The 72,089-nt window shown below is 37.5% G+C and overlaps 1 protein-coding gene across 1 annotated transcript; it reads left to right on the top strand.

The window, feature by feature from the left end:
• Positions 1-16,589: 16,589 nt before the first annotated feature.
• LOC128734877 (mediator of RNA polymerase II transcription subunit 6-like) lies at positions 16,590-66,471 on the top strand. The gene is made up of 3 exons (XM_053829272.1): positions 16,590-16,911; positions 16,969-17,249; positions 64,466-66,471. Exons 1-3 carry the CDS (start codon positions 16,715-16,717, stop codon positions 64,822-64,824), a joined length of 837 nt encoding a protein of 278 aa, XP_053685247.1. The 5' UTR covers positions 16,590-16,714; the 3' UTR covers positions 64,825-66,471.
• Positions 66,472-72,089: the final 5,618 nt, after the last annotated feature.

The following is a 72,089-nucleotide window of genomic DNA, read 5'->3' as shown; positions in this document are numbered from 1 at the left end:
TTGCACTTCATTGTATTCATGAAAATACATACTAGAAATAGTGTTCTAAGCATAAACATAAAAACTGTGAGAAAAAAAAATAGACAAATCTTGCGTATCCAGCGATTTTTTTTAAAAATTAACTAATTTTCCATACAAAATGCTCGAAATCTCAGAACTAGTGTAGATGTGTTAGTGCAAAGTGTATATGACAGCTCGCATTGTCATATACCTGGTATATTGCGATTATTATCTAAAATTTTTCTTTCGTCGGTTTAGTTGTGCGCCTAACAGTTGCGCGCAGCTCTGTTCTGGTTGCTCGCAGTCAAAGTATCTCTTTTACACTCTTACGAAATCTCGTAAGAAACTGTCAACGCAAGAGTGATGAGAAAAACAACAATATTTCTCTCTCGCTCATCAGCTGAATGCTAGGGTAGCTTGCTTCGTGTTTGCCCGTTCAAACATGGCCAAATTTTTCACAAACGCAACCAGCATTTAAATTTTATCATTTTCGGTTAACGTAAGACATTGTAACTGTGTTGTTTGTTAGTCTGTACGTAATAAGACAAAACAAATGTTATCTAAGCAAAGAATAAGAGCATAAACATAAAAAACTTACACGTGCTTACACTGTCAATAATATATGATTTACCTTTGCGCACAACTATATTAAACTGGAAAACGAAATATTTTCTCGGGAAGCACAATATATCAATTTACTTTGCGCTGCTGCCACCTCCAAACGTTTACTGTAGCGGTGAAGCGGAATAGGAATTTGTTATTGCTCTTTGCATTGAAAGTTGGATTTTGAACACACGCTTGTCCAGTCACACATTTTGTAGGTGAGAAAAGTTGCCAAAATTTCGTGGGAAAAAACGATGAATCTTGGTTGATTTCTATTTAAATTCTAATGCTTACGTAGAGTTGTTATCGACGCAAAGAATAATATAAAAATAGTTTCTAAATACATAATTCCACGCATAATTCATAACTTGAATAAATATGCAGCATACACACAGAAAAATTTCATGGTAAATTCTACCATTTTAGGGGTAAGCTTGACCAGAAAAGTATGGTGGTTTTCAACCGACTGGGAAAACTGGTCTAGACAACATTTTCATGGTTATTTCGACTATAAGCTTGAACAATGGACGCATGGTACGGTTGACCACGCATAGTAGGCATAACTATAATCTGTATACCATAAAATTGTCATCATTACAATGCTTTAGTTATCTTAACCACTTTTTGTATAGTTTTACTGACAAGAAAATAGTCATCTTGGACAAAAAAATAAACGGAACTAGCTGGTTGCAGTGACAATTTTATGGTAAAAATGACCATGTATGGTTGGGACAACTATAATTTAAAACTATACAATTGTCATCATGACAATGGTTTTGTTATCATGACCAGGTTTTGTATGATATTGCTGACAAGAAAATAGTCATCTTAAACACGCAATGAACGGGACGAGTTGGTTGTCGTGACAATTTCGTGGTAAAAATGACGTTATTAACTATTGTTGAAATAACCATGAACGTAGTCATCTCAACTATAAATTTTATAGTTTTTATAATCATTCACGTTACACTTACTCCGAATGAATCAAACGAATCTTTTGCAATAAATGAATGTGGTGCACCTGCAGGTATACTTGCAGAGAAACTTTCAAGTATACTTGCAGATGCACCACATTCAATTATTGCAAAAGATTCATATGATTCTTTCGAAGTAAGCATAATGTGAACGGTAATATATAAATAAATTAGACGGATTTCTCATTATTTCACAATCCAAATAACAAACAATCGGTTATGTCTATACATATATATCGTAGATTACTATAATTTTAACAGGAATTTTACGTACGTTTTTGGTGTGGCTCTGCAGTGTAGGTTTGCTGACTGTGGTTACCTGCATTGCGAGTATAGATTCATCCGCGGCATCAGCCTGCAGCAGAGCCGGTCAGATCTGGCATATTTAGCTGGAATATACTGAAGTAAAACCACTGGCTACCTATTAGTTTGAACTGCCTGAACATTAATCGAATGTGGCATAGACTTCACGTTATCCTATTTGGGATGAGAAGCGGTTTTAGACGTGTGCTAAACTAACACATACCAATATTTACCTCAAAGTTGTCGAGCCCGTGTAGCTACTACTCTAAAAATCCTTATCATGATGGCACATCCAATGACGATCATCGGTTATTGGGACTTCGAATAAATTGGAAACATCTCCCGGGGGCATTATGCAGCAGAATCCTGTACGGATGGGAAAATCGATAATCCTGGAAATAGTTTTCTGGACATATGCCGTATTCTTGACTGCAGACAACACGTCTAACTTAAGCCTATCCATGATGCCAATTAACTACAGGATAAGATTCTCCACCGTGCACCATGCATTGAAAATATTGTTATTTCAACTGTTATAAACGGCAAGCAAAGGTGATCTCCGTCAAGTGATTTAACAATTGGTTTCTGATCAATTTCATTAGAACAGGTTGGTACAACCGACATAATTAGCATTTTATATATGTTCGGTTCTAAGGGAAAGTCTGTCATACGGCAATCTAATCATGCCGGCTGTCTTTCGTTGTCTAATGCAGATAAAGAGTGCAATAGGTCTGAAGCAGGCAACAGTAATTCAACTAGCGGAGCATCCATAAAATCAAACTGCAGGAAATCGTTAATTCCCAGCTGAAATATCATTGTGGTCAAATCGGTACGCTAAATTTTTGGAACCAGCATCGGAAGCGTTTTACGTTCCATTCTAGTTTTTGAGATGAAGACTTTTTGCTCAACAAATCCTGGATTAACCACATAATAAATACCATCGACTGTGAGCGATGTTTTCGTTATGTCCGTTCGTAGTGTGTCAGCAACTTGAATAACAGACGACTGAAATGAACAAAATTGAATAAACATTGAAATACGACAAAAATTAAATACTCACTTCGTTCGTTCGTTGGATATGCCGTAGTTTCGGGGTAGTTTAAAGGCCGGCCGAAATCTTCCGATCAAGTAGGACGTCATAACTGCTGGTAGAAGTAGATTTTACGATTGAAATATTTCAAAGTCTCGGAGTTGCTAATTGTGACTCTGATCGGTTTTAGAAGTCTATTGTGCTCCAGTGTCTGCTGACGGAAATAGTTTGACGATGGTCTAGCTCAGTGGTGGCCACGGTACAAGCATATTGCGGGCTAAATCAGATCTCCCCAATAGATCCGCGGCCCTAAATGACTTCTGACATTAATAAATTCAACCTATAGTGTCCGTCCGCCATCTATCAAACCAGTTCGCGGGCCACAAAGGCCAAATTCAAGAGCCGCAGTTTGGCCATCACTGGTCTAGCTGGTGTTACATAGGATTCGACTGAAGGTACCGAAAGTATAATCCTCAATTCCCGACACGAATCAGCCATCGTTGGCAGTTCCAGAACCTGCTTTTTGTTTGTACGTGTGGCAGGATGTTCGAACTGGTTTGTCTGATCATCTGGATGCTACGCTTGTTCCGCACCTGCCACTCTACCGGTCAGGAAAAATATGTACTAACTTTTGATTCCTGTCGGTCTACTATATTGCCGCTTTCCTCTGTCGAAACGTATTTACTTCTGTTTTTTTTTGCTGAAATATCCAGTAAAACACTGTACCTGGAAAACAACATATTAGCCTCAACCGTTTGAAACAGTCCTAATCGAGTTCATTGCTGGTCCTAAAAAGAGTTATTATGGTGTATTTGAAGATAATAAAAGATGATTTTTCTATTTCTTTACCTAAAGCACAAATGGTGCTTCCTGTAGTCCGTACGGTATGGAGTTATGATGACGGCGATTAAAACTTTGGATTGATTCTTTTTTTTTCACTGGCCTAATAAAATAAAAAGTTTCACTGGCCTGTGGATTCCGATATAAAACATCTGTTGGTGAGCAAACCGTGATCATTGTATTGTATTTACGACGAATCAAGAAGATCTATGACGTGGATCTTGGACCCGGCAACAATACCGTTCGCACAATAGAGGCTAAATGTTGTGATTGCTGGATGGTGTTGGCTCATTCCTAGTTTTTGTAAAGAGCTGCAATCCGGTTATGTTCGATATTTCGGAAGCAAGCAGGAGATGCAAATTTTCTTAAAAATATGTTGCGGAAAATATAAAGAAAAAGAAAATATTGTACCCAACAAATATTTTTGTTATATAACAACTTATCAGGCGTTTGCTACTCGGTATTAGCTATACAATGGTTTTAATAAGGTATACTATTAAACAAAAATGTTTGTTGGGTATACAGAAAAATGAATTTTGTCTGTTCTGCATGTGCCTTATAGACTAGGAAACTACTAAACCGATCGGAGTGAAAATTTGTATGCGGTTTTTAGGGTCAGGGAAGGTTCTTATTGTACTAGCTAGTGCTGCTAATGAAAATACGTCTTTGCCGCCCAGTTGTAAAGTTTGTACTTCCCAGTATGTATATTAAATAGCATATCCAAGAATCTATGTTTACTAGATCAACGGATAATAGAGTTTATAAATATTTTACTATACTACACAGGGTGGCTCCCATACAAATAAAACCCAAATTTTACATATCTCGAGAACCAATCAAGCAATTTGAACCAAATTTTGGATGAGGTGGGGTTTTCCCTTCTCTGGAAGGGGTTGTACTCACACAAATAAAGCGGATATTTTTGCAAAACTCAAAAACTAATTGAACTCGAGAAAAATTCTTCCATAAACATTAGTCAATATCAAGATCACTAAAAACTGCTTATATACACTAGATGATTCAGGGCGAGACGGCCGCAGGTCGCGAGTACTGCCGGCGGAAGCGCTGACCACTACGAGGGGGGCAGTCCCCAGAGAAAACACCTCTGTCTAGGTTTATTTGTTTTCCTAGGTCTACTGCCCTCTATTACTTTCCTTCAGTTGGGTCCGAACGAGCGACGGCGGGTAAGTGAGGATCGCACCCGCGAAATAGTACTTTTCGCTAAAAGGGTTTTCGCGAAATGGTATTCCGCTAACACTATATTCCGCATTATGGTCAACTGAGAATTAGTTTTCCGCGAAAATTCGGCGAAATGTTATATAATCACGGTGAATATTTAAATACTATTAGCTTTATTTTATCTGCCGTAATAATAATGGTGGGAGCAGCCACGTAGCCAGGAGGGCCTGGCGGCCTTGGCCCCTCCCCCGAAATATTTTGGCTCACATTTTTATCGCGGCACTGCAAGAGATCTGTCGCAAAGGCGAGAAGGTGTGGAGGATCCGGGCGGTAAAGCCAAATTTTTCCAGAGCGGTGGAGCGATCGACGAGCTGGGAACGGGCTTCGTAGTATTGGGAAAAATGCAGGATCACGTAATGGACTGGAAAGCGATCAACGAGAGGATGTGTGTGTTGAGGATAAAAGGCCGTTTCTTCAACTACACCATCATAAACGAGCATTGTCCATACGAAGGTAGACCCGACGACGAAAAGGAAGCGTTCTATGTGCAGCTGCAGGCAACGTACGACAGCTGCACACGACAGGACATCAAGATCGTCATCGGCGATATGAACGCCCAGGTCGGCAGGGAAGCAATGTATAGACCGGTGATCGGGTCCCATAGCCTGCACACCGATACGAACGACAACGGCCAGCGATGCATGATCACCAGCGATGGTGATCAGAAGCACTTTCTTTTCCCACAAAGATATCCAAAAAGCCACCTGGAGATCACCTGACCAATGAACTTCGAACCAAATCGACCATATTCACATCGAGGGCTGGTTTTTCTCGAATATCACCAACGTACACTCCCTACGGGGTACGGATACCGACTCGGACAATTACCTAATAGCAGTACACGTGCGCTTAAAGCTAGATGCTTCGACCATCGAAAACGGGTGGAGTATGATACGCTCGGCCGTCAACGGGGTCGCAACCTCGGCGCTAGGAGTGGAAACCTCGAGCGGAACCAAAAAAGTGGTCTCTTGGAAACTCCGGTAATATACGTGGGAAAGGCGAGACCACACGAAGCCAGCTCCCCCTCGATCCAAAGTGTGTTCGGCTACTGGTAGTAAGAAAACTACGGCCTCCATGAGGCCAAACCTCCGGTAATTCCGTCTCTCCTAAATGCCAGTGAGCGGAAAAATCACAAAAATACAGTGCAGATAAACCTTCCACTTGCGAAAGCTGTTTCGGGCGTAATTTTCAGGAGGTTTATCGAACACGGTGTGGACCTGGCCCTGGGGTGACATTGCGATTCTCGTTTCGAGTGATTTTGGTTCGTTTCGACCACGTTAAATGAATGGGCGAAACGAACTAAAATCACTCGAAACGAAAATCGCAATACCACCCCTGATTCAAGAGCCCTGGGTCTACAAAGGAAGAATACAAGGTATTCAAACAAGAACATGTAAGTTCTTCTATGATGACAAATATGATCCTCCGAGAGCTGCTGTCTTGGCCAACGCAAACATTAATTGTTTGCCCATTACAGAGTTCATCAAACGAGACATAGTGGCGATCAGAGTTGAGGTATCAATCGCCAAGGGAAATCCGATATTATCGTAGCATCGCCCCATTTTCCTGGAGACGTTCCTAAGGTTGCAACTCAAGAGGTTGCGGCGTTCGTCAAATTCTGCATAGAAGTCAACAAAGACTGTATTATCGGCTGCGATGCCAACGCTATCGCATTTTGTGCGGAAGCACCGACCAGGGGTGTGAAATTGTCAAAATTTTGCGGACTAAACATCCATGAATGGCGACAATTTGGAACCAGCCAGCGTATCGAAAATAACAGCTAATAATAGTTAAATTATAACTAAAAGGCTACGTTTAACTGCTTTCTAATTAATTTCAATTGTTTTAAAACGAATCAACCTTTAAGTAGGTCCCAGCACCAAAGGTATTAAAACCAATGAGTGGGACATGGACAATGTATGTGATTTGACAGCCACACCACCTCGCTGGCACCGACATCAACAATCGAGATGAGTGCCTTTTAGAATTTCTCTCGTTAAACAATATCGACATTGCTAATAAAAACAATGATCCTACATTCATGAATGCTATGAGGCAGGAAGTCTTGGACCTGATCTTGTGAGAAGCTAAGAGGCAAAAGGTTTCGAATTTGTGGGTTTTGCTGATGATTTGGTCATCATGGTTCTTTGAAAATTCGACGACGTGATATCGGATAGAATGCAGAGGGCCTTGGTGTAGTAAAGAAGGCCTGGGCATCAATCCCTCTATAACAACAATTGTTTGTGTTGTTTCACTAGGAAGAAGAAACTGAAATTACAATCTCTACACCTTAAGGAAGAAATTAAATGTAGAGTCTCGTCTCAGGAGTAATCCTATACGCTAAACTATCTTGGCACGCACACTTAGATTTAATAATTAGCAAGGCAGACTGCCTTATGGGTATGTTCTAGACTGGTAGGAAAAAAATGGGTCCTCAAACCAAAAATGGTGATGTGGGTCTATACCGCCGTTGTGAGACCTAAGATAGCTTATGCCTCGTAGGTATGGTGGCCAAAAACTAATAAAAGCCACAGCTATTGAAAATTTGAACAAACTTCAACGATTATCATGCATGGCCGTAACTGGAGCAATGAAAAGCACACTTTCAAAGGTTCTAGAAGCTATCCTCCACTTACTACCCCTGAACCAACATGTTCAGTTAGAGGCTAAGAAAAGTGTCCTAACACTTAAACGATTGAAGACAATACTCGACGGAGATAAAACCGGTCACTTGAGTATCCTGAATCTTCTACCTGTTTGTCGGTCCAGCTGCGGAAATGAATAGTGATTGGATGGAAGCTAGAACCAACTATGACATCCCATACACATTAAACGAACCCTCACGTTCGGTATGAGTTGGGGAGGGACCTAGCTTCCACAGTGGTTCAATCAAGTTCTATACCGACAGCTCAAAAATGGAAGTCAAAATGGGTGCTGGAGTGTACGGTCCCAGAACAAGAATATCTGTAGCTATGGGAGACTGGCCCACAGTCGTCCAGGCAGCGATAACAGCTATAATAGAATATAGGGTCAGGTGGAGCAAGACGGGTCACCTAAGGAAAGTACCAGATGCGTTTTTCTACGAATTCAATTTTAAGCAGCTTATCATTTATTTAGATAAATCACTAATAATATAAATCCAAAAATAACCAAAATAAATAAAACGAAACAAAATAAAAGTTATATCAGACAAAAAGTGAAATGTCGGAAAACTACCCTTTTGCCGCATTAACTGTTTTGTGGATAAAATATATGCCGGGCCAGCTAAAAACTTATTTAATAACAACAATAAATAAACTCAAAAATATAGATATATGGACAAACATAGAGTGCCACACAAGTCTTTTTCAGTCTAACCCATCTTGCCCCTATTGAACTGGTAGAACAAAATACATGTTTATTTAAAACTTTGTAGTATATAACAAACTAGCTGACCCGACAAACTTCCCCCATTGCTTAGCCTGATAAAATAAAGCGGATAGCATTTAGATATTCGCCATCATTGCAAACCATTTAGCCGAATACCATTTTGCGGAACACCAATTCTCGGTTGACTATAACGCGGAATATAGAGTTTCGCAAAATACTATTTCGCGAAAAACCTTACGCGGGATGTACCATTTCACGGAAAATCTTTTCGTAGAAAGTACCATTTCGCAGGGGTGACCCAACTGAAGGAAAGTAATAGAGGTCAGTAGATCTAGGAAAATAAATAAACCTAGATAGAGGTAATCTCTACGGGGGGCTGCCCCTCACAGTGGCCGGCGCTTCCGACTGCAGGTCGCCGGCAACACTCGCGGCGTGTGGCCGTCGCACGCTGAATTATCTAATGTTACTATTGATAGTTTTTGGTGGTTAATCAATAACAAGATTAATGTTTTATGAAAGAATCTAAAATTGCTCGAATTCGATTAGTTTTTGAGTTACGCAAACATTTCTGTTTTATTTGTATGAGAGTCCTTATCCCCCTACCACAGGGGTGAGGGGTCTCAAACCATCATTAAAAGAATGCTGGCTCCAAAACCCCCCCACATGCCAAATTTGGTTCCATTTGCTTGATTACTTCTCGAGTTATAAGGAAATTTGTATTTCATTTGCATGGGAGCCCCCCCCCTCCTAAAAACCGAGAGGGGTCCAATTTCATCATAGAAAAAATTCATGCCTCCAAAAACACCCACATGCCAAATATGGTTCCATTTGATTAACTAGTTCTCGAGTTATAAGGAAATTTGTATTTCATTTGTATATAGGAGCCCCCTCTCCTGAAGCGGGGAAAGGTTTCAATTCATCATAGAAAACATTCTTGTCTCCAAAAACACCCATATGTCATATTTTGTTCCACTTGCTTGATTAGTTCACGAGTTACGAGGAAATATGTGTTTCATTGGTATGGGAGCGGCACTAAAAGCCTTTAAAGTTTTTAAGTGCTCCTCAAAAATTGTCTGGGATTGCAATTGCTTCTTACGGCAACTAAGCCAAGTGAACTCGGTAAAATTGTATTGTGGTTCCTGGTCATTGCGCTATAGAGTGGAATGAACTTGCAGACGAACCAGCCAGATGTGGATCTAACCCTCCATTCACGGTTCCAAATCCATTTCGCTGCATCCCTGACTGTGTGCTGAAAAGTGAGCTGACACAACGGGAGAGCCGAACAGGCATGGCCAATTGGATGGCCGTACAATCCCTCAAACAATCAAAAAAATTATAACGCCGTGTATTAGGGTTACTCAAAAGTTGACATCAAGAAATCTCAGCACGCTTACCGGTCTTGTGACAGGACATTGTGCGAGTAAATACCATCTTCGGAATCTCGGTTTCGTACAAGATAACATTTGTCGCTTGTGTAATGCCGAGCGTGATACCTCGGAACACTTGCTCTGCAATTGTGGAGCACTAATAGGACGTAGAGTGCAGTATCCCAAAAATGGTCTACCAGAGCCAAGGGAGATCTGCTTTGCGTCGCCGATCAAGGTAACAACGTTCAAAAACCAAATCATCCCTGATTGGTACCTGTCTCGCTCCAGCTACGAGCCTATTACTTACTTAACAAGTGATAGGTAAGCTTGAAGCGTACAGTAAAAGAAATAAACGGGGCATAGCACAATAGTTCAAAATAATGGACGCAGTGGTAAGAGTACTCAACAGAAGAGGGAGTTTCATAACGCAATTCTTGACAGTTATTCAAGATCAGTGTTATCGCTCAGAAGTACGAAAAATCGAGCAGATATAGTATAATGGGGACATGGCAATCGTTCGCATTATTCCAATTTTTCTCGGTGACGGTAATTGCGGCTTTTAAAAGTAGAGAGTGTTGGTTATTGGGTTATTAGGTTAGGTTGCATGCTATACATGAAACTAAAACTGGCGGTTGCTGAAGGACTCAACAAACCACCTACTCATGGAAGAGAAATTAATGTATTTAAAGTAATTGCTCAGATTGAGTAATTTTTATAAAAGAGAATTTGAAATCAAAGCATATTAATAGCTAATACAATAAAAACATTAAATGCATACCTGTCTGCAAGATTCTTGTGTTTCGCAACTTTTGATGCAATTTGCAATCCATGTTCAGTAATGATTCTCTGCTCAATCGCTTGCGATAGTGCTTTTCCACTCGCGCCTCCACATATTGCGATCTCTCTAAGGCCTAACTCAAGAGCATGTTTGTCGCTTAAGGATTACTCGATCTGTATAAAACATTTCAATTAAATTATGACTATTAAATTTTCAACCGTTACTCACCAGGTCATTGACTAATTCACAAGGGTATATTTTACGCTCAAGGATTGCAATTGGCAATCGTAAAGCCATAGCTTAGCCAGTACATTTCCTAAAAAAGTTATTTATCACAATTTGCTCCTAGTAGTTTGCGTCTCATGTGTAGTAATCCAAATATACCTGACGAATATTAAAGAAAAGATAATACCAATAATTCATACAATCAAAAAATATCGAATACTACCTATAGATGATGGTCTGCATGCAGATAGGATATATAAATTGCCTTTATTACAGTTCCAAATATACGTTTCCAACAGTCTATCCCGCAGCTCCCTCGCCGCAGTCAAGTTAAATGGAAATATTTGGACATCATTTCACGTTTTATCCAAAAACACTTCACGGACACGTCTAAACCACCGATTGAACTGTTTAGAGCGGAAGTCCAGCACCATCCGCAATTAAAAAAATAAAACAGACAAGCTATAAATAACACCGATTACACCATAACAGTTTAGCAGTTTGTTTTTGTTAGTACACTACACAGTAAAATAATTCAACCTGTTTTCACGTACACAGAAAATAATTTAATACAATTTGTCACTTAAAGATTAGATTTTTTTTATTATTTGTTTTGCACTAACAAACTGTTCATAATATCAAAAAAAAATTTAATAAAAACAAAAAAACTCACCACTAAGCACATCACTCGTGACTCAAATTTTTCGTAATGGCGGTGCGGTTTCAAATGACAGAAAGAAAAAGGGCAAAATAAACATAAAATTGTCATCAAGAAACGCGTTTCCATAGTCGGTTGAAAAGCACTAAACTTATACTGTTACGATAACCCATAAAAATGTTAAAACTACCATGATATTCTTACAGTTAGTAAGTTACCAATTTTATGGTCCTGTTGACAATTCAATATTGTTATATCAAGCTGCAAAAATATTGTCATTAGAAGTATGAGAGAAAAGTCAATTTAACCACGGAAATAGTCAGCGATTTGCTTGTTGTCATAGTAGTTTTAACCACGAAACTTCTCAAGTTGACAATAATCATGGTAAGCGCTACAATATTGCAATATAGTTAAGATGACCATGCATACATGTTTCGCATTACCATGGTTTTTTTCTCAGTGTATATGAAATAAATGAAAAATTAAATACTATTTGCTTTCCCTACAACTGGTACTGGCGCCACTGCTAAATCAAATGTCAGCTCAGATGGGAGAGTTGTAATGATGGGAAATGTCGGTCAAAATCTATAACGATTATTGATAAAGTTTTGTTATCGTTAATAATTAATAACGATAATATGGCAATATAAGCAACAATACGTAAGAAATAGAACAAAAATGTTAAAATAATAACAAATCAAGAAGAAGATTTCACTTTAAACCCTCCAATTTTCGATATTCTTCCATGACGATAAAGTTTGATGGTATTATCGATATAAGATTACTAGCGATATTATCAGTAGCACACTTTTCATCACAGTTTTGAAGGTTGCACTTAATAACTGTGCAGTCCAATTGAGTGTGAAGAGCGCAATAGTATTTAATTTTTCATTTATTTCATATATGCTGCATATTTATTCAAGTTATGAATTATGCGTGGAATTATGTATTTAGAAACTATTTTTATATTATTCTTTGCGTCGATAACAACTCTACGTAAGCATTAGAATTTAAATAGAAATCAACCAAGATTCATCGTTTTTTCCCACGAAATTTTGGCAACTTTTCTCACCTACAAAATGTGTGACTGGACAAGTGTGTTCAAAATCCAACTTTCAATGCAAAGAGCAATAAATTGATATATACCAGGTATATGACAATGCGAGCTGTCATATACACTTTGCACTAATACATCCACAGAGAACAGACATCCATTCAGGAACAAATTTTTCGGGAATTCTTGGATAAAATTTCAAATTTAGATCACCTAATATGCTAGCGACACCACCACTATAGTTTCCCAACTAAATGATTCATTTGATTTGCACACTGACAACCTTTGGCTCCTCTGGCGCTAGTATATATGGACTATATGCGTTATGCTAGCGCCAGAAGCTACTGTTTTACCTGACTCACTGCGAATATGCGTGTTATTGAAATAAAACGTCACCATGCGTTTTATTCGTTTATAACGCATATGCAGCTAATATCGATAACAACCGATTTTTTATAAGTTGTGCTTTTGTTATTGCATTTAACTTGTAAAAAGTTGCATAAATAACAATTCAGTTTCACAATACAATTATTGCGTACTACTAGCACTTGCAATATAACCACAAACTATACAGACAACACGCGAACGATTTTTTCAGGTACCAGAAGGGACGTGAGAAAGCCACTCACGGTCCCTTCACAAGCACTCATTTTTCTCACTATTCAATTGAGAGTCAGTTCATCATTTATAGGTTAATATAGCAACGCTAAACAAACTGTTTTGGTAACTAAGTGAAAAACAGTCTCCCTTGCCAACCCAAGCAACAGGTAACAAAAACAAATTTTCTTTTGTAAACATTCGAAAATTCGAAACCGGCTCTTGCGCTTTTCATAATAATTGTGTCGTGTAGGCAAACCAAATCATAACCGGAAATAATATTTGAGTACTGTACAAGTTATCTGCCCACTGAAATGGCGGCTTAAGAACGATTAAATATTTTGTTTTGGTAATGTGTTCCAAAACGTATTATCAGATACCACCATTTCGGCAGATTTACTAATCGCAACGTTCAAGTAGAATACAGACCCGTCTTCAACAGACCATCAGCAATGGAACTTTGTTAAATCCGAACCGCAGCGGACTGAGTTGGGAATGTCTGTTTTTTTCAGGCAGTATGTTTCATCCGTTGGGTGATACGAGTTAATGGCAATTCCAAGCAATCTGCTAAGTTTTGAAAAGCCGTATAGCTAGCCGTAAAAATAATTAGCCCAGGCATGAATTTATATATTTTTTTCGGAATGCGCCATCAACGCGCGTTGAGTTTATTCGGCAGAAGAAATTATTCTCTTGTCGACCTTTCACAATTCCGATTACTAAAGGTATACAACATTACATGCTTTTCTTATCGGCTTTGAGCGAAAGTAAGATTCAAACCATCACGATCACCACACCTAATCATAAAGCACTATTCCAGTAATCACCCGTTAGTCTTCTTTAAAAATTCGCATGATAAATATATACGAAATTATTATTAATTACCATCTCGTCATTCTGTAAATAATAGAGGCACATATGAACTGACACATAACAAATATGGTTAATTGGGTTACTAGGATTGATGTTCGAGTGAGCTTTCCAAAATTCTAGTAGAGTAAATGCAATTGGCCTTGCCAGCATTGAAAGAGATTTCGAAGGCTGCTCGCACTTACAGGAAATCTCGTGCCGAACTGTCAACGCGTGAGTGTTGACAAAAGCAAAAATACTTCTCTTTCTTTTTTTCTCACGCAAAACCCTGAACAATATCAGCAACGCTGGCAAGGCCAATAGATACTGTTTGAGAGACACATGAATACATGAGATCATGAGAAAAACAAGGGACGGGATTCACTCACTTCAAATGAATACTGGTCCCAAATATTCTATGCTTTTTGTTCCATGCGTGGTGTCTGTATAGTTTGTGATATAACGTTTAAGTACGTTATTTTTAGTGATCAAAATGAACGATATTTTCGATACAAGGGCGATATTTTTCGAAACCTTTCGAACCAACACGATACCGCGAATACAACGCTATGCGCAGTGAGTCAGGTAACACAGTAGCTGTTGTGAGTTTAGTGTAGAATTTCTTGCGCCTTTAGCGACACCATCACTATACCCAGTAAACAATTTGGTTTGTATATTTCGGTTGCAACTGAGAGATACGAAATCATATCCGCACGAAAAAGTTATATTTCACACCACATAACCCAGGTAACCAATAAGCATTTCCAATGCAATTTAAAAGCAAGCCAATAAGCATTTAAGTTGCCTTAAATGCTACTTAAATGCTATTTTGGCAAAATATGCGGCTACTTTACTGCTAGCCCTCTTATAGTGCTGACAATGCTTATTTGCAGCTAGTTACCAACAAGAAGAATTTAAATAGAATTTTAGATGCCAATTTGCAACAGTTATGCAGTCAAAAAGCTGATAAACAACAACCTGCAGTATAAAACGCCAGGGATGCTAATAAACGACTGATTTACTGCTTATTTTAATGCTTAATGGTTACCTGGGAAGAACATATAAGTACCAAAGTGGAGGCAATATACGTGCAAAAATTTTGATAATTCTATCTTGCATTCTATACAACAATTTTTGGAACACGCAACTTAAGAATCCTCAATATTGTCAATTGCAAGGAAAATTGTACCATCCAAAGTGCGATATCGCTCATAAAAGTGCTATTTTGCATTAAATCGTTTCGGTATCTTCGGCGCACTTATTGCTTGGAAGATAACGAAAAAGTGCGCCGAAGATACCGAAACGATTTAATGCAAAATAGCACTTTTATGAGCGATATCGCACTTTGGATGGTACAATTTTCCTTGCAATTGACAATATACGATTAAGATATGACTAAATGTTACAATCATCTGTAGTGCTTTACAATTCACAGCCATAAGTTGTATATGACGACACGCACGACCGCAAAACAACTTATTGTACACTTCGCCTTGACATGCTCTAATCATTATGCAATTCCAATGTAAAATTGACGTGCATACGACTTAATGTGCACTTTCTATTACGATCTTGTGTTATCTGGGTAGTTTCCCAACTAATTTGACATAAGTTTTATCCAAGTGGGGACATTTCCACAGAGAACAGACATCCAAGCGAAAGGTCCCCACTTGGATAAAACTTATGTCAAATTAGTTGGGAAACTATAGTGATGATGTCGCTAAAGGCGCATAAAATTCTACAATAAACTCACAACAGCTACTGTGTTACCTGACTCACTGCGCATAGCGTTGTATTCGCGGTATCGTGTTGGTTCGAAAGGTTTCGAAAAATATCGCCCTTGTATCGAAAATATCGTTCATTTTGATCACTAAAAATAACGTACTTAAACGTTATATTGCAAGTGCTAGTAGTACGCAATAATTGTATTGTGAAACTGAATTGTTATTTATGCAACTTTTTACAAGTTAAATGCAATAACAAAAGCACAACTTATAAAAAATCGGTTGTTATCGATATTAGCTGCATATGCGTTATAAACGAATAAAACGCATGGTGACGTTTTATTTCAATAACACGCATATTCGCAGTGAGTCAGGTAAAACAGTAGCTTCTGGCGCTAGCATAACGGTTACAGTCCATATATACTAGCGCCAGAGGAGCCAAAGGTTGTCAGTGTGCAAATCAAAAGAATCATTTAGTTGGGAAACTATAGTGGTGGTGACGCTAGCATATTAGGTGATCTTAATTTGAAATTTTATCCAAGAATTCCCGAAAAATTTGTTCCTGAATGGATGTCTGTTCTCTGTGACATTTCGCTTAGATGTCTGTTCTCTGTGGTTCCACCATATTTCAGAACTATGTCTTCTTCTTTCTACACACACTAATGCAACCCTCGATGGTCACATACCTGGTATTAGAGTGACTATATACAGAGTGGCGACAAGTCATCCCAAATGTATGCAAAGCGGTTTTTCCAAGGTTTTTCTTTCTCTTTCCTGCATACGCGTTGGATAGGTCATCTGCTCGATTGGAATGACACTGACAGATAATTATCATTCCAATTTTGACATTGTCGCCACTCTGTATATAGTCACTCTACCTGGTATATCAATTTACTTTGACATTTTCGCAGATTTTCACCCACACGTACATACGGGCATTTTTTTGAGTGTGCAAGAGATCGTTTAATGCCGTCAACGCGAATACACAACCACTTAACAAACAGTCAAAAAAATAATTATTAAAATTTTAGGCTTTCTTCCTGTAGTGTCCCGGATTGAGTCGTATTTATAAGCTTAGTTTTTTAGAAACAAAATTTCAAAAGTGTAATGATGCCAGGCAGATTAGGACTTTCCATAATGCAAGAAAATCCATTGTGGATTTCTTGGCATGATTCTAACTGGATACCAATACTGAATCCGACTAATGTTATGGATTATTTCTCGGAAAAATCCAACCCTTTTTATGACCGTACTTGCAACAACGAAATTGTGCGAATGCAGCGACAGAGTTTAGATGTTTTAAAGTAAGAATACTGTATAAGCATAAAGTTTCTTGGATACATCCAGAATATTTCTTTCAGTAACATGACTGGCGTTGAATATATATTATTGCATGTACAAGATCCAATTCTATATGTAATTCGAAAGCAACATCGACACAATTCAAACGAGGCAACTCCTTTGGCAGATTATTATATAATCGCCGGAACCGTTTACCAAGCGCCGGATTTATCCAGTGTTTTTAACTCCAGAATACTGTCTACTGTACATCATCTACAGAGTGCTTTTGAAGAAGCTAGTTCATTTTCGCGTTATCATCCAAGTAAGGGATATTCGTGGGACTTCTCTTCTAATAAAGCAAGTAAGTTGCGTTTAATTTATAACAGCATCTAACATTAGCACGATATTATTATAAATCTCTAAAAATTGTTATTCGGAATAAAATTTAACCGAAAATAGCTGTTACCTAATATACAAGTGTATGAGGTTCATTTCATCCCGCAATTTGACAACCAATCCGACAGCCGCGTAAATGTTAGTTCCGCATGTAGAATGAAATAAAGTTAGATATATGTGATAGTATGTACCGTGAAAGCACCAGTCGCCGCGCAGTTCCAATGGCCGCGCACTCGGCGATATTTTTATGAAATGCATAAAATTAGGATAAAAACTACAAGGTATACAGCCGTAAGGGTTGTACCACCCTTTCGTAGGACTATATCAGATCACTAGATCAAAGACTAATGTAAACTGCATTTATGGCATACGTATGTTTATAAGAATCTGTGAGTGCCATTGTTTAAGTCAGTGATGGCCAAACTGCGGCCCGCGGGCCGCATGTGGCCCTTTGAGATAACTCGTGCGGCCCGCGGACTGATTTGAAAGATGGTGGACTTAGGAGAAACTTTTTTGATGACTTAGGAGTCCCTCAATTTAATCGTTATTCCTCGTGCATGTTGTGAATCTGAATGCTTTCCGATTTAAATCTTATGGTGATTCCTAGAAAATGGTTTTTGTTGTCACCTATTCTACATAAAGAGATTCCTTTTAAAAATCACTTGTGTGCATCATAAAGGTTGAAATAGTAATGAATGACCAGCCCACAGATTATTGTAATAAATATGATTATGCGTAGCTTGACATGTTTCAATAATCTTGCTTCAACTCGCTTGTGCCTTTAAAAGGGCCATTGGTTACAAATAACATTAAAGCACAGAACAGAAGTGGAAGCCCTAACGATTCGGCCATAAAAACTGGTAACAGAGTCTTTTTTGTTTTTATTTTTCTTTGGGATGGTTTTCGCATAGAAGCAAATACCATAAGGTCGCCATTCCCGCTCATTTCGCACAAAAAATGCTTATATCTTTTTAAAATAGTTCATTATTGTAAAAACTATTGACAAACAACAATTTTGTATGTTTAATGATACGAATTAAACATAAATTTCCACTATATTCATAAAAGTTCATTTCCAAAATAAATAATCTATATAGTGAGTAGCGAGAAACGACATTTTGATCGCGTCTTTATTAAGACACCGAGTGCAAATGACTAAATTAATTATTAGCTCAATCGAACTTGTTACTAACCAAAGTAACTATTCTACTAAATAACGTGAAATAAGTCCACAGTATTTACATTAGCGTTCTATTCTGCTATAAATGCCAAACCCAAAACAAGGGTCAAACGCGGGTTTTATTTATTTGGCAATAGTAAAAAATATGCGCTGTAAATGGCACCCATATGGGCGGTGAATGGATCAGCATATTTCAAGTGAGCCGTAAAAGGGATCATGAGATTGCATTACTTTTTTTTGTTTTTTTTAAAGTCACTATAATGAAATATTCAGAAACCAAGTCAATTTTTCTTGTAAACACAATTGTTTTCTGTATCTTATGACGCAAATTGGGTTTCGATGGACCGCAATTTAGATTTGCTATGGTCAAACTAACTTAGAATCGTTTTGCCTTTCTATTATATAAATATATTATAAAGGTATAGAAATCACTCAAAAAACCGGAAATTGAAAGAAGATCCTGCGAGCCGAATGTCATATACCATTCGACTCAGTTTCGAAAACTGAGCATTTTCTGTGGGTGTGTGTATGTATGTATGTGTGTGTGTGTGTGTGTGTGTGTGTGTGTGTGTGTATGTGTGTGTATGTGACGCTTTTCAATCTCACTCACTTTTCTCGGAGATGGCTGGACCGATTTTTATGATCTTAGTGTCAAATGAAAGGTCTAGGTGTCCCATTGGTCGCTATTGAATTTCATACTGATCGGACTTTTAGTTCAAAAGTTATGTATAAAAATACGAAAAATATGGGACTTCATTATCTCATAGGTCCCTTAACTGATTTGAACAAAATTGATTGCATATGAAAGGGAAACCTTTCAAACCCTTAACTTCCAAATTTCATGATGAATGGGCTTGTGGTTTGAAAGTTACATAAAGAAATGTGATACAAAAGCATTTAAAACATATTTTTGTTACATATAAGCATTAATTCAATGGGAAATACTTTACGATTTATTGTTATTTGAAAATTACTGTTGAGATCTATCAAATGAAACCGAGTTATTGAAAATCGGATGATTCCTTCAAAAGTTATTCAAACTTTAGCACTTAAGCACTGTATATTAAAACTTTCAAAACGTGTAACCAAAATGTATCAATCAAGGGCCGATTGTATATAATGTATGTATGTGTGCATGCGTATATGTATGTATGTATGTATGTATGTATATATGTATGTATGTATGTGTGTATGTATGTATATATGTATGTATGTATGTATGTATGTATGTATGCATTTGTGTATGTATATGTATATGTATCTATGTGTGTATATGTATGTATGTGCGTATATGTAAGTGTGTATGTGTGATGTATGTATGTACAATTTGCGGTTTTGTAATTTGCATTGATATACAGGAAAAGTGATGAAGAGCACTTCCAGCTCAACTAACAAAACGGTTTGATTCGACTATTTTTGATTGAAATGAAATTTTGCTGATATGTTGGATACCACGCAAGGATTCATTTTCTATGAAATTTATTTTTTTTCGTCAAGCGTAATTTGTCAAACGGGAGTATTTAGAAATGAGGTTATTATGTTTTGCCTTTCTACTATATAAATATATAGTATAAAGGTATAGAAATCACTTGAAAAACCGGAAATGGAAAGAAGGTCCTGCGGGCCGAATGTCATATACCATTCGACTCAGTTTCGAAAACTGAGCATTTTCTGTGTGTGTGTATGTATGTGTGTGTGTGTGTGTGTGTGTGTGTGTATGTAACGCTTTTAATCTCACTCACTTTTCTCGGAGATGGCTGGACCGATTTTAATGTTCTTAGTGTCAAATGAAAGGTCTAGGTGTCCCATAGGTTGCTATTGAATTTCATACTGATCGAACTTTTAGTTCAAAAGTTATGTATAAAAATACGAAAAATATGGGACTTCATTATCTCACAGGTCCGTTAACCGATTTGAACAAAATTGATTGCATATGAAAGAGGAGTCTTGCAAACCCTTAACTTCCAAATTTCATGATGATTGGACTTGTAGTTTGAAAGTTACATAAAGAAATGTGAAAAAATAGTATTTAAAACATATTTTTGAAACATATAAACATTAATTCAATGAAAAACATCACACATTTTATTATTATTTGAAAATTACTGCTGAAATCTATCAAACGAAACCGAGTTATTTAAAATCGGACGGTTCATTCAAAAGTTATTCAAACTTTAACACTTAAGCACCGTATATTAAACCGTTAAAACGTGTGAAATCAAAACATATCAATCAAATGTTGATTGTATTCAATGTATGTATGTATGTATGTATGTATGTATGTAGGTATGTATGTATGTATGTATGTATGTATGTATGTATGTATGTATGTATGTATGTATGTATGTATGTATGTATGTATGTATGTATGTATGTATGTATGTATGTATGTATGTATGTATGTATGTATGTATGTATGTATGTATGTATGTATGTATGTATGTATGTATGTATGTATGTATGTATGTATGTATGTATGTATGTATGTATGTATGTATGTATGTATGTATGTATGTATGTATGTATGTATGTATGTATGTATGTATGTATGTATGTATGTATGTATGTATGTATGTATGTATGTATGTATGTATGTATGTATGTATGTATGTATGTATGTATGTATGTATATATGTATGTATGTATGTATGTATGTATGTATGTATGTATGTATGTATGTATGTATGTATGTATGTATGTATGTATGTATGTATATATGTATGTATGTATGTATGTATGTATGTATGTATGTATGTATGTATGTATGTATGTATGTATGTATGTATGTATATATGTATGTATGTATGTATGTATGTATGTACGTGTGTGTGTGATGACAGTTTGCAATTTTTAAATTTGCATTGAAATTCAAGAAAAGTGAGAAACATGTCAATTGTCTGAAGTTTTTGAAGCCTCTTAGTGGAATACGAACTCTGTAATTAAAGAAAAGAAAAAACTTTTACCGACTAAATTCCACTATTTAATATTCATTCGCGACAGATACGTACACGCTTTGAAATAAGACACTGATGAAGCTTGCACGTCGTAGGCGAACTACGTATCTGTTCCAAATAAATATTAAATAGTGGGATTCAATCGGAAAGTTTTTTCTTTCTTTGCAAAGAAAAGCAGTTAATTTAAGCATGTAGGTATAGTGGTGTATAGGATTAAAGTGTGTTGATTTTACCAAATAAATTTATACAAATTTCAAACAAATTTTGCGCATCAATAGATGCTCTTTTCAATCATTAGATATTAGAGCTTAGAAATGTTATATGAAAAATAGGAAGTAAACGGTGCACGGTAGTAATTTTGTAAGATTTGTTTTCGTTAGTGACATTTTAAAGGACAGATGTCTTATGTCATGTATCATGTTTTAATAAATAAATCCAAAATGACAAGCGCTGGAAATCATGTCGATCATACTTTTCATTCTCAAGCATGTTTATGGCGCAGCTTTTGCACTATTTTTCGACCTCATCTAGTTTTCCTAACCCTCTAACATTGTAAAAACGATGCGATCAAGCTAATGACTATCTTTTTATGAAATCAAAACTTGAGCTTCTTTTGAATGTACAAAAGAAGCTCAAGTTTTGATTTTTATGCAAAAATAATTATCTGAAGGAGCACCAGCTAAGAAATTTCTCTTTTTCATATCTAATGCTTTATTCAGTTATTTTTTCTAATTCAGATATGTTGCAAAATTGAAGCCAAGCAAACTAATAGTAAAATTTTCAGATTAATCATTTTGTTGTAGATATCCTTTTTCTTCAAAAGCGAGGTATAATTAAAATTTTTCTGAACTCTTGTTTTTCAAAGATGCTAACTTTCGAACGCATGGTATTAATATCAAAATATCAAAACATCTGCTATGAACACATATTTCATATTGTCAATTCAAAACAAAACAGTCTAAGTTAGTTAGATACTGATGAAGGTCACACGTCGAGACCGAAATACGTATTTATCAATAAAACACAGTAGTAGAAATAAAGGATATAAATAACTTTTTATTTTACTTCTTTTTTATCAATTCAAAACAAGTTTCGTATGTTGCTCTGAAACCCGAAAGTTAAGGCCGCCTGTAGACCCGTTAGAGGGTTAATTTCTAATTTTCTATATATATTCATTCAAGTCTGCAAAAATTATCTTTTGTGTTAACATTATTTTTCTATAAATCACGTAAATATTATAAAACTAAATAAGATGTTCATCAAATAACATAAATGACGCTTACAAGTATTTACGCACCGAAGGAAAGAAAATATAATTATTCTACGCAATACGTTGTGAATTTTACTGGCAAATAAGGATTTCGAGGAATACGGAACGGATATTTAAGAAAATAGTCAAGTTAATTATAGATGTTTCTGAGAAATTAAATAATGATTATTGTGGCACTAGAAAGGCTAGGTCACGCCGCTAGGTGGATTAATTCGGGTTTTTTAAAATTCATATCTCAAAACCTACTTATTTGTTCAAAATGACATCAAAGAAAAAGTTGTCGAAAATTAAGTGTATTTTCAATAAGGCCATTGCAAATAATTTCAAAAGTTTTTGTCACCTCCCCTTGGAAATTGGCTTGAAAAATCGAGGGGCAAAAAAATAATTTGTAGGATATGAGTTAATTTTTTTTCATAAAATCAATTGTCTGTGGGTTCTACAGTCTGAAAAATTCGAAAAATGAGTGTTGATGCCTCTAGCACGAAACAGAAATGAAAATTCAAACAACGGAATTTCCGAAAATCGGCCGAAAAATTTTTCTTTCGTGTTTGTCTTTTTTCGTAGATTTTTGCATGGAAAATAATAACGTATATATTAAAAGCGAGAATAGATTTGGTTTTCACGTTTAAACTTTAAGTAAAAATGCCTTAAATCAATTTTTTTTGCTCGATTAAAAAAATCTATTTGTTTTTTTTTCGCCCGCCCCCCTTCAGTGGCCCAACAGCGGGAGGACAAAAACTTCATAAAATATTTGTAATGGCCTAACTGAAAGAGAAAACTTCAAAATTTCATGAAATACCATGATAAAAATCATAAAATGAGAATTATCTCAAAAAACATGTTCCCTCAGATTTGTCTCATATTTTTTTGAAGATAGCCTAAAATATACTCTAAAACCTAGTGAAGAGCTGAAGAGCAAAATAATTAAGAGGGTTTAACAAAAATTTCTTTTCTGTGAAAAGGATGTGCTCCCATCAACCGTGGGGGCCAATTTTGGGTTTTTGTTTTTTGACCTAAGATGAATAGTGTTATAAAATTTGCTTTAAATCCGTTAAAGTTGATTACACGGTTCTTGGATACCTCGCGTAGAATTACCCTAGGACATAAATTTTAGATTTAAACATTAAGTAGAATTAACAATAACTTGAGAACGGCTAGGCCTAAGAAAAAAGTTTATGTGACATATTTTGTTCAAAATTATACGTAGAATTTGATTTTGTTTGAGTTTTATTAAAAGAAAGTAAAATTAGGGTATTTTCGAAAAATTTATCAAATTTTAAAGATTTGCTTCAAATTCGAAGGAGTATCCGCCTCGATAACACTTCACCAGATTTTAGAGCATAATTTAGGCTATATATTAAATATTGACCTCATTTCTAAATTTCATTTCATAGAAAATGAATCCTTACGTGGCATCCTCAGCTAAATTTCTTTTCAATTAAAAATAGTCGAAACAAAAATGACTCTTTTTCCAGCGCTTTTAAGCAGGAATTGCTGTAAAACATTTCAATCGTAATTTTCTTCTCTCACTGTTACCTGCAATCGGAAATATTTGTGGCACTTTGGTTTTTGAATTATTGATTTACTACCGTGACCGCTCCTAATTCATTTTTCTTAATATATGTATTTTTCAACATTGCGCATAACTATGACCATTGAGTTATTTTTTTTATACATGCCTATTGAATATTACGCCATTATTCACAAAAGGGCCATAATATTTGATAGCGAAATAAATTAAACTGAAACTAAAAGTATTTTATATGTCAGAAAACAACGTCGTTAGTGCCAACGCTAAAACTGTCATGCTAAAAAATTAACAAATTTATGATCGAAATTCCTTGCAATGATCAAATTACTCAGCATAGTTAGAAAGAATAATTAGTTTTAGTCATGTTTTAGACAAAAAGAGTGATTGCATGTCTTGGTTTTGTTGGAAAAATGCGACGCAGTAGTGCGCAGATTTAGGCACAGGTTTTTTATTCATGTTCCAAATCCTGCGCAGTAATGTATCCTTCGAAGAAATCGCGAAAGAATACCTCACCCAAATGGCTGACGTATAGAGGCATGAAAATTCAGGTAGAACCTTTAAATTACATTGATTAGGATTGTCGACTGTTAAAGCTAGTACAAAAAATAATAAGCGTCATTTATAGACGCGTCAATATCTCAATGAATAGTAGCAAAGAAGATAGGATCGATCATGCAGTGGTGAATATAGGTTTATCACTCTCATATACCCTCATGCTCAGTGTGATCATTTGATAAATTGTATAATTAACCCTTTCGATAAGATTAAAGTCAGTAGTACCGATCAAGCAATCACGGTAACAAGTAGTCAAATTCACGTCCGTTCGATCAAGTCCAGAATAAACGTTATTCCTCTAAAGGTAGAGTTTCAGTACACACGCGAGTTTTCATTCTACCAAGTGAACCAGTGAACAATAATCTCCAATAAGGATCCTGTGTTGCGACTCGGGGTCCGAACTTACGAGCGCCAATTTATGGAACCAAGTTTTCTGATTTTTTTTAATGTCCATGGAACTGTCAGGCAGTGGCGAAGTGGTTTCTACATGAAAACACAATTTTTAATATTTGTCTAAAGTGTAATATTCAGTATGCAGAAAACCCGAATCAACCCGCCCTTTATGTTATCGACAATAAAGTATTTAAAATAAGCCAATCAAAATGATAACAATATTCCTGTGCCACCTGGACAGCACAAGAACACCAACTCATGGATTTATTTATGGTAATGGCTAATGCCGGATTTTTGACGTGCTTTTAGCGTATAAATACATAAACAACATGGTATGAGTGTTTATTGTTACTTTTTAGGTGCGCAGAATTAGGAACACACATGCGCAGAATTAGAAACATGGGCAAGAAAGTGCGCAGAATTAGACACCGTGAATAAGTTTCCAAAATAAAAAATATACTCAATTGTTGGTCGACTTTTAATTCCCATGTTTTTTCCCAAATACTATAGACCGTAGCACTACACGTTGCTGCTATCACCGTTATTAATTTAAGTCTAGAATACTTACGAAAGCGGAAGAATCATAAAAATGTCTTAACTGCGCAGAATATGGTGCGTTCACGGTACATATATCCATTCTGGAGTCTAATAAGGAAAATACAATAGTTGCTCGCAGTAAATTGAAGTTTAAAATATGGCTAACTGAATTATAAATACATATTCAGAAACTAATAAATAAAAAATGATCTAGTAGAAAGGCCAGGTCACGCCGCTAGATGGATTAATTCGGGTTTTTAAATGAGCGGTAGATGACGACCATACGGTAACAGCACAGAACGCTCGCCTGTGTTTTCGTGGAAAAAAGTGACTCGCTACCGCCAGGTTTGCTAGTATCTGTAGAATGTACGAGTAGCATGTACGAGTGTGGATTTCTACTTCCACTTCTATTCTGTGATTAAAGCCAAGGACACATTCCAGCGTTACGAGACACCATGAGCAACCGTTTTTTTGAAGCAAATTTGTTCATATTTTACCAAAAGTCTGACGAATATCTTTCAAAATAGGTGTTTTGAGCTGCTATTTAGTAGTACTTTCTCAATACGAGGGCGAAATATTTATTATAATAAGCATCATTGAATAGTGGCGGAATACTTTTCGTTACGGGACACCATCGCAGAAAATGTGTATTCTGAACATGATTCAAACATTTGTAAAACTCTGCTCTGTTTCAAGTTTTTCAAAGTCGACATGTTTCGAAGCTTTTTAGCTGAAGGCAGCCTGGAAACTCAAAATGTAACAGTATATTCAGGTTTTGTGTTTAGTTTCTAAGATATAATAAAAATCCCTCCCATGGGTAGGTGGTTTGTCGCGCACTTCGGCACAATCCTAAACTTAATTCCGCATGTAGAATGTAATATAGTTTAAGTTAGATATATGTGTAGTATGTAGTATAGTATTGCATAATTTAGCTTTATGTGTAGCATGTGTCTCGTGGCACCCATATGGGCGGTCATAGTTTAACATGATTGTGAGGAACGTGCTGCTCGAGCCAAAGATGCTGATGTGTCTCGTAAAGCGGAATGGAGCGAAATCGAACGGATTTGATTTTAAATTCAATCCGTTTGGGCCGAAGCACCGGGAGGGCTTACTCAGTTCCCTAGATGAATTGCTGGTATGCACAGAAATTTCTCTAGAAAACTGAAACCAAATCCTACCCACACTTCATGAGATTTTGACTTACTCATGAAAATTAAAATTTATCGCTAGTTAGAACGAACGAGTGTTCAAAAATGATGTGATGTCTTTATTTGTGTAATCGAGACATTTTCTATGAGATTGCCATAGAATTTGTGGCTGTTATGCGATTATGGACAGCACAGCACTGAAAAATATACACACACGTACATGTATACATGTGTATGCATGTATGAGTGTGCATGGGTGTATAGGTACGAATGAATATATGTGTGTGTCTATGATGAGTCGGAAATTCTTCTTATACTTATGCTGCCAAACTACAATTATTAATGGGCAGGAAGTTATAGTCAGTAGCTGTGTTTCCTGTGTCAGTTTCCTATGTTATTACTATTATTACTAATATTGCTATCGTTGGTGTTACTGTCACCTCTATTGTATTGTTTTGGATGTAATTAATTATAATTATTATTTTCTTATTTCCCTCCTTTATCAGAATGATTTGCATGTCTTGTGACTAACCGCGTTAACGGTATTCAACTAACAACATAAAATGATCATGAATGACGCTGTTTGTCTCCCAAGGGCCCTTCTAATGCTGATGAGCCTCTGTCGGAGAGTGCATCAAGTCGGACGGTGGCAACTCACCGGCGGCCTGCTCCTCTCCATTCTTGCTGCTATCGTCGCGGTCGGACTTAGTGGATCTCTCGAAAAGCTTTATAGTCTCGATATATATTTTGTTCTGTCCATTGCCCAATCCTGGCAGACTTCGACTGGAATTCCATTTCTAACTAAATCTTTTTAGAGTATAGCTCTTCAAGTAAAAACAGGTATTCGATTCTCTGGCTGATTCAAGCGATAGCGAAGGGCTGTCCTCAATATACCATCATTCCCACTTCCTAAAATATGGTCATAGTACATAATATATGGCCATGGTATGAGGATTTTTTTCGATTCAATACCATCCTCAGAATTATCAATGTCGTTAACATCTTATTAAGTCTTGCTTCAGTGACAGCTTGCACTTAAGACTTAACACGGCATATATACATATCTTCAAGTGAAGTTCTACTTGATCCATCCTATCCTTCTTAGTTACAGAATCATTTCAATTGACCACGGTCTGAAGAGCATACCGACAAATCGGTTGACTACCGCTACAAATATGCAATTAATGCCACCGGGAATAATACGAGCGAGTACCAGTCCCCATTATATCGCATCTGCTCTATTTTTCGGAAGTTCAAGCAGTTTTTCGATAGTTCTGAGCGATAATGTTGCTCTTGAATAATATTCCGCACAAAATATTCGAAAATTAACGCCAACAGCTACAATACTGCAAAGATGGTAGATAAAGAAGCGGCTGTGGCTTTTAATGAGCATAGGTGGTTGAACAGCACTGGGTTGCCGACCGTGATGACATGAGTAGTTGGAGAGATTAGTAGCGTGCATCCTAGCGAGTAGTTAGTCGGTAGTAGCATAGGTGATGGCAGACATAGAATTCTCGTGATATTACTAACCCGAAAATTACAATCAACATGTTAACTAAAAATTTTCTCTTTTCTTTTCTTTTCCTTCTCTGCCTGATCTCTATCGCTTCTTCTCATGGCAAAAATAATGTTGTCGTGAGGGGCGGAGATCAGCCACCGACGACTGCACTGGTGACAACGATGGCGTGGAGCCGTGAAGTAGACCAACGTAAGAGAGCATACGGACAAGACGAGCAAACAAACAAAGGAAGGAGAAAACAAGATAAGTACAAGTCATCTTATTCAATATTCCACCAAGTACACAATTATAGCGGATATGGAAAGAGCCAAGTTCTGTCATTCTTCTTCCTCCTCATTAATCCATCGTCACCAACGCATTATGGCGCTAGCGTTATCCGCAAGGATTCTTTTATCATTATCACAACCACCTTATCTCAGCCCTGGACAGACTTGGCTCTAACTGCCCCACCTAGTGCTGCAAACAGAAACATTAGCAACTCATGTTGCGAACTATAACTGTAACATAAGTTGCTATAAAAGACGAACACATAAATTTGAAACTAATTTTGCCTATTCATTAAAATAGTTTTGTTTATAACTTGCAAATTATTGTACAGTTTTAAAACAGTTATATAAAATATAAAAAATAAAACAGTTGAAAAAGAAAATGAAAACTTTTAAAAAAGAAACGCTAGAAAAAAGAGCTGAAAATGATGCCCATCGAAGTATGATACTTACTATGCATCTTGCAAGCTAAAAAATGTTTTCTGGGTTTTCTTGCTAGTGTGCTCAGCGAAGCCACTATGATTGCTAAAAAAGCTGACTAAACAGCTTTCAGAAACGGAATTTCAAATTTTTTGACTATTCAAGTATTTTAATGATAAAGTATTGAAGTAAGTCGAAATCGGCGTTAGGTATAAATGTCTAAGACTTAACCCGTCTTCTTTATCGAGGGACTTTCTTTTTCATTAACTTTTTTTTTGTTTTCGGGTACAGTGGGTTGTTAGCCTCAGGTCCCTATCTCGCTGACGTGGCTGCCAGCTTAAGGTGGGCGGAAGCCACTGTGTCCCCTTCACTGTTTGCCTACAGCAATCGATATTGCGTACCCCAGCCGGCAACACGTGGGCGTAGGGATAGAAGTTAGTGAACAGAGGTTATGGAATGCACATGTTCACCCTTTGCCTGGAACCACCCTTTGTCGAGAGACTCTGCAGCTAGTTATTAGAGTACAAAACAATTAGGTTGATTTGTCTATTTGATAGGCTTTACGCGTACTTTATTTTGGTCACTTCTATTTGATTTTGCCGTAAATGTCCTAAATAACGCACGCGCAACGTCTCTCCAAAATAGATAAATCACTCTACGGGGCTTGTACAACGATCCTACTGACTTTGGCAGCGCCATCCAGTCGAGATTCGAACATACGACGACTGGTATCATACCTCGAAGCTAACTGGATGGTTAGGTATTACTCATCAGGCATCACACCTTTTTTGCGGTGTCCATCTTTCATATAATGTGTCCGTTTTTCTCCACAATGTCTAGAAAATATGTAATGTTTTTGATGATGAAGTATTAGTTTTGAACAAAATTTACTAATAGTATGGCTATATCAAACAGAGATGCTTGTGTAGATATTGAATTTTAATCTTGAGGTGCCCGTCTTTACCGCACATTCCTTAATATTACAATATATTATTATATTGTAATCATATTTATACATACTTATAGTAAAAATATATATTTACTTGCATTCGGTCATCAAAATAATAGATTTGTTATCGTTGATAAAGATTAGTTGAATCATGATGTGATAAGAGCTTTTTCATTCAATTACTTTTTGCCTTAAAAACCCGAATCCCTGGGCATGGCATAACCTTGAGGATTGCTTAACTGCAACCAGGTCCCAGGGCTGGTCTGTATCTTTACACAAATGGAAGATGCACACTAGTGATGCCAAATGTGGTGAAGCCTACCAAAAGTATTTTTGAATCAATTTATTTGGCAGAACGTTCAAAATGGTAGCAAGACGTTCGAAGATTCGATTTACGAATCTTAATTGATATACATATACCTATTTTCTATTGATTCAGGGCTTTTGGTAAGGTTAATCACAAAGATATTACCTTTGACTTGGCTTGCCCGAATCGCGAATTTTAATCTATCCAGGGCAGTTGCCCAAGGGGTTTTCGTCTTTTTTTCTTCTTTCAGTTTGTTTTCGCTGGAAGACCAAGTAAATGTCGACAAACTAACACGACCTGAACAAGAAAAGAATCTGGAACAACATGATAACAACAATAATATGGACCAATCTCTGATTCAGGTGATGTGACGGGCTACAGAGAATCCAGGTAAAGCTAACAAAGAAAAAGGCAACATAAAGGTATGCGAACCAGTGATATTCAAAATTTATAATGTTTTCTAGTAGGTTTAAATATTACTAAATTTATTATTATTTCTTCAGCGAAAAACATAACATAGTTGCATATTAAATGAAAACTTGCCTAGAAGCGGGTGTTAGATTGGTCGACAGTAACTCAAAAATTCATTAATACATTTGTCAATCAATTGAGTTTTCTTTTCAGTAGTTTTCAGAAGTATTAAGTGAACAAAGTTTAGATTCACGTCAACGCAATGCATATACTGCCATTATGCACATATCAAGTATGTACACTGTTGATGGAGATATGCGCATGATGTTAGTAAAACAATATTTTAGTGGGTGACATTACCTCTAAAGACTCAAAAAGACAAGATTTAGAAATTCTAAAATCCTATAAAGTATTTTAAAATCGATAAAGCATTAACAAATTCAAATTTGCTTCCCGACTTGTTTCTTAGTTAAGAAAGGAGAAACGTTCGACGCGACGTACCTACTCATCTGACTTTATCACTCGTCTTCAGACTCATATTCAGCCACCATGAACAACTACATCGCACTACAGTCAATTTGTTTTATTTTGAAAACCTATCCAAAGACAGTACTGGCCAACCAGTGTTCAACCGGCCGACATAGGCTAGTCCGTCTGGAAGTACTGTTGCAAGATAGAAGCTAAAATTTATTATTCTTTTGGGTTGAGCCTTGAAAATCAAGCTGCCAAGCAGCTCCAACTCAACACCCCACAAAAAAAAAAAAAATTACTTTTTGTCTTAAAAACCCGAATTAATCCACCTAACGGCGTGACCTAGCCTTTCTACTGCCACAATAATCATTATTTAATTTCTCAGGAACATCTATAATTAACTTGACTATATTTTTACATATCCGTTCCGTATTCTTTAAAATCCTTATTTGCCAGTAAAATTCACAAGGTATTGCGTAGAATAATTATATTTTCTTTCCTTGGGTGCGTAAATACTTGTAAGCGTCATTTATGTTACTTGATGAACACCTTATTTAGTTTTATAATCGGTCGACCTTAACTTTCGGGCTTCAGAGCCACATACGAAACTTGTTTTGAATTGACAATATGAAATATGTGTTCATAGCAGATTTTTTGATAATTTGATATTAATACAGTCACCCCAGTATTATGGGCCAGTCTATGCTTTACTTTAGTTTTATACATAGCAAACTAATATTTAACCATCGATTATGAGTTGAATAGACAGAAGCAACATTCCGCTACATGCTTGACAGCAATACACTTAGTTCCAATGCGTTAATTTGCCTAATTTTCCGAAAGTTGTCAGTTGGCTCCAATCGACGTCGATTTGTTATTTTTGCGGTTGTTATAAAAAGTCGGTTGCGAATTATAAGCTGAATAGCGGCGTAAATTTTTGTGCCTGGGCCCAAAATGGTTGGAAATCGAGCGAATAGGTATGTATTCATTGAATTACGGTGAAACCACCTAGAAAAATTTATTTCCCGCTTTAGTATATCAAATTAAACAATGGCCCATAATACTGGGAGCAAAATTGACTTTTCCCAGTATTATGGGTCAAGCATATAGATCAACAGTACTCGCTGGATTTGACTAAAATTGTAATTTGTTTTCAGTAAAACGAAAAAACGTGCAAGGAAAATCAGAAAATCGAAAAAGAAAAGGAAAATACAGAGATCGAAGCACTATGATCCTGATATATTGCATCACGCTCTTGATCTAGCAAGACAATCCGAAAAAGTTCAGGAAGTTACAAGGGATCACAATCTACCGTATAGTACAGTTCCGCGTTATTTTTGGAAACCACCCAAAACTAGTAAGCCAGGACCAAATACTTTTCCTCTTCCTGAACTTACTTTACTTAGTTGGCTTGCCGTCCTAAGACAAAGCCTGATGAACAAAGTTTCTCCAATGCATTCGGTTGTGGGCTAACGCTCTCCAATTCCTCGGACACCGTGTACTCTCCGACAGGTCTCGCTTCACCTAGTCTAACCATCTTGCTCGCTGCGCCCCTGGTTATCTTGTTCCTACCGGATTTGAGGCAAATGCCATCTTTGCAGGATAGTTGTCCGGCATTCTTGCTGCTTGCCCTGCCTATCGTATCAATTTAGCTTAAGTCGCTTTTTGTATATTTGGTTTGCCATAGAGACCATCACCTTGATAAAGCCCTCTGTGCGATTCGAATGAACTTGACAATCCATTCGAAATCCGAATACAGCACTGAGTACCATCCATCAGAGATTGAATCAGTTTGATGAGCTTCTTGAAGAAGAAGTACAAGATACAACAAGATCCCTAAACCGCGAGAACTACACACACACACACACACACACACACACACACCACACACACACACACACACACACACACACACACACACACACACACACACACACACACACACACACACACACACACACACACACACACACACACACACACACACACACACACACACACACACCACACACACACGCACACACACACACGCACACACACACACGCACGCACACACACGCACGCACACACACGCACGCACACACGCACACACACACACGCACGCACACACGCACGCACACACGCACACACATGCACACACACGAGCGCGCGCGCGTTTTTCTCGAAATAAAACCAATTTTGTTTTACTGACCCATAATACTGGGAACATTGACCCATAATTCTGACCAGGTTTAAAAGTGGCCCATAATACTGGGAATGGAATGTACTTATATTTTCTTGTTCTGCAAAAAAGTGTGTGATTTTGGAACAAGATTGCCTACAGGACATCAAATTATGATACATTTATAACCAATTAAGTTATAAATAAACTGTAAATTATTTAAATCTGTGTTTCTACCAATAATTTTGTAGCATCATCATGCTTAACTGGCCCATAATACTGGGATGACTGTACCATGCGCTCAAAAGTTAGCATCTTTGAAAAAAAACAAGAGTTCAGAAAAATTATTATTATACTTCGCTTTTGAAGAAAAAGGATATCGACAACAACATGATTAATCTCAAAATTTTACTATTAGTTTGTTTGGCTTCAATTTTGCAATATATCAGAATTAGAAAAAATAACTGAATAGACCATTAGATCGATATGAAAAAGAGAAATTGAACTTTTTCTTAGCTGGCGCTCCTTCAGATAAATATTTTTGCATGAAAATCAAAACTTAAGCTTCTTAAGCTTGAATTTACTTTCATGAAGTCTTGATTAGCTTGATCGCAACGTTTTTACAATGTTAGAGGGTTAGGAAAACAAGATGAGGTCGAAAAATAGTGCAAAAGCTGCGCCATAAACATGCTTGAGAATGGGAAATATGATCGATATGATGTCCAGTGCTTGTCATTATTGATTTATTTATTAAAACATGATACATGACATAAGACATCTGTCCTTTAAAATGTCACTAACGAAAACAAATCTTACAAAATTACTACCGTGCAACGTTTACTTCCTATTTTTCATGTAAGATTTCTAAGTTCTAGTATCTATTGATTGAAAAGAGTATCTATTGATGCGCAAAATTTGTTTGAAATTTGTATAAATTTTTTTGGAAAAATCAACTCACAAGTATTTTTATTCCTATATACCACTATACCTACATGCCTAATTTACTTATTTTCTTCGCTTTTTGCTTTTCTTGTACAATTGTGAATAACAGCAAGTGAAGAAAATGACAATTGAAATCTGAAATCAAAGAAAAGAAAACACTTTTCGATTGAATCCCACTATTTAATATTTATTTGCAACAGATACGTAGTTCGCCAACGAAGTGCAGGCTTCATCAGTGTCTTATTTCAAAGCGTATACGTATTTGTCGCGAATAAATATCAAATAGTGGAATTTAGTCGGAAAAAGTTTTTCCTTTTCTTTGATTTTAGAGTTCGTATTCCACGAAAAGGCTTCGAAAACTTCAGACAATTGACATGTTTCTCACTTTTCTTGAATTTCAATGCAAATTTAAAAAATGCAAATTGTCCCTCCCATGGGTAGGTGGTTTGACGCGTACTTCGGCCAAACGACCTAAAAATTCTTAGTTCCGCATGTAGAATGTTTATAGTTTAAGTTGGATATATGTGTAGTATGTAGTATTGCATAATTTAGCTTTATGTGTAGCATGTGTCTCGTAAAGCGGAATGGAGCGAAATCGAACGGATTTGATTTTAAATTCAATCCGTTTGGGCCGAAGCACCGGGAGGGCTTAATCGGTTCCCTAGATGAATTGCTGGTATGCACAGAAATTTCTCTAGAAAACTGAAACCAAATCCTACCCACCATTCATGAGATTTTGACTTACTCATGAAAATTAAAATGTATCGCTAGTTAGAACGAACGAGTGTTCAAAAATGATGTGATGTCTTTATTTGCGTAATCGAGACATTTTCTATGAGATTGCCATAGAATTTGTGGCTGTTATGCGATTATGGACAGCACAGCACTGAAAAATATACACACACGTACATGTATACATGTGTATGCATGTATGAGTGTGCATGGGTGTATAGGTACGAATGAATATATGTTTGAGTGTTCTATGATGAGTCGGAAATTCTTCTTATACCTATGCTGCCACATTACAATTATTAATGGGCAGGAAGTTATAGTCAGTAGATGTGTTTCCTGTATCAGTTTCCTATGCTATTACTATTATTACTAATATTGCTATCGTTGCTGTTACTGTCACCTCTATTGTATTGTTTTGGATGTAATTATAATTTTTTTTTTTTTTTTTTTTTTTTTTTTTTCTTATTTCCCTCCTTTATTAGAATGATTTGCATGTCTTGTGGCTAACCGCGTTAACGGTATTCAACTAACAACATAAAATGATCATGTATGACGCTGTTTGTCTCCCAAGGGCCTTCCTAATGCTGATGAGCCTCTGTCGGAGAGTCCATCAAGTCGAACGGTGGCAACTCACCGGCGGCCTGCTCCTCTCCATTCTTGCGGCTGTCGTCGCGGTCGGACTTAGTGGATCACTCGAAAAGATTTATAGCCTCGATATATATCTTGTTCTGTCCATTGCCCAATGCTGGCAGACTTCAACTGAAATTCCATTTCTTACTAAATCTTTTTAGAGTCAAAACTTCTTCAAGTAAAAACAGGTATTCGATTCTCTGGCTGATTCAAGCGATAGCGAAGGGCTGTCCTCAATCATTTCCACTTCCTAAAATGGGGTCATAGTACATAATATATGGCCGTGGTATGAGGATTTATTTTTCGATTCAATACCATCCTCACAGAATTATCAACGTTGTTAACATCTTATTAAGTCTTGCTTTAGTGACAGCTTGCACTTAAGACCTAACACGGCATATATACATATCTCCAAGTGAAGTTCTTTTTGATCCACCTCATCCCTTCTTAGTTACAGAATCATTTCAATTGACCACGGTCTGAAGAGCATACCGACAAATCGGTTGACTACCGCTACAAATATGCAATTAATGCCACCGGGAATAATACGAGCGAGTACCAGTCCCCATTACATCGCATCTGCTCTATTTTTCGGAAGTTCAAGTAGTTTTTCGATAGTTCTGAGCGATAATATTGCTCTTGAATAATATTCCGCACAAAATATTCGAAAATTTACGCCATCAGCTACAATACTGCAAAGATGGTAGATAAAGAGGCGGCTGTGGTTTTTAATGAGCATAGGTTGTGGAACAGCGCTGGGTCAATCGTGATGACATGGGTATTTGGGAGATGAGTAGCGTTCAGCCTAGCGAGTAGTTAGTCGGTAGTAGCATAGGTGATGGACAGACATAGAATTCTCGTGATATTACTAACTTGAAAATTGCAATCAACATGTTGACTAAAAAATTCCTCTTTTCTTTTCTTTTCTTTTCTGCCTGATCTCTATCGCTTCTTCTCACGGCAACAATAATGTTGCCGTGAGGGGAGGCAAGAGACCAGCCACAGATGACCACACTGGTGACAACGATGGAGAGGACGGCCGGCGTGGAGCCTGCTTCAGGTTTAAGATTGACTACGAACAAGATGAGGAAACAAACAAAGGAAGGAGAAAACAAGATAAGTACAAGCCATCTTATGATATATTAACCAAGCACACAATTATATCAAGCCAAGTTCTGTCACTCTTCTTCCGCCCATTAATCCATAATCACCAATACATTATGGAGCTAGCGTAATCCGCACGGATTCTTTTAACATTATCACAACCACCTTATCTCAGCCCTGGACAGACTTGGCTCTAACTGCCCCACCTTGTGCTGCAAACAGAAACAGAAACAGAAATTTAAAAAATGCAAATTGTCATCACATACACACACATACATACATACATACATACATACACCACACATATTGAATACAATCAACATTTGATTGATATGTTTTGATTTCACACGTTTTAACGGTTTAATACACGGTGCTTAAGTGTTAAAGTTTGAATAACTTTTGAATGAACCGTCCGATTTTAAATAATTCGGTTTCGTTTGATAGATCTCAGCAGCAATTTTCAAATAATAATAAAATGTGCGATGTTTTTCATTGAATTAATGCTTATATGTTACAAAAATATGCTTTAAATACTACTAGCTGACCCGACAAACTTCGTATTGCCACAAATTAACCTGTGTTGTACATAAATCATGAATCTCGGATGATCTTTGTCACTTCTCGAGTTTTGCAAGCCCCCCAGTGGGCGGCGCTTCCGACGGCGGGTCACCGGCAACACTCGCGACCGGCTCGTCCTGAATGATCTAGTGTTACTATAGATAGTTTTTGTGGTCTTGTTATTGATTAATGTTTTATGGAAGAGTCTCGAATTTCTCGAAATGGTTTTATTTGTACGAGAGTCCATATCCCCCTACCACAGGGGTGAGAGGTCTCTATCATAAAATAAATTCAAGACTCAAAAATCTCCTACATGCTAAATTTGGTTCCATTTGCTTGATTAGTACTCAAATTATAAGGAAATTTGTATTTCATTTGTATGGGAGCCCACCTTGTTAAAAGGGAAAGGGGTCGTAATACACCACAGAAAAAAAATTCTGCCATCTAAAACTCTCACATGCCAAATTTGGTTCCATTTGCTTGATTAGTTCTAAAGTTATGAGCAAATTTGTATTTTTTTTTTTTTTTTTTTTTTTTATGTGATGGCCCTAGACCTATATGGTCTTTGCCTCCACCCCATACGCATCTTTGGAGTGGGAGGGACGTTTATCTCTTGGATATTTAAATATAGTTATTTCACATATTGTTGCTTATCTATTTATCAGCCATACTACTTGTTGCATCACTCTCCCGCGTATGTCCATCACAATACTATTAAATTCTGATAATCGTATTTTCTATGATTTCATATAGATTGGGCTACCATTACGTTTCACCTGTCTCACCTTCGCAAGCAACAGGACCATTACAATTTCACCTGTCTCGCCTTCGCATTTCGTTTGAATGGGAGCCCCCCCCCCCTCCTAAAAAGGTAAGAAGTCCTAATTCATCATGGGAAAAATGGTTGCCTCCAAAAACACCCACATGCCAAATATGGTTCCATTTGCTTGATTAGTTCTCGAATTATGAGGAAATTTGTATTTCATTTGTGTAGAAGCCCCCCCTCTTGAAGTGTGGAAGGATCCTAATTCACCGTAGAAAATATTTTTGCCTCCAAAAACCTCCACATGCCGAATTTGGTTCTATTTGCTTGATTAGTTCTCGAGTTATGGGGAAATTTGTATTTCATTTGTATTGGAGCCCCCCCTCCTAATGTGGGAAGAGGTCCTAATTCATCACAGAAAAAATTCTTGCCTCCAAAAACACCTACACGCCAAATTTGGTTCCATTTGCTGGATTAGTTCTCGAGTTATGAGGAAATTTGTATTTCGTTTGTATAGGACCCCCCCCTCCTAAAGTGGGGAGGGGTCCCAATTCATCATTGAAAAAAAAAATTGTCTCCAAAAACACACACATGCCAAATTTGGTTCAATTCGCTTGATTAGTTCTCGAGTTATGAGGAAATTTGTGTTTCATTTGTACAGGAGCCCCTCCTCTTAAAGTGGGGAGGGGTCCTAATTCACCATAGAAAATTTTCTTGCTCTCGAAAACCTTCACATGCCAAATTTGGTTCCATTTGCTTGATTAGTTCTCGAGTTATGAGGAAATTTGTATGGAAGTCCCCCCCCCTTAAAGGGGAGAAGAGTTATAATTCCTCTTATAAAGAGGGGAGGGGTCTCAATTCACCATATAATAAATTCTTGTCACCAAAAAAACACCCACATGCCAAATGTTGTTCTATTTGCTTGATTAGTTCTCGAGTTATGAGGAAATTTGTATTTCATTTGTATAGGAGCCCCCCCTCCTAAAGTGGGGAGAGGTTCTTATTCATCATAGAAAACATTCTTGCCTCCAAAAACACCTACATGCCAAATTTGGTTCCATTTGCTGGATTAGCTCTCGAGTTATAAGGAAATTTGTATTTCGTTTGATTAGAACCCCCCCCCCCCTCTTAAAGTGGGGAGGGGTCCCAATTCATCATAGAAAAAAATTTTGTCTTCAAAAACACACACATGCCAAATTTGGTTCCATTTGCTTGATTAGTTCTCGAGTTATGAGGAAATTGGTATTTCATTTGTACAGGAGCCCCACCTCTTAAAGTGAGGAGGGGTCCTAATTCAACATAGAACATTTTCTTGCCCTCGAAAACCTTCACATGCCAAAGTTGGTTCCATTTGCTTGATTAGTTCTCGAGTTATGAGGAAATTTGTATGGAAGCCCCCCCTCTTAAAGGGGAGAGGAGTTACAATTCCCCTTATAAAGAGGGAGGGGTATCAATTTACCATAGAATAAATTCTTGTCACCGAAAACACCCACATGCCAAATTTGGTTCTATTTGCTTGATTAGTTCTCGAGTTATGAGGAAATTTGTATTTCATTTGTATAGGAGCCCCCCCTCCTAAAGTGGGGAGAGGTTCTTATTCATCATAGAAAACATTCTTGCCTCCAAAAACACCTACATGCCAAATTTGGTTCCATTTGCTGGATTAGCTCTCGAGTTATAAGGAAATTTGTATTTCGTTTGTATAGGAGCCCCCCCCCCCCCTCTTAAAGTGGGGAGGGGTCCCAATTCATCATAGAAAAAAAATTTGTCTCCAAAAACACACACATGCCAAATTTGGTTCCATTTGCTTGATTAGTTCTCGAGTTATGAGCAAATTGGTATTTCATTTGTACAGGAGCCCCCCCTCTTAAAGTGAGGAGGGGTCCTAATTCAACATAGAAAATTTTCTTGCCCTCGAAAACCTTCACATGCCAAATTTGGTTCCATTTGCTTGATTAGTTGTCGAGTTATGAGGAAATTTGTATGGAAACCCCCCCTCTTAAAGGGGAGAGGAGTTATAATTCCCCTTATAAAGAGGGGAGGGGTCTCAAATTACCCTAGAATAAATTCTTGTCACCGAAAACACCCACATGCCGAATTTGGTTCTATTTGCTTGATTAGTTCTCGAGTTATGCAGAAATTTGTGTTTCATTTGTATGGGAGCCCCCCCTCTTAGTGGGGGGAGGGGTCTCTAACCATCACTAAAACCTTTCCTGGCCCCAAAAACCTCTACATGCAAATTTTCACGCCGATTGGTTCAGTAGTTTTTGATTCTATAAGGAACACAGGACAGACAGACAGAAATCCTTCTTTATAGGTATAGAAGATATATATATATATATACGTTACATCACAACTACCCGACCAAAGCGCACCCGAAGTCACGACGTCAGCGAAAACTCAGCCGGGACCCATAGCAACACACCGAGGAACCAAACCAGCAACGCAACCATCGATCAACAACCGATGACGACTGCAAGACCCGATCGAACCACGCGGACAAAGGTTGAATCAGAATCGAACCACCCGAGGAAACGACACATCAGCAGATTCAGTAGATATAAGCCTTATAGAATTAATTTTCAATTCAGTCTTGTGTGTAGTTAGGAACGATCAAGTGTTAAAAGTATAGTGAATAAATTTTTTTATGCTAACGTGAAACTTTATAGCATAATTGGCGCAGTCTTAAGGCCAAGTGGTTAAACGAAGTGAACAGTGTTAACAGAGCGAACATCTAGTATCACAGTCACCAAGTTTACAACGGAGGAAAACCCCTACGTCTACAGCAGACACCAGATAATTCAGCAAGAGCAACCCCTGAGCGGATATCAAGGACTTGCGGTTATCAGGAGGATTAATCCCGCCATTTGGAATCTACCCCTTCCGACACTATCTACCCAGGCTCCAGGAGATGAAAATAACAATCTACCTGTAAGTAATCCACGACTTTTAATCAAAACTTAACACAAAACCATACTAACTCAGAGGTGCGAGCCCCCACCAGCGGTAAGCAGACACCTGAAATATCACAAAAAAAAAAAAAAAAACTAACCACTAATCACGAAAGCGCAGTGTAAGTGAATATCGTACTCGTACTCAAGCATGGCTGAACTTAAACCAGACCTTTCGGATACGGAACTGGACGATGTTCAACCAGTTCCGATTCCACAAATTACAGTTAAGGTTTGCTCCAGCACATTAAGAGTCTAACCAACAACCAAAACGAACTAATCGGTCAAATTAGACACTTGAAAGCAAAAGCTGAAGATCCCTTCAGTTCAATTTAGGACCCCAGACTCCATTAAAAATTTAGCAACATTTGCGGGTAATAAAAAAGAGACCCACGCTTGGCTAGAGGACGCCGAAAATACTCTTGATCTTTTTAAAAGCTATCAAGACGAACCGGTGTATAGTCAACTGGTCAGGGCAGTGAAAAATAAAATTACGGGAGAAGCAAAAGAAATTTTGATTGCTGCTGGTAACCCGAACGGTTGGGCAGAAATCAAGGAAGTAATTTTAAACTCCTACGGAGACAGACACGATCTAACGTCGCATATTCAATCCTTGTTCTATATTACCCAAGGAAAAAAGACGTTAACTGAATATTATAACAAAATCAAAACCATCGATACTGCTATCAAATCAACAGCAGCAATGATGGAGGACTACGTTAACTCAACAAAAGCAATAAATAGCCTAATGAGCTTAATAACGCTCACCAGATTTATAGACGGACTGACGGATGATTTACCAATGCATGTCAGAAGCTACAGGCCAAAAAGCCTGGAGGAGGCTTATGCCATCACAACCCAATACGCGAATGCTGTATACAGACAAAAATTTAATAAAAGACCGCCATCCGACCATATCAACAAAAACGTTAGACAAACAAATTCTAACTTTAATAATCCAAATGTACCTCTCGTTAATATTTCAAAACCGCCTACAAATTTTAATAACAATAGTAACCAATTCATCGCAAAACCGTCCACCTCAAATTTCAATAATAACGGTAACCCACATACAAAATCTTATGGGTCCGGAAAATTTAAAACAAGAGCCGCCCCACCGGACGACGACGTTTCGATGAGAACGGCAAGGTCTCATACAGAGGTTAACAACCATGAAACCGAACGCAAAACTGCGAGGACGAATTTGACACCTCACAACAACAAGACGAAAACGTGCTTAACTCGGACGACGACGATTACTTTGTCGACGAGGAATTAAATTTTCACGTGGAAGAAGCACCACAAAGAAAAAAATAAAAAATGATAACAATTTCGTTCCGTACATAACTATCCAAACTTCAAAAGGTGAAATGAAATTTTTGATCGACACAGGAGCGAACAAAAATTACATATCTCCAGCACACGTAAATATTGAAAACTGTAAGATAGAGCCAACATCAAAAGTGACCAATATAAAAGGCACACACACCATAGATAAATCGGCATCATTTGACCCATTTCAAATTAACAAAAAATTAAAATTTTTCATTTTCGAATTTCATAAATTTTTTGATGGACTCATTGGATACGAATCACTACGAGACCTAAATGCGAAAATCGATGCTAGCAAAAAATTCTGAAAATCGGTAGAAAGACCTTCCATATGAAAAAGAGATTCCCCGAAAAACATAAAATAAACTTAACAGAACAAAAATTTCAATTTGTAAAAATCAGAACAAAAAATGATGGAGATTTTCTCGTAAAAGAAGAAAAACCTTTCGACAATTTTTCAATATTACCAGGCCTCTACAGAAGCACAAACAAAGTAGCTTTTATAGCAGTGCAAAATCACTCAGAAACATCAATCGAAATTAACGCAAACGAACTCAAACTTTCTAATGACTTAGATAAAGAAATTGAAAATGACCCGTTCGACCTGATGGATTTACCAAAAACGGTCGACCCTGCGAAATACACATTTAGAGACGATCACATGAATGATGAAGAGAAGCATGCCCTCAAGAAAGTGATCAACAACTATAGAGACGTTCTTCACGTGGAGACAGATAAACTATCGTTCACCCACAAAATAAAGCACAACGTCAGAACGGTCGACAATGTGCCAGTACACTCCAAATCGTACAAATATCCTTACGTATACGAAAGTGAGGTACAGGACCATATAAAGAAAATGCTCGCGGACGGAATAATCAAGGAATCTATATCATCATACACCTCTCCTGTATGGGTAGTCCCAAAGAAACCTGATGCGTCTGGCAAAAAGAAATTTCGTTTAGTCATTGATTATAGAAAACTTAATGAAAAAACAATCAATGACAAATATCCCATACCAGAAATCACGGATATTCTGGATAAATTAGGTAAAGCAAAATACTTCTCAACGATCGATTTGGTTTCTGGCTTCCACCAAATTCAGTTGGCAAAGGAAGTTACAGAAAAAACCGCTTTTTCAGTAAACGGTGGCAAATACGAATTCACTCGTATGCCATTCGGATTAAAGAACGCTCCAGCGACGTTTCAAAGAGTCATGGACTGCATTCTAAGAGACTTAATCGGAGTATGCTGCTTCGTCTACATGGACGATATAATTGTCTTCTCCAGCTCCCTTCAAGAACACGCAAAAAATCTATCTCAAGTGCTTGAAAAATTAAAGGATGCGAGATTAAAAATTCAGCTTGACAAATGCGAGTTTTTTAGAAAAGAAACTCAGTTTTTAGGTCATACAGTCTCTGAAGACGGAGTACGACCAAATAGCGACAAAATAGAAGCTATTAAACAATGGCCACTACCTTCAAGTGAAAAAGAAATAAGGCAATTTTTAGGAATGCTCGGTTACTACAGGCGATTTATCAAGGATTTCACAAAAATCGTTAAACCACTAACAGCACTCCTCAGGAAAGAAACTGAATTTGAAATTACACCCGAAATAAAAAGGTGTTTTGAAAAATGTAAAGAACTTTTAATGCTTGACCCGGTATTAGTTTACCCAGATTTCAATAAAGAATTTTTACTGACAACAGACGCAAGCGACTATGCCATAGGCGCTGTGTTGTCACAAGGACCGATAGGGCGGGACAGACCTATCGCATATGCTTCAAGGACATTAAACCAAACAGAAGAGCGCTACTCAACGACAGAGAAAGAATTCCTGGCAATTGTATGGGCAGTGAATCGCTTCAGACCTTATCTTTATGGAAGGAAGTTCAAAATGTTCACAGACCATCAACCACTAACTTTCTCATTTAGTAACGCAAACCATAGAATTATTAGAGGAAAATTGGCTTTAGAAGAGTTTGATTATGAACTTATCTATAAACCAGGCAAACAAAACGTAGTCGCCGACGCATCGTCACGCGTAAATTTGAAAAACCATTTAAACATGCATTCGCAATCATCGCTATCTTTAAACGTTGAGCCGTCTGAGCGAGCAGCAGAAAATTCGGATGATGAAAGCGACGTAATGATGGTACACTCGGCAGACACAAGCGACGATTATTTTATCAGTTATACCGAAAGGCCAATCAATGTTTTCAGAACGCAAGTTTTATTTAAGATTGGTAATATAGAGTTATCAGCGTACGAGCAAGTCTTTCCGAAATTCCATAGACACACAATTGTCAGAAAAGAATACACCGAAGAAAACGTGGTAGAAATATTAAAACGAACCCTCAACCCGAAGGGTGTAAATTGCTTAAAAGTCCCCGTGTCACTAGCGCAATTGGTCCAAGAAACTTACAAAAAACACTTCTCAAGTAATAATATATACAAAGTTTTCATTTCAGAAACCTTACTGGATGACATAAGAATGGAAGAAGAGCAGGATGAAACCATAAGAAAGATACACCACTATGGGCATCGTGGCATAAAGGAAAATAAGAACCAAATAATGCAAACCCATTTTTCCCACAACTCGACCGAAAACTCAAAATTTTTATCAATTCATGTGATATTTGCAAAAAAGCTAAATATGACAGAAAACCGCCGAAACTAATAAGAAAGAGTATATTTGGAGAAAAACCTTTCGATAGAGTTCATATAGACATTTTCTTTTTAAAAGGGCAAAAATGGCTCACTATAGTCGACTCCTTTTCCAAATTCGCAAACATCATCCCATTAACCACTAGAACTATCATTGACATAAAAACCGCGATTACCGAGCACATTCGACAGTTCGGAAGACCAAAGACTATAGTATGTGACCAAGAGCCATCTTTTAGATCTATAGACTTCGTAGGATTCCTTAACGATCTCGGAATCGAAATACACTTCGCGAGTGGATCGAACTCGAACGGTATAGTGGAACGGTTCCACTCGACACTAATAGAAATTTTCCGCACGAATAAGGCGAAGTTTAACAATCTGACGATAAACGAACAAATAAACATCGTAATAGACATCTACAACAATAGCTTCCATTCAGCCATCAAAAACCAACCACGAAACTTAATATTCAATAACTCAGGAACAACAAATATGCACACTTAACAAAAAGCACCGAATTCGGTAAAATTTTACCGAATTCTAAACAGCTGAACGTTCGGTAAAAATTTCGATGGCGCCAATCGACGTTTACAGATCATTAGTAATGTTTGGTGCAATAAAAAATTTTACCGAACGTTCAGCTGTTTAGATTTCGGTAAATTTTACCGAATCGTTTAAGTGTGTGGAAGAGATATCGGAAACAGCAAAAAAATTACAGTCAGCGTTAAAAATCGAACTAAATAGGCGAAAAAACGAATACGAACAACAGCACGAAACTAACGAAAAATCCACAAATCTTTTCCCTGGCGACATTAAGTATATTAAAAACTCACAACGCCTAACAAAAGATAAAGACCCATTTAAAACTACAACCGTTAAAACCAACAATGAACTAACATTTGAAGATGTCAACGACATCAAAATACATAAAAACAGAATAAAACACTAACCAATAAACCAATCATTTAATTCTCGTTACAGTTTACCATTCATCGCCTTAATAAACAGTATCAAATTTAAAGATGTATCCCATAATAATGGCATAATAGCCATAAAGCTAAAACAAGTCAGGATAAGGTTAGGATTTGAGAGGATTATACATAAAATTAACATCCAATCTATTGAGAATAACATAGACTATATCGAAAGAAAAGCTGAAAACCTGAAAATCATTGACCATTTACGTAACACACTAGATTTCAAAATCCAATATGCTAGAGGAAAATTGATGAGTTTGTATTCCCACAGAACCAGAAGAGCACTAGTCAATGCATTAGGATCAGTGATAAAATTGTTAGCAGGCAACCCAGACAATGACGATCTAGAAATCATAAATCAGAGTTTAGGTACCCTAGCAAAACAGGAAAATTCAGTCTCGAAATCTCTATCAAGACAAATAATCATCAATGAAAAAATACAAAACAAAATCAATAATATTACGGATATTCTCAAAAAGATTAACAAACACATCGTAGAGCAAAGGAACAGTTCGTTAATTGTTAGGGCCGATTTGGAATACATCAACCTGATCATAAACCTTGACTTAATAATCCAAATTCTTAGTAATATAGAAGAACAAATAGAATTTGCCAAATTTAGCGTTTTAAACAGGAATTTATTCTCATTTGAAGAGAAAAAATATATTTTTAACATACTAAATGCACAGAAACTAAAATTAGATTACTTAGACCAAATATTTCAGTATAGCTCAGGAAGCGTAATTGTAGGCCGAGGCGAAATTCTAATATTGGTGAAAATACCCATTCTGGACGACAACGAGTTCGATCTGATCAACATTCAACCGCTCAACATAAATAACACACGAATCCACACAAACATAAAGCTGGTGGCAAAGCATGGAGACTCCATTTACAAACAGACTGAACATTGCGACATATGTGAAAAGACAACTCTTCTCGAGGACGAATGCATCTATAACCTCTTAAATCACCGCACACCAAAATGCGACATAAAACCCGTAAGACAAACTACCCGTGTAGAAGAAATCAAGAAAGGAATCATACTTATTGACACAAACGAAAAAGTACTGATTTCCGATTCATGCAACAGCTCTAGATTGATCAACACTCCGACAATCATAGAAGCAAACAATTGCACAATAAAAGTGATGAACATTACATACAATAGCCAAGTCTCTCTGGAAAATAACGAAGAATAACTTCTTCCAGTGTTTGGAAGCAAGATGATACAACTAAACTACACGGAAGAACAAAACGAGTTCTCTCACCTCAAATTGGAAAATTTGAACAGCCTCCAGGACGTAAAACTGGATTTGCATCGTTCTAAAAGAAGAACAACCATTGGAGGAGGAATCCTCCTCATACTAATCATTATCTGCTCTCTTACTATTTATATTATTAACAGAAAAATCAAATCAAAGGAAGAATCCTTTCTAGAAATCCAGTTGAATCAATATATATAGAATGCCAGTGTCGCTGCAGTGCTCGTGGTAAACATCACACATTTGAAAATTACGTATTTACACTGTATGCGCATATGTGTGAGTGATCGATTCGAAACTGGAATCTGATTGTCAAACTAGAAAGGCAACCCAATAACAAATCCTTCTGCTTTACCGTAAATCACGTAGGATAAATCACCCGATTTGGTCGTTTTGGGGTATTTCGTCGGCAGGAAAATTTTCTATTGGGCAATTTGACAATGTAGTTCCCGTATCCATGACACGAACCAGCAACATGTTTGCCACCAAAATATCCATGAAACACCAGCGACACTGGCATTCTATATATATTGATTATACTAGAAATCCATAACCATGCTGGAACCACCACGGAACCTAAAGACCCTATCAAGCAAATTAAACCGATACCATTACCAAGTCTCATCCTTTTCGGTAAATCGCCCGAGGACGGACGACAATCTAAGAGGGGAGGCGTTACACCACAACTACCCGACCAAAGCGCACCCGAAGTCAAGACGTCAGCGAAAACCCAGCCGGGACCCATAGCAACACACCGAGGAACCAAACCATCAACGCAACCATCGATCAACAACCGATGACGACTGCAAGACCCGATCGAACCACGCGGACAAAGGTTGAATCAGAATCGAACCACCCGAGGAAACGACGCATCAGCAGATTCAGTAGATATGAGCCTTATAGAATTAATTTTCAATTCAGTCTTGTGTGTAGTTAGGAACGATCAAGTGTTAAAAGTATAGTGAATAAATTTTTTTATGCTAACGTGAAACTTTATAGCATAATTTATATATATATATATATATATATATATATATATATATATATATATATATATATATATACTAGCTGACCCGACAAACTTCGTATTGCCACAAATTAACCTGTGTTGTACATAAATCATGAATCTCGGATGATCTTTGTCACTTCTCGAGTTTTGCAAGCCCCCCAGTGGGCGGCGCTTCCGACGGCGGGTCACCGGCAACACTCGCGACCGGCTCGTCCTGAATGATCTAGTGTTACTATAGATAGTTTTTGTGTTCTTGTTATTGATTAATGTTTTATGGAAGAGTCTCGAATTTCTCGAGTTGGATTAGTTTTTGAGTTTCGCAAAAATTTCTGTTTTGTTTGTATGAGAGTCCATATCCCCCTACCACAGGGGTGAGAGGTCTCTAACTATCATAAAATAAATTCAAGACTCAAAAATCTCCTACATGCTAAATTTGGTTCCATTTGCTTGATTAGTACTCAAATTATAAGGAAATTTGTATTTCATTTGTATGGGAGCCCACCCCCTTAAAAGGGAAGGGGTCGTAATACACCACAGAAAAAAAATTCTGCCATCTAAAACTCTCACATGCCAAATTTGGTTCCATTTGCTTGATTAGTTCTAAAGTTATGAGCAAATTTGTATTTCGTTTGAATGGGAGCCCCCCCCCCTCCTAAAAAGGTAAGAAGTCCTAATTCATCATGGGAAAAATGGTTGCCTCCAAAAACACCCACATGCCAAATATGGTTCCATTTGCTTGATTAGTTCTCGAATTATGAGGAAATTTGTATTTCATTTGTGTAGAAGCCCCCCCTCTTGAAGTGTGGAAGGATCCTAATTCACCGTAGAAAATATTTTTGCCTCCAAAAACCTCCACATGCGAAATTTGGTTCTATTTGCTTGATTAATTCTCGAGTTATGGGGAAATTTGTATTTCATTTGTATTGGAGCCCCCCCCTCCTAATATGGGAAGAGGTCCTAATTCATCACAGAAAAAATTCTTGCCTCCAAAAACACCTACATGCCAAATTTGGTTCCATTTGCTGGATTAGTTCTCGAGTTATGAGGAAATTTGAATTTCGTTTGTATAGGACCCCCCCTCCTAAAGTGGGGAGGGGTCCCAATTCATCATTGAAAAAAAAATTGTCTCCAAAAACACACACATGCCAAATTTGGTTCAATTCGCTTGATTAGTTCTCGAGTTATGAGGAAATTTGTGTTTCATTTGTACAGGAGCCCCTCCTCTTAAAGTGGGGAGGGGTCCTAATTCACCATATAAAATTTTCTTGCTCTCGAAAACCTTCACATGCCAAATTTGGTTGCATTTGCTTGATTAGTTCTCGAATTATGAGGAAATTTGTATGGAAGTCCCCCCTCTTAAAGGGGAGAGGAGTTATAATTCCTCTTATAAAGAGGGGAGGGGTCTCAATTCACCATAGAATAAATTCTTGTCACCAAAAAAAACACCCACATGCCAAATGTTGTTCTATTTGCTTGATTAGTTCTCGAGTTAGGAGGAAATTTGTATTTCATTTGTACAGGAGCCCCCCCTCTTAGAGTGGGGAGGGGTCCTAATTCACCGTAGAAAATTTTCTTGCCCTCGAAAACCTTCACATGCCAAAGTTGGTTCCATTTGCTTGATTAGTTCTCGAGTTATGAGGAAATTTGTATGGAAGCCCCCCCTCTTAAAGGGGAGAGGAGTTACAATTCCCCTTATAAAGAGGGAGGGGTCTCAATTTACCATAGAATAAATTCTTGTCACCGAAAACACTCACATGCCAAATTTGGTTCTATTTGCTTGATTAGTTCTCGAGTTATGAGGAAATTTGTATTTCATTTGTATAGGAGCCCCCCCTCCTAAAGTGGGGAGAGGTTCTTATTCATCATAGAAAACATTCTTGCCTCCAAAAACACCTACATGCCAAATTTGGTTCCATTTGCTGGATTAGCTCTCGAGTTATAAGGAAATTTGTATTTCGTTTGTATAAGAGTCCCCCCCCCCCCTCTTAAAGTGGGGAGGGGTCCCAATTCATCATAGAAAAAAAATTTGTCTTCAAAAACACACACATGCCAAATTTGGTTCCATTTGCTTGATTAGTTCTCGAGTTATGAGGAAATTGGTATTTCATTTGTACAGGCGCCCCCCCTCTTAAAGTGAGGAGGGGTCCTAATTCAACATAGAAAATTTTCTTGCCCTCGAAAACCTTCACATGCCAAATTTGGTTCCATTTGCTTGATTACTTCTCGAGTTATGAGGAAATTTGTATGGAAACCCCCCCTCTTAAAGGGGAGAGGAGTTATAATTCCCCTTATAAAGAGGGGAGGGGTCTCAAATTACCCTAGAATAAATTCTTGTCACCGAAAACACCCACATGCCAAATTTGGTTCTATTTGCTTGATTAGTTCTCGAGTTATGCAGAAATTTGTGTTTCATTTATATGGGAGCCCCCCCTCTTAGTGGGGGGAGGCGTCTCTAACCATCACTAAAACCTTTCCTGGCCCCAAAAACCTCTACATGCAAATTTTCACGCCGATTGGTTCAGTAGTTTTTGATTCTATAAGGAACACAGGACAGACAGACAGAAATCCTTTTTTATAGGTATAGATATATAGCAGAAATCTAAATCTATTCTAAATCTCTAAATCTGTTCTAAAATAACATTTACCCATAACTCAGCAACTATGCTTCGTAAATCACAAATGTTTACCAAAGTTTTAAGCTGTCAAAGTACTCACCCATCCATGCCAATGCACTATGGTCCAGAAAACCAAATTAGATGGAAAAAATTGTTTACTCAGTAGTCGTTGATTTTAGACTATTTACGTCTTAGCAACAAAAACTTGATTTAGGATGCCGCTTTTTTGGCATGAGCTATTTTAGGGCGACCCTTAAATTAACCAATATCCAAAAATTATCTTCAAAACGAAACAAGATAGAGCGATATTTACTTCAACAATTTTATAGCTTGAAGTATTTTGAGTAATATTGCAGAAGACAAAATCCTTCTATCTCGAACCGTTTCCATATTAGAGCGACTTTCCTGAGTCAAGTTAGGGTGACCCTGCTATATTGCGATTTTTCTCCATAACTTTTTTATTTTGCAATTCTCGCAAAACACTTCCTCAGATGACTTTTGAGGCTCAATAAGACGCAACTTTTGGTGAAAAAAGAAATTGGCTATCTACTTTACTTCTACACTTATATTAATTTTTATGATAAAAATAGGCCGTTTTCAAATGTTAGTATCTCAGAAAGGTGCAAGCAGAATTAAAATCGGTTGATTGCGTTTGAAAGATCGCGATTTTTTGTGCATAATATCAAAAAATTGGAGAGTGGATTTTTGTCTATCTCAAATAAATCAACTGAATATGTGTTGTTTTAACATATTTAAGTATATAAAAGTAAACGAGTTGCGCCATAACTCCGCAAGGCCTTGACTGTTCTTGATTAAACTTAGCGTACATGTTTCTTGACATAAGTAAATCAGCACAGGGGGTTGACAAAAGCGGGGTGGTCGCTAAAAAGGGGAGGGGGAGGTACAAATAAGTGAAAGTCGCTGTAATTATCTTGCATTTAAACCGTTATAAGTTGTGTGAGTGGTTCAAATCTAAAAGAGAATGTATAAACCTCATGTTTGTTGACTTAAACTTCATAATGAGGTTAGACATTAAAAACGGTAGACTATCCAATAAACAGAGGGAATGGTAGACAAAGTAATGAAATCATATGTGTTTCATAGTATCATGGAGTGGAACTACCGAATGAGAAGTTTAAATAGTTTTCTACCCGCGACGGGGATTTCCGTGATTCGCACCTCCCCTTTCATCAGAGGCCACCATTTTTTTGTCTTTCAGCCACTTGTACATCTGTTTTCGATAAGATTGAAAATCTCAGGCGAGCGAGTGTGAAAAGCATAGCATCCAAAGCTTACTCCACTGACGCAAGCCTACGCCAAACAACTGCTGGCACTGTGTGCATACATTCTGCTACCTACACACTCGCGAGTGTAAAGCCTCATATCAACTTTCTACACATCCCGCCCGCGAATCCAAAGCTCATGAGCTGTCCATAGGTCGTTAGCACGAGCGGCACACTTGGATGTATGGATACGGATTTTACTTTTCTTCTTCATTTTACACCCTCGCTTACACACGCAGGTAAGTGTGCGGGCCAATGCGAGCGATGATAGGTATCAACTGCTGGGTTACAATGACGAGCGTAAGCAACGAACGTGGCTGATAACTAAATAGCAAAGCATTGCAAAGCCTAGGTGCTACATTCCGTTATCGAAACTTGACCTTCTGTTTTTTTATACGACAGACTTTGCAGCCAGCTGTTAGAGTGCAGGACAATTGCAGGGCCAGTTGCTACGATCCTATTGACTCTACCAGCCTCTCCCAGCCGGGATTCGAACATATGACGATTATTAGACCAGCATCATACCTCGAGGCCAACTGGGAGGTGATAACTAAATACACTATGGCAAAAACTTGTCGCATTGTATGAGAATATCAGAAAAGAAATCCGAAAAAAATGCTCATGCATATGTGTTCGTTAGAAGAAAATCGTGAGACAAAATTGGACCACACGAATGCGGGCTTCACAACACTACGTTTCAGTTTGCAAATTCTCATAATACAAAAAACAAAGACCTCATTTAGACATATCTACTCCTCCCCTTGATTAGCTCTCCTCGGTCAGCGGCCCTTTTGTCTACAGCAACTTGTACGTCTCTCCGAAGATAATGAAAGAGACACAAAGCCTTCCTTATATTGTTCTACTTCCGTAGTTGTAACCCTCCCATCTTTTCACACGCTCTTCATCTTATCTCCCAGCCACTTGTACAACTTCTAACAGACCAAATGCAAGATATTATTATTATTATTATTCTATATTTGAGAGGTTTTCAGCCTGTGGCTGGTTCGCCCTTTAATGCAAGATTATCGCAGCCACTTTTACTTATTTGGACCTACCCCTCCCCTTTTTTAGCGACCGCCCCCTTTTTGTCAACCTCCTGCGCTGATTCACTTGTATCAAGAAAGATGTACGCCAAGTTTGCTGAAGAACAGTCAAGGCGTTCCGTAGTTATGGCGCAACTCGTTTACTTTTATATACTTAAATATGTTAAAACCAGGCTTCATTCTCGGTTTTATGCTCAATAGATGCTCATTTGACTACAGCGCCTCAACTAAACAGAATTCGAAAAAGTAGTGTTAAGGGCAATTGTAGAGCTTATTATTATTAACATTATTGTTGAAGAAAGTATAGTTCTATCTTTCGTACTTACGGCGCTATCGGGCTGCTACCCCGTTGGTAACCAAATGAGCGCTCTTTTTGCTACCAACGGGATAGCTGCCCCATAGCGCCGTAAATACGAAAGATAGAACTATACTTTCTTCAACAATAATGTAAATAATAATTAGCTTTACAAGTGCTCTTTACACTACTTGTTCGAATTCAGTTCAGTTAAGGCGCTGTAGTCAAATGAGCATCTACTGAGCAAAAAACCGAGAATGAAGCCTGGTTAAAACCACACATATTCAAAGTTGATTTAATTGAGATAGACAAAAATCCACTCTCCAATTTTTTGATATTATACACAAAAAATCACGATCTTTCAAACGCAATTAACCGATTTTAATTCTGCTTGCATCTTTCTGAGATACTAACATTTGAAAACGGCCTATTTTTATCATAAAAATCAGAGGTGTTGTGCACAAGACACGACCGCATAGGTGACGTAGGACCACGTAAGTCCCTTTGTAGCGATAGTAGGATGTATACGGGTCATTCCACGGGAAATTTACAGTCAAAATTTTTGTTCTCTTCGGGATATTTTTTTTACGTTCTTTGTTAAAAAAAAATCGACACGTATTTTTGTATTTCGCTGTTACTGTTGGAATTCGCAAGATATTATTTTTTAAAATATTGTAATCCGAAAAAATCACTATTTTTTAAATACTGGTTGTAAACATAGTTTGTAATATCAAAAAATGACTTTCTACCAGATGTGTTCACTATTCCACAAGCTTTCAAAATTGGTATACCATACCTCCTCTCGATTGTTTTTCAATAGTTAAATAGTGCATTTTTATAAACAATTGCAATTTTTTCAAAGTTGGAACTGTTTTTTCTCGATTTTTTTTACTTTAAAATATTTGTTCATCTTTCTCGAAGAAGCATGCAAAATTTGGAAATGGAGAAATGAAAACTCTGGAAGTTATGAGTTTTTATGTCTCAGCGCGTGTGTTAATGTGAAGCGAGCGGTAATGCTCAATCGATGTTCTAACCCACGGGCAGCTTCATAACGAGGCCGCCTTTGATGCTATTAAGTGTAACGTGTCGTTGAAGCACGCGCATTCGTCCGCTCGATTGCATTAACGTGCGCGCATCGATATAAAAATTCATAGCTTCTAGAGTTTTCATTTCTCCATTTCCAAATTTTGCGCTTCTTCGAGAAAGATGATCAAATATTTTAAAGTAAAAAAAAATCGAGAAAAAATAGTTCCAACTTTGAAAAAATTGCAATTGTTTATAAAAATGCACTATTTAACTATTGAAAAACAATCGAGAGGAGGTATGGTATACCAATTTTGAAAGTTTGTGGAATAGTGAACACATCTGGTAGAAAGTCATTTTTTGATATTACAAACTATGTTTACAACCAGTATTTAAAAAATAGTGATTTTTTCGGATTACAATATTTTAAAAAATCATATCTTGCGAATTCCAACAGTAACAGCGAAATACAAAAATACGTGTCGATTTTTTTTGAACAAAGAACGTAAAAAAAATATCCCGAAGAGAAAAAAAATTTTAACTGTAAATTTCCCGTGGAATGACCCATACATGTATATAATACGATTATTCATGTATACAAGCTACATCCGTAGCGGTCATCAAAGTAGAAACATTGTATACATTCAATCCTCAACCGATTTTGGAGTTATTATATCCATGAATTGATTGAATCTATTTTATTAAAACGAAACCAAGTTAGTAACTAAACCAAACAGTAAATAAATTTGTATGATATGTTTCTACGTTGAATAGTGCTTTTCCTCTGGTAATCGGTAAACGGTACGCGCGAGTTTTCAAAAAGTTGAAAATTTTGCGCAACTTTTCTGCGGCTTACAAAAGGACACGGATAAAGCATTTACAACCTGAAGACGTATTGGAAGTCGCAGAAAATGTCGCCTGTGACCAGAAAACTTATTACCGTCATTGGTTGGTCGTCCGCAATGGCGAAAAATTCAACTTTTCCCTCGTTGACTGTGTTAATTATGGTATTAACTGGGCAAGAAAATATAATAAACTCTAATCGTTGTGTGGCCCTTAAAAGAACCGATTGTTTGATTATCATAACTCCTGCTTGCAATAAACTTGCACTAACGCATTTAACGTAATTCTCTGTTCGGTAAATTAGAGTACCGATAACCGCTAACCAGACACGGCTTGTTGCAACGGACCAACCGGAAAGCCTCAGCAGCTATGCGATCAACGAAACCGTTCGTGTGTGGTCCTGAATCACGATGAAATACCACTCCAAGTGGCCAGCTGCAAGTGACGGGATGCTTCATGCTTCTGGTCGTTTTGTTGTCGCGAGCAGCATATGTCCTTCCAATTCCAGAACTCCTGTAGCCAGATATTCCATCACGGCAGCGAGATGAGTGCTTCAGCTCCAACACACGGTTACACGGTCAGCCGCCGATGAACACGTGCACGAGTCGAACGTGACTCCCGTTTGCCCTGGCAAACGATGTTGGCACTAGCTTAGCTAGCCTTTGAATAATGCTGTTCGCCGGCTTACCACGTGTTATGTACCAGAGCAAGCGACAAGAAACGACCACACCCATTTTTCATGGTCCTTCATTCTATCATCTACGTGAAAAAAAAATAGAGCATTTCAATTTCAGTCTGAACAAAAGAGCAAAGTTGCCAAAGAAAAATTACGCTACGTATATTACTGTAGCATTGGTGATGGATAAATTTGTGTTGCTAAGATGCAAAAGATGTTACTAAAACTCTTTCATTTGATTAAATCCAATTTCATTTATTTTGACGCTTGGCCGAACACATTTACTTGGAGCTAGTATATTTGTTGGCTGCAACCAGCGCAACCAGCGTCCAGCAGAAACAAGCGAACAGAAGCGCGAGAGGTGATCGGTTAAAATTATTTGATAAGAAGCGAACAATCACATCAATCTAAGTTAAATAGAATTAAAATCAGTGAGTTAAAATTCCTCAAATCTTCATGAACATATGTTTCGTTCTGAAAAGAACGGTTTTTCGACGTGATATGCTGGAAATTTAAGCCTTCTTTTCCGTCTTCTTGGGCAGCAACAAAACAGTTTAGATGTTCGGAAAGACACCTCACATAGCAGAGGTGACACGGGACAGCAATTTGTTCAACTCTTCGTTGTTGCGGATGACCAGCTGCAAGTGACGATAATTCTGATCGTTTCGTTGTCGCGAGCAGCATATGTCCTCCCAATTCCAGAGCTTCAGCAGCCAGATATTCCTTCACGGCAGCGAAACGAGTGCTCCAGCTCCAACACCTCGCTTGGTGAATTTGCATGTCTTCGTTGCCTTATCCGTGGGAACCAGCAACAGCTGAAGCTCCAGGACAGACATTCTCGAAATAGCGAGTGAAATGACTGGGTTAGATAGAAACAGGAATGATGCTTGTACTTTGGCCAAAAAAATTTTTACAAGAAGCAAGGTTGAATGGGCGATTGACACTTTTGAACCCTTCAAATCACCGGGTAGGGATGGAATTTTTCCTGTACTACTACAGATGGGCAAGGCGTTTTTAACACCTATTCTAACAAACCTTTTTCAATCAAGCCTGATACTAGGTCATATACCAGCAGTATGGCGACAAGTACGGGTCACGTTCATTCCGAAGGCTAATAAGAAGGATAAGACTTCACCAAAATCATTCAGGCCGAAACAATGGAAAAAATAATTGATGAGCATATAAAATCATCATATTTAGCCAAAGATCCTTTGAGCGAATATCAATTCGCATATCAAGAAGGCAAATCTTCAATAACAGCAGTACAAACTGTTGTAAAAAAACTAGAAAAGTCTTTTGAAGCGAAAGAAATTTCACTAGGTGCCTTCCTTGACATAGAAGGCGCATTTGATAATTCATCTCATAATTCAATGATTACGGCTATGACGAAACGTGGTTTCGATATATCCATTATCGACTGGATTAGCGAAATGTTATCAAAAAGGGAGATATCAGCAAGCCTTGGAAGCTCATCTATAAGCATTAGAGCAGTAAAAGGTTGCCCACAAGGAGGCGTAATATCACCTCTACTGTGGTCTTTAATAGTTGATGATCTTCTTCAAAAGTTGACGACGCTAGGCTTTGAAATAATCGGCTTCGCAGATGATATAGTCATAATTGTTCGAGGAAAATTTGATTCTATTATCGCTGACCGAATGCAAATGACTTTAAATTTGATTTCATCATGGTGTGATAGGCAGGGTCTCAGCATAAATGCCAATAAAACTACTATCATACCATTTACGAGAAGGAAAAAATTTACATTAAATAACATCAGATTGAAAGGAACACTTTTAAAACTTTCAGACACTGTTAAATATCTTGGAGTATTTCTTGACAGAAAACTCAATTGGAACACACATCTAGAGCAAGCAGTAAACAAAGCAACAAATGCTCTATGGATATGTAAAAGAACGTTTGGTAAGCAATGGGGACTGAAACCGAAGATGATCCATTGGATCTATTCGGCCATTGTCAGACCCAGGATTACCTATGCTTCGTTGGTCTGGTGGCCAAAAACGAAAGAGAAAACTACCCAAACAAAGCTGGAAAAACTTCAAAGGCTAGCCACTCTCTCAATAACAGGTGCAATGAGAAGTACACCTTCGAAGGCATTGGATGCTTTACTCTATATATTTCCATTGCATCAGTTTATACAATTAGAAGCTGAAAAAAGTGCTCTGAGGATTAAAAGATCAAAGAACCTTTTTGAAGGGGACTTAACAGGTCATCTCAGTATTCTAAAAACTATTAGTATTAATCCTCTTGTAACCAGTAATGAAGATTGGATGGAGAAAAAATACAACTTCAACCGAATATTTCGTGTATTTGAGCCTAGACGTGATTCCTGGGAAGATGGTGGTCCCGATATTCGTCCAGGCTCGACAGTTTTCTATACAGATGGTTCAAAAATGGACAATCAAGTGGGAGCAGGAGTCACTGGCCCAGGAATAGACATGTCAATTTCTATGGGCAGATGACCAACTGTATTCCAAGCTGAAATACAGGCAATTCTAGAATGTACGACTGTGTGCTTGCGCAGGAACTATAAACATTCAAATATATGCATCATGTCCGACAGCCAAGCAGCTCTAAACGCTCTAAAGTCGGCGACATGCACATCAAAACTTGTCTGGGAATGTATTCAATCACTCCAAAAATTGTCTCGTCGTAACCAAGTCAACTTGTACTGGGTCCCAGGTCACTGTGGAATTGATGGAAATGAGAGAGCTGATGCACTAGCAAGACTCGGATCATCTCATCAATTTGTAGGACCTGAGCCCTTCTGTTGCTTATCTGCTTCTGCTTTAAAAATGGAGCTAAAAGCATGGGAATGTACGAAAGTGGAATCAAATTGGAATAACACTTTCAATGCTAGGCAGTCAAAACGTTTCATCTCTCCAAACGTTTCAATTACTCGCAAAATACTGGAGCCTTCGAAGAAAGATCTAAGCATTTATACTGGTCTTATAACAGGACATTGTCCGAGCCGCTATCATCTGAAGCTAATGGGAAAACTTCATGATGATATATGTCGCTTCTGCGGCATAGAAAAAGAAGACTCGGAACACCTGTTATGCCGATGTTCGGCAATTCTCAATAAAAGATTAAGGTTCTTCGAAAGAGGGCTGTTAGAACCCTAACACGGGGAATATATCACAATAGATCAAACAAATGGTCGCAGTGATAAAAATACCCAACATGGAAAAAAACAGCTGAAGCTCAACAATTTTCGATCGGATTCTATAAGGCGCAAATTAAATACAATCATAAGGAAGCTTAACCCATAGCTTATATCGTATATATTTCTGTCATCCGTGCTAGGGAAGCACTGACGAGGGAAGGCAAAAATATAAAAATAATTCAAATTTTCAAAATAAATTCAAAAACAAAAATTTTTCAAATTCAATTTCAAAAACAAAATCAATAGTTTTCTATATTTTCAATATTTTCAATCGATTTCCCGATCAATTGGTGTAAATATCTTGGAAATCTATTGAAAATTGACTGAATTATAAGCCGAAACGTGAAAACGCGTTTCTACTTTGATGACGTCATTTCCAACAACCAATCACGAAGCGAGAATTCTGGTAAAACATAGGTTCATTATTTTCAATTTTTCAATAGTTCAACATCAAGAATCCATACTTTTCTTCATTTGGGTCAATTCTTAGAAGATTTTCCGATCGATTGGTGTAAGAATATTGAAAATCGATCGGAAAACCGCTGAGCTATTAGCGCTCAAAACCTTTCATTTTTCGTGACGCTCGCATTTTTCGATTTTTTGGAATGACACCCTATCTCAAAACTTGCCGTAAGACGTAGTCCTACGTCAAAATTAATATAAGTGTAGAAGTAAAGTAGATAGCCAATTTCTTTTTTCACCAAAAGTTGCGTCTTATTGAGCCTCAAAAGTCATCTGAAGAAGTGTTTTGCCTGAAAGGCAAAATAAAAAAGTTATGGAGAAAAATCGCAAAATAGCAGGGTCACCCTAACTTGACTCAGGAAAATCGCTCTAATATGGAAACGGTTCGAGATAGAAGGATTTCGTCTTCTGCAATATTACTCAAAATACGTCAAGCTATAAAATTGTTGAAGTGAATATTGCTCTATCTTGTTTCGTTTTGAAGATAATTTCTGGATCTTGGTTAATTTAAGGGTCACCCTAAAATAGCTCATGCCAAAAAGAGCGGCATCCTAAATCAAGATTTTGTTGCTAAGACGTAAATAGTCTAAAATCAACGACTACTGAGTAAACAATTTTTTCCACTTAATTTGGCTTTCTGGACCACAGTGCAATGTAGTCAATTTACTCGGAATCCGCACTGATAAATCATTGAATCGCACTTTTACCCTCATCGCACTTTTACCCCTCCTTACTTTATGTATGACCGCATTTCAAGGTCAAGACTAAAAACATGAGGTTAGTCTAAAACGGCAATGTTGCTGTTTCGTTCTACCATATATTGGCAAACGCATTGGCATTAGGAAAAATAATCCAGATTTGGTTGTCAGGTACAATATTAAGTTTCGTTAATTGTACTAAGCTTATCGCCGGTTTTGAGAAAAACTTTCTTTGGTCGGGCTGATCTGATAAAGCCAACTAATGACATGAGCAACACTTGGGCTGTTAGTTATAACAGCTCAGCTTAATTAATTAAGTTCTTTCTCAGAATCGGCGATAAGCTTGGTGCAATTAACGAAATTTAATGGACCAACTTTTTAGCTATGGCTAAATAAAGAAAAATCGAGATTTTCATAGCAAAAAATCAGAAGGGTTGTGCACGAGACACGACCGCATAGGTGACGTAGGACTACGTAAGTCTCTTTGTAGCGATAGTAACATGTATCAATGTATGTAATAATACGTTTCTTCATGTATACATGCTACATGCGTTGTACGTAATGTTTATCAAAATAGCAACATTTTATACGTTCAATCCTCAACAGGTTTCGAAGTTACTTCTATGAATTGATTGAATCTATTTTCTTATAACAAATCAAAGTCACACTAAACCAAACAGTAAATAAATTTTCATGATCTGTTTCTACGTTGAATAGTGCTTGTACGCGCGAGTTGTCGAAAAGCTGAAAATTTTACACAAAACTTTTCTGTGGCTTACAAAAGAAGAACACTGATAACAAAGCATTTACAAGCTGCAGTTGTTTTGGAAGTGGCAGAAAATGCCATCCGTGACCAGAAAACTTATTCCCGCCATTTGTTGGTCGGCGAAAAATTCAACTTTTCCTTCGTTGCATGTGTTATGGTATTAACTGAGAAAGAAAATATAATAAACTGTTCAATCGTTATGTGGCCCTTAGAAGGACCGATTGTTTGATTATCATAACTTCAGCTAGCAATAAACTTGCACTAACGCACTCAGCGTAATTTTCTTTTCGGTAAATTGGAGTATTGATAACCGCAAACTAGGCACGGCCAAGGTTAGTCAAGAGAGGTTTTCTGATGTTCAAATTTGTTTTTCACCCCCGCTTGGTTACCCTTGACGATCACCGAAATTTTCAAAGCGGAAATTGTTGAATGTATAAACAACGTCGATGGTTGCTAACCAATCGTTCCGCGCACTTCTGTTCTACAAACTGTGAAAACTAGATCATCTATTTTAACTCACTTTGGGCACGGCTTGTTGCAACGAACCAACCGAAAAGGCTTATGCGATTGAAAATATCGACGAAGCCGCACGATGAAATACCAGTCCGGGGGGCCAACTGCATGTGATGTGGGATAATAGAGGTTTTCCGTCAGATCATACCCCTCCTTTTCTTATTTTTTCTCGAAAGTACTCCCAATACGAGTGACAGTGGTGCAAAAATATATTTTTTTCGTTGACTCTAGAATTTACTACGATTTTTTAAATAATGCAAATTGCAAGAATGTTGAGTTTCTTTTCACCAAATCACGAATGTTGAGTTTTAAAAAATTCGTTTCGGCTGCACTGCTTATCAAAACTTCCAGATTTTCTGGCAGCATTGCACAACAGTTTTTGACATATGTGTATCAGCGGTAGAGTGAAAAGGACAAAACGAATGAAAAGCTAATGATTATCTTCTTTTTCATTTCGTTTGTTGCTTGCCACAAGAGTAAAGAGTGGCACAAATGGTTTCGAAGTGGTGGAAATAGAGGACACTGGTACAAAAAGGCATGTAATACATCCGAGAAGTGACGGATTGAAATATACTTATTTTAGTTTTCCATTTCTACAGTAGTTAGAGGTTTTAATAAAGAAAGTTTTATATGGGTTTCATTTCTAAGAGTTAAAACCGAACATTTAGTGAAAAAAAAATTTTTGACGGAAAACCTCTATTCTGTTCTCTTGTTATCGCGAGTAGCATTTCCTGTCAATTCAAGCAGCCAGATAAACTGGAGCTTCTGCTCCAATACGCTCAGCATAGTTTCCTTTCCTCAGCAGCTGGTGAATACGACCGACCGGGAGTTGCAGACCTGCACGATTCGGGCGTGACTTTGCATTCCCCTTGGGTTTTCCTCCTTTGCCGCGTCCAGACATGTCGATGAGATGTTGACAGTAACTCAGCTAGCGTTTGAATAATGCTGTTCGCCGGCTTATCTCTTGTTATATTTCAGAATAACTATGCCAAGCAGCAAGCCGTTTTATTCGAATTCGAAGTAGGGTAGACGCACCCTTAGTGGTGGTAGTACCAGTAGTGGTGGAAACTTGAATTATTCCATTATTTTTGCAGATTTTGGTACAAGTTTGATACTTATCAAATAATACTGCTACTGGTAGTTCGATACTTATCATCGATACTTATCTCTTGGAATTATCGTACCTCACATTTAGCCTGAACAGTAGCACCATCTATGAACGACATTCCCAAATATCAAATAGCAACATGGGTATCCCTCGAAGTAGCAAGTATTTTTTGTGGGGAATTCCCCTTCTTTCGTCAAAAAGCGCCACTTTGGCCAAAACGGTGACATTCCCAACTAAGCCCAAATTTGAAATGACGGTTTAATCGATACAAAGAATGGAAAACGAGTGTTACGTCTGTTCGTCTGTGCTGTTGTATTGCCTAAGAAAAGTGAGAAATTTCTAACAGTTCAATTACCAAACACCGTCCTTTTAAGGATGAAAACATGCTTATATGAAGATATAAAAGATTGTTGTTCTCAGCGGATCAAAATAAAGCTTAGTGGGCCAGCAATAGTTATTAAAACAAAACATTGGGTTTGGTTTAAATTCATTTTCTTGCGCACTGTTGTGGTGATTTAGTGTTTCATTTGGTGTTAACTTGATATTAATCGCTATCACTTGTTTACGGCAGGCAATGTTTCAATGTGACGATTATTGAAATTAAAATATCTGCGGCACCGCTCGTGTTGCCGTTGGTGACACAGCAGAATAAGGAATTATCAAAGCAAATAGCAATCAACGAGAAAGGGTAAAATTCCATTTAGTTCTCTTGTAACTTTGTTATAATAGAACTAAGTGGAATTTTCCATCGACTTTCTCGTTGATTCCTGAATTGTACCAAAACTTGTTTGAATATAATTGGAAATTATTTCAACCAAGCGACGATTTCTGGTTAGACCGAATTAGAGTTATTTTCAATTTTTCAATGACGTGCATTGAAACTCAAAAGTTTTCTATGTTTTCCAATTCGATTTTCCGATCGAATGGTGTAAATATTTTGGAAATTTATTGAAAATTGACTGAACTATTAGCCGAAGCGAGAAAACGCGTTGTCACTTTGATGACGTCATAGCCAACAACTAATCACGAAGCGAGGATTTCTAGGTGGACAATGCTCCATTATATCCAATTTTTCAATAGTGCGCACTTAAAAATCAATAGTTTTCTTTATTTGTGTGGATGCGTAGAAGATTTGCCGATCGATTGTTGCAAAAATATTGAAAATCGATCGGAAAACTGCTGAGCTATTAGCGCTCAAAACCTATCATTTTTCGTGACGTTCACATTTTTCGATATTTTGGAATGACTCCCTATCTCAAAACTTGCCGTAAGACGTAGTCCTACGTCGAAACTTAAATTGTGTGCTTAGGTTTCATAGCAAAATTATGAGCAAGCTGTTAAGCTTTGTGAGCTTAGGGTGTTTATGTTTACCCGGATGCTAGAGATGCCAATGATTCTGATATGTGTCCATGCTTAAATTTGGGACCCACCATCTATTTTAGTTCTTGTGAGTTCTGGTTCTACTAATGTTCCCAAAGTTTAAAGTACTCCATAAACCTTTTTTGTTATACAAAAGATTCGACTGAGAAATTAAAATGACAGGATCCCAAATTTATGCATGCACAAATACCAGGATCATTGGCATATCTGCCGGGTCTCCTTATACCAGAAAGGGAAAACGCTTTTACTAATAACTGTTCAACATTTTCAAATTCGAATCTTTTCAGTTACCGAAAAAAACCGAAGTGAAAAAGAGAAGGATGTTCCTGCTAAGGAAGAGCCTAGTTCAATTTTTCAAAGACAACGTGTGGATATGTTGCTTGCTGACTTACTGCGAAAGTTTCCTTTACCATTACTCCATATGCATCAACAGCAAAATTCATCTAATGCAAATCAAAATGGGCTTACCAACACAAATATTGGCAACGAAGGTCCATTTGATAATGGATTAGAATTTGCGAACGTTAAACAAGAAACTTTGGAGCATGCATCAAACAATCATATTTCCAGTCCTAATCTAGTTGCACATGTTAGTATTAAAGAAGAGGGTAGAAGTGACATGAAACCTCCACCAGAAAAAAAATAAAATGTAACAATTTCAAGTACAGCAGCATGATTCGCAAATTGAGCCCATGTTCCAACCAAAAAGCATTTGAATGTCAAAATTCTATCGAATTTTCAAGCTTAGAAATTTCTATCAACTGTCAGTCGGCCCAATTAGCGAATCACGATTCGATAGTTGGAGCACAGACAAACAGACATAACACTTGAAAGAAAAATCAACAAAAATTATCGAATCACACATTTTGCCTGAACACTAGCACCATCTATGATCGACATTCCCAAATATCAAATAGCAACAGGAGTATCCCTCGAAATAGCAAGTATTTTTTATGGGGCATTCCCCTTCGTTCGTTAAAAAGTGCCACTTTGACCAAAACGGAGACATTCTCAACTAAGCCCAAATTTGAAATGACGGCTTAATCGGTACGAAGAATGAAAAACGAGTGTCTGTTTGTCTGTGGTTCGAGTGCAATCGTAACTCAATTAACGAATTTAGGCTATATATGTTTACTTTACCAATTTTTTAAAGTTAGCCAATTTCTAAAGACATGACACTCGTTTTCCATTCTTCGTACCGATTAAACCATCATTTCAAATTTAGGCTTAGTTGGGAATGTCTCCGTTTTGGTCGAAGTGGCGCTTTTTAACGAAAGAAGGGGAATGCTCCATAAAAATACTTCCTATTTCGAAAGATACTCCTGTTGCTATTTGATATTTGGGATTGTCGATCATAGATGGTGCTAGTGTTCAGGCTAAATGTGAGGAACGATCATTTTCGTTGATTTTTCTTCCAAGAGTTATGTCTGTTTGTCTGTGCTTTCGGTGGTTTTTTCTTGGGTGTTTTTAGGCTGCGAACCATTTCGCGAAATTTTTTACTTTTCAGTTAAAATTTGAAAGTTCAATTTCAATAGTTATTTCTCCTCGAGTGGTTAAAATTGCGAAATGCGAACTATTTCATATTTTGAAGGATTGGTAGCTATTTTACTTAATAGGAGCAAATAAGGTCAGGATGCAGATATGTCTCTGCAATAGCGAGTATGTTTATTCAACCTGGGTTAGAACTGGATGAATTTCTGGTGTTCAATTGCTACTTTTTAATAGATAAAATTCATCTAATTTCACCCCGTGTAGAATAAATCAATTCGCTGTAAGATAAGTAGGTATCCATCTGAGCAGGGATGGTTCGATCACTTTGACACAATTTCAATTCATTTAACAGTACCCAGCGCAAAGTTATATATGGGCCATTTGTAGAACTACTGTATTACCTGACTCATAACGAATATAAGTGTTACTGAAATAAAATGATAGGTACCTATGGTTTTATTCGTTTATAACGTATATGGATATTCAGTTAATACGAACAGCAATCGGGTTGTTTGTAAGTTATGTTTTATATTTGCTTTACATCTGTAGTGTGTTGCATGAATAACACTCTAGTTTAATAAAGAAAGCATTACATCACAGAACAGAAGTGGAAGACTGAACGATTCGGCGATCAAAACCGGTAACAGAGTCTTTTTCGTTTTTATTTTTCTTTGAGAAGGTTTTCGCAAAGAAGCAAATAACAGCAATATAAGCAGAACGCTCGATGCCAATCGCATAGCAGCTTTCACATGCTTTCGTGTGCATTCGTATGCGTTCGTGTGTTTTCGTGGAAAAAAGTGACTCGCTACCGCCAGGCTCGCTAGCATCTGTAGAAAGTAGCATGTACGTGTTTGGATTTCTACTTCCACTTCTGCTCTGTGATTACATACTACTGTCACTTTAAAAATAACGTTTATGTAGGTTATTTTCAGAGGTGCCAATTAAGCGAGGGAATGTCGCTTACATCGTTTTTATTCGATTTTGAGCTCTCACGAATGTTATGGCTATTGAAGTCCAGTAAAATGATCATGCCTGCGGTGTATCGTGGAGATACACACACGAACTCATCGCAGTCAACCACTCGTGAAATTCCTTTGTAGTTCTTTATGCAAAAATTAAGCTTTGTGACGATGAATCTTTACGTTTAATTTTCAATAATATCGATACGAATATTTGAACACCTTCATAGATCGACACTCGCATTTAAGACATTTTCTTTGTCAGTTACCGTGAAAGCACCAGTCGCCGCGCAGTCCCAATGGCCGCGCACTCGGCGATATTTTCATTAAATGCATAAAATTAGGATACATAAAAACATGTACTTTTATGCATACAATTCTGTTGTTGCACTTTTTTTTCATGGGAAAGCAGAGAGCTCGGACGCTTGTGTTTTCGCGATACGTTGGATCGTAAAATCAGTAGTTTTCGCTTTGATTTAATATACGCGAGTGCCTCTAGTTGAAATTCCTATAAGCAAGAGTGACTAACGATGAGTTTATACCCCGCGGATCGGAATGAGTGATATTTTGAGTTAATTGTGATGAAAAGTGCGATTACGAACCAAGCTATTTCAGCTTTTTCATTTGTCGGTTATGCATGTCTGTGTATTCGAGCACTGAAATAGGGCTTTTGCTACACACACATGCAAGACATCTGTTGGGCACACATTGCATATTTTCCTATTCGATGCAGCAAAAAGGTGCTGGATAAAATTATCATTTTTTCTAAAATTGTTCATCATTTTGAAGCAACTAATAGTCAAAATAACCGACAAATGTTCCCTGAAATATATGCTGACTTTTGGTAACTAGGGTTTCGGTGAATTCGCGTTAAATCGGTGTCCTAAATATACTAATTTTTGAAGCAGTATACGGCATAGGCCAAGTTGAAAGTAACGGAATATAAAATTGGTTTTAGCATAATTCTTAGCCGAAAGCAACTACTGGCTATTGATATTTGTTTAGTTTTATCCCGCTAACATAGGTCATAGTTACATTTTTGATCATTGCTACCGCGTCTTAGCTTATTTGTTGAAAATAATTTTTTTATTTAGTAAACAGATATATTACCTTGCGATATGTATGAAGCAATTTGTAATTTCTGTTTTAAATAAAGAAAATAAATCATTTAAAAAATTTTACTCTTCCCAGCCCGTATGTTTTATATGGAGCTGTCAGTTTTGCCTGCCCAACAGATCTACAATACATATGCACTCTGCAAACACCCTATTGCCCGCTCAGCTGTGTGCTCAGCGCAAGAAAAATTCCGTTTCGGCAGTTCGTATAATGTGTATCAAATGCAAAGTGCATGTTCCCACCACTAGCAAGCAAAAACACGAAAAGACGAACGGCGGTGATACGGTTTATTCGTCAGCGGCTTCAACGGCAAGTAGCGCAGCGGCGAAATGCACACACAGAAAGCACGAAGCTACCCGGTAAGAATTGTCGGACGGACGTCGTGCGACACAAGCGTAACTCTTGCTTGCGTCTGTCCGACTTCGTGCGACAAATTCTTACTGGGTATGTGCTGGCAAAAAAATTAACAAGCCACAACTGCTTCACTAAAGGTTTGCTTTATCGTCAAATTTTCTTCCTGTCAGAATTTGGGCAAATTTTGGTATTTGACAGACATATTTGTCTTGCCCAGTACACTGTTTGTCAAATTTGATGTCAAAAATTCGATCTGAGACGTTACCCGTGTTACAAAATCAATTAAATTTTGACATATTTAGTGGGGCCAGCACACTGTTTGCAAAACAGCATGAAATTCGTGAGATTATCAAATACATTCGGCCCGAAAATGTTTGCGCCAGCAGATTTCTGTGCAGATCAAACTGATCAAATACGCAAAAAAAGTACGCTCGGAAAGTGAGGCTATTCATTTAACAGGAAGCTGAAAGCCATTTCAATTTTTTTTAAACACGTTTTAATACAGTCATTATTATTAATTCAAAATAATAAATACAAATTACTGCGGTATGAAAAAATGCAATTTTTATATACACTGAAATCGCTTTTTACGCGACTATTTTTACGCGGTTTTCGGAATTTACGCGGTTTTGATTTACGCGGGACGTATCCTTCGCGTAAAAAGCGACTTGAGTGTAAATTCAATTTCTACATTTAGTGATGTCCGGTAATCGCTCGATTAATCGATTACAGCATGGAATAATCGAATAATTTGTAATCGAATACTGCCGGCACGAGTAATTCATTTATCGAATAGTTTAAATAAGATAAAAAAATGCGAATAATCCCCATTAATTAAAGAAACTGACTAAAGAAGTGACAGGTAACTCATTTTCGTTTCGTCGTAACCAAGTGCGCATGAATCTCGATGAAACCTTCTGAATCTTTTGCTCGAAAACTTGCGGAGTATCAGTCGATGAACGCGGCAGAAATTAATGATTGCAAGCAAACGGCAACAAATACCATTGTATCACCACGAAATCGATCCGTGCTGCCTAACGAAAACACCGGGCAATCAAATTTGTATCGTACAGTTCATAAAATCGCCTAAATGTTGAACTCGAAAAAATATTGTTCGAACTTTTCCTAGCAACTTTGAACAGAGTCACGCACAACAATCATCGTTGAGCAAATCAGGTTTAATGATGACAGGAGGCCGTGAGTGACTGAGCTCCAGTGTCTTTTCTTTAGTCAGTTTCTTTACCATTAATCGTTCATAATCGTACGATTAATCGAATAATTTGACGAAATATTCGAATATTTATAGTCGAATACTACTAGCTAGACCGACCGACCGACCGACTAGACCGGAACCCGGACCTCAATTTTCGTTCCGATGTCGAACACTACTACTAGCACGAATACTGAACTAATCGATCAGTGCCTACTCGATCGATTAATCGGTAATCGAATAATTAAAAATTTCGGACATCACTAATATCAATACCAATGTCAGCCGTGTCGCTTTTGTCCAATACCAATATCAGCCGAATTGACCATTTTACGAACCATAACAACATTGCTGATATTAATTTTGCTTCAGAGCTGCCATCAATACAGATATTTGTGCATGCATAAATTTGGGACCCTACCGTTTTCTCCGGAGTATTTAATTTTATCGATCTAATCTTTTAAATAACATAAATAGTTTATGGACTACTTTAAAATTCAGGAACATTAGTAGAGCCAGAAATCACAGCAACTGAAATAATTGATGTTGGGACCCATTTATGTATGCACAAATATCTGTACAGTATCCCCCCGCTAATCCGACGACTGAATAGTCCGGATCTCGCTACTCCGGAAAATTCCGAATTAAAACGTGTTGTACTTGACTTCTTTCAATCGAACACTACCTTCGTTTGGCGTCTCCGTTAAAGTCAGAATGGCACTCTTTCTAACTAAATGGAAATGACACATGGTGCTGCTTCTAACTACGTTCACTTTTGCCATGGCTATAATATTTTCATTGCTACTCTCAATCGACAATACGTTCACTTTTGCCATGGCTATAATATTTTCATTGCTACTCTCAATAGACTGATGTGCTTGCGCTTATTTCGACACTAACTAAGAATTTCAAAGTATTTTGTTGACGAAATTGAGCATTACCGAGTATAAAACATAGTTATTGCGTACTTTCGACAGATATTTTCAAAAATTTCCGGAGTTGTTTACGTATGGATGTAAACAAAACCACATTTCAAACTCACACTGACGTCAGTTTGACTGTCGGATTAGCGAGTCAAAATTCGCTAATCCGGCTATAAATTTGTCGGATTAGCGGGGCGGTACTGTATTTGTGACAGCTCTGTTTTGCTTTCCCGTGGGGCATCTGCGGATTGTCAAAGTACCAGCACAGCACAGGGAAAGCGCCACATCAATATCAGCAAGTCAGCATGTCGCTTTGTCACGTAAAATGCTCTTTACATAAAGGCATTGCTTGGTATATAATAAGTTGGGCACCTACTTTTCAAAAGGTCGTAAGCAGATGCCAGATATATCCAACAAACATTTCTGTTGAATAACAGTTAATCAAGCGCTTATTACCCGGTAATCTATACCCCTACTATTCAAGAAAAATGAATGTTGGGTGCATGCATAAATTTGGGACATTATTTTTCCGCAGTATTTCATTTTTGCAGTCTAATTTTTGCTATAATGTACATAGTTTATGAAGTACTAGTACGTATTATAGAGATTGCTGACATTTACCGCACGCACAGTTCGCATTTGTTTGTTTTTTTTTTCGCTGCGAAAAATTTTTCACGATGCACACAAACCACTGTATTAGTCGCACATTAGCAATCCTGATACCGTCCGTTATTATGGCAGATGGTGTAAAAAGCTGGATAGCGCATCACTGTGCGATTACAGCGCACTACTTGCGACACACAAAACCAGAATAAAATTGAATGTCACACAGCTATCCACCTATTCGCGTGCGTAATGACGGCTACTGGATACAACTTTCGGAAAACGTTAGCATGCTTTTGGCAGCTTTATTCACGTTAAGTTAATATTTCCAGCCTTAATTGTCGTTGTAGAACTTTCAAGCATACGTGAGCGGAGTTCCCAAAAGCAAATAAACATTGTCGAAAAGCGTACCCACAGTAATATATATAGAATGCCAGTGTCGCTGTTTTGCTATAGGACTCATTGTATCATACAATCTGTATCAAGTCTGTGAATCGGGAACTTCATTGTCAATGTTGCTCATTGTTATATATCTGTTCTTTATCTGTGCGCTGGCTGGTGCTGTCTTCAGTGCGTTCTCCGCTGTGTTTTTATGCTAGTTAAATGGTTTTAAACGTTCTTTTTCTTTTCGTCCGGATGAATAGAATCCCTCAACTGCGCCCTTTTACACCGATTTTTTCAGAAATTTGAAGCAAGCGAAGTTTCCAATCACATTACTTGGTAGCCATATTTGAAATTTCAAACTGATTGTCAAAGTTTGACAATGAGATTCCCCTTTTAATGAATCTCAGGCACACATACATTTGCATATATAATGTAAATACATTATCTGAACATGTGTGATGTTTACCACGCGCACTGCAGCGACACTGGCATTCTATATATATTGATTATACTGTACCCACTAGCCGCCATTAAGCGCGCGAAAGGGTGGATTACGGGTTTCAACTACAACAGCAATATTAATATTGCTAGTCGAATAGAGTCGGTGCAACGGAGGTTTATCCGCTTTGCCCTCCGTAGGTTACCATGGAATGACCCGTTCTGGCTACCAAGCTACGAACAGCGCTGCAGATTAATCAACTTGGACACCCTGCTAACACGTCGGGACGTAACTAGAACCGTCTTCGTATCAGATGTTCTGACATCTCGGATTGACTGTCCTTGGTTTCTATGAAGACTAGACATCTTAACTCGGTCTCGCTTAACGCGGAATAATTTCTTCTTGCATATACCGCATCGGAGAACTAACTAC

This window comes from Sabethes cyaneus, chromosome 1, assembly GCF_943734655.1.
Source record: "Sabethes cyaneus chromosome 1, idSabCyanKW18_F2, whole genome shotgun sequence".
NCBI classification, from domain to species: Eukaryota; Metazoa; Arthropoda; class Insecta; order Diptera; family Culicidae; genus Sabethes; species Sabethes cyaneus.
The sequence above is the reverse complement of the archived record's forward strand: the minus strand, read 5'-3'. Positions and strand labels throughout refer to the sequence as shown.

Coding starts and splice junctions, on each gene's coding strand:
- LOC128734877 (XM_053829272.1), top strand. CDS start 16,715: ATGATGCCAGGCAGATTAGGACTTTCCATAATGCAAGAAAATCCATTG. Junction 16,912..16,968: donor CAGAGTTTAGATGTTTTAAA/GTAAGAATACTG, acceptor TATTTCTTTCAG/TAACATGACTGGCGTTGAAT. Junction 17,250..64,465: donor CTTCTCTTCTAATAAAGCAA/GTAAGTTGCGTT, acceptor GAATCTTTTCAG/TTACCGAAAAAAACCGAAGT.